This window comes from Triticum aestivum, chromosome 3D (assembly GCF_018294505.1).
Source record: "Triticum aestivum cultivar Chinese Spring chromosome 3D, IWGSC CS RefSeq v2.1, whole genome shotgun sequence".
NCBI classification, from domain to species: Eukaryota; Viridiplantae; Streptophyta; class Magnoliopsida; order Poales; family Poaceae; genus Triticum; species Triticum aestivum.
The window spans coordinates 1279018-1351106 of NC_057802.1; the positions used below are offsets into that span (position 1 = coordinate 1279018).

General features: G+C 42.8%; 3 protein-coding genes, 1 non-coding gene and 1 pseudogene across 7 annotated transcripts; 1 reads left to right on the forward strand and 4 right to left on the reverse strand.

Moving 5' to 3' along the window:
* Window positions 1–3592: 3592 nt before the first annotated feature.
* On the reverse strand, window positions 3593–10949 carry LOC123076722 (paired amphipathic helix protein Sin3-like 3; the record flags this gene model as incomplete). The annotated part of the gene is given in 20 exon segments (XM_044498836.1): window positions 3593–3756; window positions 3877–4029; window positions 4110–4248; window positions 4353–4453; window positions 4536–5189; window positions 5569–5654; window positions 5754–6371; window positions 6465–6719; window positions 6821–6948; window positions 7030–7184; window positions 7288–7529; window positions 7608–7637; window positions 7720–7795; window positions 7934–8067; window positions 8462–8768; window positions 9235–9393; window positions 9477–9575; window positions 9670–9841; window positions 9964–10224; window positions 10566–10949. Coding segments are annotated over 20 exon segments (4034 nt in total), but the record flags the coding sequence as incomplete, so codon positions are not given.
* A 2813-nt stretch (window positions 10950–13762) lies between these two features.
* LOC123076723 (uncharacterized) lies at window positions 13763–16777 on the reverse strand. Of its 4 annotated transcripts, none has more exons than XM_044498837.1 (5): window positions 16602–16777; window positions 16361–16455; window positions 15536–15677; window positions 14427–14507; window positions 13763–14338 (listed from the first exon to the last, which is right to left on the reverse strand). In XM_044498837.1, the coding sequence occupies exons 1-5, from the start codon at window positions 16767–16769 to the stop codon at window positions 14117–14119; spliced, it is 708 nt and encodes a 235-aa protein (XP_044354772.1). In that variant the 5' UTR covers window positions 16770–16777; the 3' UTR covers window positions 13763–14116. The 4 variants fall into 4 exon arrangements, with proteins under 4 accessions (XP_044354772.1, XP_044354773.1, XP_044354774.1 ...); XM_044498838.1 differs by having other exon boundaries at window positions 16628–16751; XM_044498839.1 differs by lacking the exon at window positions 16361–16455 and having other exon boundaries at window positions 16628–16750.
* A 10353-nt stretch (window positions 16778–27130) lies between these two features.
* Window positions 27131–30162, forward strand: LOC123073544 (3-isopropylmalate dehydrogenase 2, chloroplastic-like; annotated as a pseudogene).
* A 342-nt stretch (window positions 30163–30504) lies between these two features.
* Window positions 30505–30589, reverse strand: TRNAY-GUA (transfer RNA tyrosine (anticodon GUA)). The gene is given in 2 exon segments: window positions 30505–30540; window positions 30553–30589. It is a non-coding gene; the product is annotated as a tRNA-Tyr (tRNA).
* A 2211-nt stretch (window positions 30590–32800) lies between these two features.
* LOC123076725 (deoxynucleoside triphosphate triphosphohydrolase SAMHD1 homolog) lies at window positions 32801–40431 on the reverse strand. Its single transcript, XM_044498841.1, has 19 exons — window positions 40101–40431; window positions 38141–38178; window positions 38021–38043; window positions 37490–37596; window positions 37343–37394; window positions 37191–37275; window positions 36909–36999; window positions 36616–36654; window positions 36465–36532; window positions 36302–36364; window positions 35557–35612; window positions 35375–35448; window positions 34796–34888; window positions 34606–34707; window positions 33962–34042; window positions 33768–33859; window positions 33635–33650; window positions 33438–33548; window positions 32801–33324 (listed from the first exon to the last, which is right to left on the reverse strand). The coding sequence occupies exons 1-19, from the start codon at window positions 40269–40271 to the stop codon at window positions 33220–33222; spliced, it is 1467 nt and encodes a 488-aa protein (XP_044354776.1). The 5' UTR covers window positions 40272–40431; the 3' UTR covers window positions 32801–33219.
* Between the last annotated feature and the right edge of the window lie 31658 nt (window positions 40432–72089).

Here is a 72089-nt window from a genome sequence, read left to right on the forward strand (position 1 = left end):
TTTTTCTTCCATGAGAAGTACGGTTTTGCTTTCGTGAGAGGCACGACCTTGCCTCTCGAAAACCGGAAAAAAATGTATTTTCTCTTTTTTTTCTTCCATGAGAGCACGGTTTTGCTTCCACGAGAAGCACGGATTTGCTTCAGCGAGAGGCACGGCCGTGCCTCTCGGAAACGGCTTCCGTAAAGGGGAAAAAACATGCTCCCGGTTCGGTTTTTTCGTCTGCTTCTTTTCGTCCGTTTTTTTTTTAAGTTTGTCAAACCTATCAACATGGGATATAGCTTTGAAAATCTCGACGCGAGGAATCCAATGGTGAAAACTGTTCGACATTTAGACGCACAGTTTAAGAGATAAAATATTTTGAATAAATGAATCTACGAAAAAAGGGAAAACTCTGAGGTTGCGACAAGTGACGCACATGCAGTGCGCTAGTTGTCACAACCTGGGGAGGTAGGAGTGATCTTTGGAAGGAGTATTCCTCAATTAGTGATTTCGACCGCACCCTCACAGGTCACAACACACGGCCGCACGCAGCCACGCATGCCAAACCTAGCTACATGCAGCCCTGCCTTCCCACACCTCGACTCAGCCGCCTCCTCCGAGCTTCTCATCTGTGCAGTTGAGCCGCCGCCTGCGCCACCGCACCTTCTTCCTCGCCCGTCCGCCATGGCGGCCAACACCACCGCATCTTCTTCCCCACCTTGTCGGAGTCCGCCCCGGCGGCAACTTCCGCATCTTCGCCCGCTAACGTTTCCGTTAGCGCCCACCGACCGCCGACCTTCGCGCCGTCGCTGGACTCAAGGAAGGAGAGGATCAGAGGACTGGACCGTCGGCGCTTCCGCATCATCTTCCTCACCCAACTCCCACCAATCTTCGACCTTTGAGTTTCGGCGTCTCCGCGGTTTCTGCTGTCAAATATGTTGTAAAAGTGCATTTTGTGAACTTGAGACAGAATTCGGTTTAAACCGAAAACGGAACCAAAAGATCAGTTGGCCAAAAGTTTGGTGAGCTGTTTTTTAGTGTCAAATTCGGTTTTCACATCCGCAAACCGAATTTACGAAAAACAACGAACGCCCAGGCCTACTCCCGCAGAAGAAGAAAAAGCACATTTTTTTCGTTTTCGAGAGGCACGGTCGTGCCTCTCGAGGAAGCAAAATTTGTGCCTCTCACGAAAGCAAAAAACACACTTTTTCAGAGAAAAGAATTTTGTCCAAAAGTTAAGAAAGACTGGTGAAGACGTAAAAGCTGACGAAAAAAACCCGAAAAAACCCCATCTAAAAAGCCAAAAAGATGTGTAAAAACATAAAATTAAAAATTAAAAATCAGAGGGAGCGCCTAGAACAAGATACGTGGCGTCTGAGAGCACGCCAGGTGACGCGCTCTCAACCCACCGCGGATGACCTTTTGGAAGGCTCTCGAATGAACGCTTTTAATTAGTTGCTCTCAGTTAGCATCTAAATGTCCCGTAGGCATCAGGTTGGGCCAGGAATGCTGCATCAAGGCCTAACTTGTCAGCCTTCAAGAGGCAGCCTGGGCCCAACTTGTATGCCCGGCTCGCCGAACGTTTTTCCCTGCTCACCACAGTACAGGGCTGGCCCGTTCGTTTGCTCGCACGCTGCGCGCTAGCTGCAATCGATCCATTCGTTTCGCTGGATTGCTTTGGTATTTTTCTTTCTTTTCCTTTTAGCTTTACTGGTTTTCTTTGAGGTTTTTTCTTCATTATAAACTTCGTTTTATTTTGTTTTTCTCTTGTTTTTTTTCATTTTTCTTTCGTTCTTCGTTATACTTTGGCTTTCTTTGTTTCTTTTTTATTTGCTTTTTTTTCAACTTTAATCAGTTTTGTTTTTTATTCAAAACATGTTAACTGTTTTCAGTACATATTCAAAAATATCATATACATAAAAAAAAATATACATGTTAAAAAAATCAAAATACATTATTAACAGTTTTGAAAACTTCTATTTTTTGGTGTCTACTTTTTTGTACATATTATATTTTTTTGGTATATATATTGTACATTTTTTTAATACACGTTTAATATTTTTTGAATATAATATTAAAAAAATGAATACACGGTCAATATTTTTTTCACACATGTTTTTATAAAAAAATGCTTGAGTAAAAGATTCAATATAGGATTAATATCTTTTGAATACATGGTCAACATTTTTCTATACCCATTTAACTTTTTCAAATGCTTGATTAAAAAATTCAAATACAAGATTAACATAGTTTAACACATGGTCAACATTTTTGTACACATTTCATATTTTGCAAATACTTGATTAAGATTTTTTTAAATACAAGATTAATATTTTTTTAAAATGCTTGATTAACACGGAACGTCCAGATCTGAGCAGACCGATTGCACCCAAACAGCATGCATAACGTCTTTGGCCTGGTGCTGACATACTGGATCATTCTTCATAAAGAGTATCAGTTCTTCATAATAATGGCTCGTCAGATCCAACGGCCTGGGTGAGTTAGAGGAATAGATGGGCTGGATCTTAGTTTCCCTTAAACTACAATCATGATTATTTCAAAAACAACTAGAGCACACCAAACATAATCATGTCACAAACGACGCATTAAAAACAATGACTGTTGCAATTGTTGCATTTAACTGACCAAGGCTACATATCTTGAACCGAAAAACCGACGGTCAACCCGACATAACAAAGAGACCTATACCAGCATCAACAAATGGTGATCATCATCACTTCAACAGAATCCTTCTCCTCCTTCTACGACGACCAAAAAAGACACTACAGGTAATAACAGGTTAACAGAACAAACAACATCCTTCTTCTGCCAGTACATATTTACAAACACACACACATCTTTTTCGGCGCGGCCTAAGGCTGACCGAGGTGGCCCTAACATGCTTTGCTTTGCTGTATTTACCGGGTATATCATCTATCCAGCGCCCAGCTGATTATTGTTATTCTTCTTGTCACTGTCGAAGCAAAGAGCAAGGCGGTCACGACCCCAGCAGCATCTCCTGATTTGGATACAATGTCTGCAAAGCACATGTTTCAACAAAGATCAATGCCTAATCGTGAATTTTTTTTCTGGAATAGCACTTTCCGGCATTGAAAAATATCTGCCGTAATACTACAAAGGGCAGACAGCACAATACGATAGATAACATGATGCACGGATAGGAACAGTGGAATTACCAATGTTTTTTGCCTACGGCCCTCTTAAGGCTTGGATAGAAATAAATGAAAGCGCTGCACTTTTGCATCATATTTTTTGGAGGTCGGCGACTTGTCGGCCACATTTCCACCAGGTGAAAGCCTCCTCCTCTTTCTCAACCGAAACAAGAAATCTTCGGTGTCAAGGACATAGGAGACCTGCATATATAGCATTGTGAGCTATACTGTCTACAATATCCAGGTAGAACTGAACGCATGGTATTCCCTATTAAATAAAGATACAGTACCTTAGAGGTCTTGCAGGATATCTTGCATTCAAGACCATTAGCAACTTTGATACCATCCATGGCCTTCAACGAATCTGAAGATGGGTTAAAATAGGAGAAACGTAATCAGGAGATTCAATTTGGTTGTGGGGTGTAGGGGTCGGTGGATACCTTCCAAGGAAGACACCTTCAGGCAACATCGTGCCTGACGAATTTGACAGATACTCGCTGAAAAGATACGAGGCAAAATTTGGCTCAATGGATACCGCAGTCACCTCAGGCTTTTCATGACCATACTCCATCAGCTGAATAGACAACCTCATTGGACTTGAGCGCTGTAATTTGGGAGAGAAGCTTAAAACTTATTATTCCAGGACAATTAATTATCAAAATTGCAGCAAAAGTAAACCAGTTAATCTGCAACACAGATCGATACAAACTAGAATGAGGCTTACACATTCGAATCGATACATGCTCTCATCATGGAGTAGGACACGGGCGTTTTCATGATAGACGAGATCAAAGAACCTCCCAGGGGATCTTGACTTCTCATACATATAAAGCTGGAGAAGCTTGCTGTCCATTTCATCCGTCGCTATAGCTTGAAGCTGATGCCAGGCAAGAACAAGAATGAATGTTGCAGCCAACCCAGAGTGAAATAATAAAAATAGGGGATGGCTCAACTTACCTGCTTCACAACTTTGTATATCAGTTTATCCAAAGTAAAGAGAACGTATGACTGGGTCCCGATAATAGCACGGCAGTCATCCTCAAACTTGGTATTATCAGAAGTACCATCAAGCAAGTTGTAGAGTGCCTTTATGAACCTTCATTATAATGACAGACCAATTAATTACGGTCATATATACAAACGGACTGGGTATGGTATGAGCAACTGAACAAGTAGAAAAAAAAAAGCAATATTAATTACCTTGCATATAGGTCAGGGGGGTTTGTATCCTTGGAGGTTCTCCATTTCTTTTCAGCACTTGAAGAGTTTGTCTTTGCTGAAAGCAGTCTTTCATACAGCATCTGCAATTGATAAGTTGGTTTAGCAAAGGAGAGCACATGCAAACACATAGGGTGAATACTAGCTAGTTGTAAAGCTCATCACCTGGTGCAGCCTGAACAAGATGTAAAACGAATCATTCCCATAAAATATATGCGACGATCTATCTTCCCGGCCATGTAAAGATGTGGGTACATGCTTGGCCAGTGGTTTAGCCGAGTACAGAAAGCGTTCTGATGAAGGTAATGATATTCCAAGTAATGACATTCCCCCTTCAACGTCGTGGGTCTCAGTTGTCCCCTCTGCCTCACCCTCACTTTCTGCCTTCGGATCCTGATCATGATCCATATCTTCTTCCTCGTCATGATCTTCAGGAGAACCGTGCTCACCGTCACCAGATTCACTTCCTGATGCATCTTCACCAGCCTCAGAAGCATTTTCACTGTCCTCGGTAGACCTTTGAGTGCTTTCCTCATCATCAGCATCATTCTCGCCGGCTGCCTCAGCATGAGGTTCCACCTGACCAGGTCTAACCTTGAACGTTCTGCTTGTAGAGCCTTCCTTTGTTTTAGATGCACCATCTTCGAAAGGCACAAAATTGTCCTCTTCAAAATCTCCATTAGGCGATAATTCACCTTCCTCTCTTTCAACTTTCGAAGTATTGTGGGGCGCAGCAGCTTCATTAAATAGGCGCCCCTTGTTACCCTCGCTGGTAGCCCCACAATTTAAAGATGATCCTGACTTGCCAGTCTCTCCACCCTGTTGACAAAGAAACATATGAGCATGGTGTTGGATGAATCTATGGGTAAAAAAGATTAATGTGCGTTTTGCCTTTGATGAACGGATACCACTCAACACAAGCACAAACATTCCAAGCATCGTCGTTAACGGGGCAGAAGACAGATAAAATGGGCGAGGGAAAAAAAGCAGCAAAAGACACCAACAAAAAGAAAAAAAAAAGGAAGATACACAAGAATGGGAAAACAACCCTTATAAGAAGAAAAAGAAAAAGCATGCCAGCCCTGGCATGAGCAGCCATACGACCTCCAGCACGTGAACTGACGGTAATACTTCATTGGAAGTCCTGGCGTATTTAACAAAGGTGGGGAATAAATTGAGCTCACAAGACGTTATATACCTCAGTAGATGGTAATACTTCATGGCCAGCCCTGGCACCGGCAGCCATACTAACTCCAGCATGTGAACTTTTAGATGCATTCACTCCTGGCAGGCAAGACAAATCATTAGAACTGGCAAAAATAGACCTAATCAAGTTATAGATTATAACAAATAAAGAAGTATCCGACTATCAGAAATGCAAACCTGGCGTAGTTTCAGAGTTTCCCTTCATATGGCTATGTTGTCCTGCTGGTCTTCCAGTAGGCATGTTCTGGGTGCTTACTGCAGATACTTCATTTAGTGCAGCATTTGATGCTTCCTCATCTCTACGAGCAGTTCGATCTGCATCATGCGAACCATTTTGGGAGTCTGCTGCAACTCCTTTCGCTAACCTAGACAATCTAGCCACAGCTGATGGTGCTTGTTCCTGTTGCATGCTTTCATCACCATGGCCTTGCTGGGCAGCAACTCCATCAGGAGAAGTATTGCTTTCCCCCATAATTGCAGTACCAGATTTTGTGATCCCATTCTTGGGTTTAGTTAGATCTGCATCCACAGTACCGTGGGATCGAGGCGGAATGCCCAAAATAGGCTCCAGAAAAGTTGTCCAAATCTTCATCACTTTGTCCAGTTGGTCTGAGCCACAGACTTCTCCACACGAGTACTTCACGATCTTATAAAGATCATCATGGATATTTGCATCTACATACTCAAATGACATATTGGGAACTATAGGCCGCCTATTTCCAGCAGCGATAGCAATGAGAACATCGTCTTCCTTTCTTTTCTTCTCATTAATTTCTTTAATCTCAGTCAGTAGAGCTACACAAACAACAAACAGAATCAAGTTAAATTAGGCAACTAGGCAATGCTGGAAGCATAAGAAAAATTTGCATGTATACAAGGTTTACATACATTTTGTGCTGAGATTCTTCGAGTCTTGCTGCTTGAAATAGAAACTGCGATGATCAAGTGACTTGTGATAATTCTTGGCGTAAATATCAGCCCAAACCTTGTTGAAATCTGATCGACACCTTGACCATTCCTCCTGCTTTTGTTTTAGCCTGGATAAGATAACAGGCAGTGCAACACTAGCATTTCTTCGAAGAACGTCCATCACATCCAGACCATGGTCACCATATAACCGTTCAATGCACCTTAGATTCAAAGCTGCAAGGCAGTGGTTAATAAGCCAAAACAACTAGTCAAGCTCCATTCAGTTCAAGCATCACCAAACAGTATCAACATATGCTGAACACAAGTGTACTTACGAGTCAAGTGCTCATCGATGCGTATTGGGCTTTCTGGTTTTACTGAGTTATCTTGCATTTTTTCTATCAACTCCTCGACACGCTTAGTTGCTGCATTAACTGATTCCAACAGCATATCCAATTCGAACCTGGAAACATTCAGATCAATTTGTAGCCAGCATCAATAGATGATTCAACAAACAGAGCAGTTTACGTGGGATAAAACATACCTGTCATCTTCGCATCTAAATAAACTTTCTTCATACTGATTCTTGCGCATGTGCTTAAAGGAATAGTCTTCACTCCCTGATGTCACTGACACCCAGTGATCATTAAGAACCGAGGCACCAAGATCAGTCTTGTTGCCTGCCGGAGGCATTGGGTACTGAAAACAGGATTAAACTAAATGTTAGATGAAACAAAAAATGAAACCAAATGTTATATGGAACACAGCATGAAAAAGAACAGCGGAAGCAACATTATCTTACATTTTTAGGTAGAAGCCGGTAACTTGGAGTGCATCGCTGACAATTTGAGAGATCAAGCTCTGATATTGGTTTGCATAGATACTTCTCTTTGACAACCGAGGGTTTCTGGCTAGAACCTTCCTTTGGATGTAGTCTTTCCCGTTCCTTTTCTCTTTCCTTGTCCCGATCTCTGTTCCTATCCTCCCTCTCATGCTCCTTATCTCTTTCTTTATCCTCTGTCTTGATTAGCCTTCCAGGTTGCTCTTCAATCCAGATAAATAGTGTTAACAAGAAAATTCAAAATGATTTAGTAAAGGGGGATACAAAGTTTGAGCACATACTTTTACTGAAGACTCCAGCCAGAAATCCATCTGCAGAGTGGGAAAAAAACAGACAGAATTAAATGTAAACCCTGCAAGATGGTCATCGATATGCATTAGGTATGCAACGTACCTATATTTTCACAATGTTCCAAGAATTCATTAAATCCATCCATAAGATCGGGGTAGTGTTGTAGTATATCGCTCACCTGTAAAATCAGTGAGGATATGCACGAGTCACGTACAACTAATTAAGAAAAAACAGATAAGGGAAAGATCCTTAAGCATACTTAGTGAAGCAACTTAAGTTTAAATATTGAATAAGCACAAGTCCAACAGAAACCCACCAAGTTCTTCAGTTCACTCCTCGTAATAATTTCCTGGCTGTATATGTGAAGACATTTCAAGAACTCCTGGTAAGCATCATATTCCAGCTTATCCTTGACTTTTTCGCAGAAATGGAACTCCTGTGTGTATCCACCTAATGTTGCAAGGAAAAATTGTGGATGTAAGTAATATGCAAGTGGAAAGCACACGAAAATTGTACAGATATGAAGACGCTGTTGACTATATTCAGCCATTAAAAACACCAAGTAGACACATGCACATTGTTTCTGAATATCTAACACGGAAAAGAGAAGGCTACACTGGAACTGAGTTATGCGACAGGTGGATTCAATAAATAGTGTTTCTGCAAAGGGCACGCATTTTAAGGCAACAAAGTTGCATTCTAGTGATCGTATGATGAAAAGTGGATGTAAGGCAACAAAACTGCCATAATGACCAGATATTATCTACTCCTAATTTGGAGATGAAAAGTGGATGTAAGGCAACAAATTAGGAGTACTTGTTACTCCTAATTCAGAGAAACTTACTCTTTAACGCATCCTTATTATCATACGATGAGGCAGAGGCACTATTAATTCCATGAATCTCAGGGTGGCCTCCTTGGTGTGCCTCAGCACCTACAAGGTTTGCGCTTGGAAAAGGTTTGCGCTTACGCTGGCCAACATCCAGCTCTTTGCTGTCTTGTTCACCATCCTTATCATCTCTATCATAATCCCTTCTCTCTCTTTCTGCCTTGCGTTCCTTGTTCTTCTCCCGTTGTCTTTGGCGATCATGGTCCACATCAGGACGATCGACACTGGCGTCACGGTCGGTATGAGATGGAAAAGCCCTAGGCTGAGGAATGAGACATAAGATGACAGGTCAGGCTACTGTATACAGTAATTACCTCATGGTTGCAATAACATGTGTAATGTGATAAAGCATATGATTGGTATTGTGTTGACCTCAGCTCAGCCCGATCACATCAACGGAGAACATTAAAATAACTTGGTTTCCAATGTTTAGTTAACAGACATATAACTAGCTGGTGAATACACCAAATATCATGCAGAATTTAAGAAGCAGCATTTGTTAAACATCTAAGCATTTTTCACCTACATGAAAGCCGTGTATGCACGACGTGTATTTCACTCATTAGAAAATGGCAAGCAACAACCGTGTTTTACCCCAAAATTCTAGGAAATATTAGAATTAAGATACATATCAGGCGCCTTTCCTTGCAATATATGCCACTATTTTCTGCCACCTATTTAGCCAGTCGCTAATAAAGCTTACAAAACAACCCTCACGTGATTTATACCTTTTCAATGTGACCCCTACTAGCAGGGGGCATTAGAGCTTCCCGCTTAACTAAGCCGCCTCTTGGAGCGGTCCCTGCTTGCGGAGACGCTGAGGTGTCAGGCAAGAAGTGCTGGAATTCTTCGAGCAAGTCTTTGTGGTCGCTGAACAGCACAGCAACCTGCCAAAAAAGATTCTAGACTGTAATGAAAGAAGAGTAATAAGTTAAAATGAAATAAGCCAAAAAGGAAAGGAAATGGGCACCTCATGGTAAACATCTTGGATGGACTTGTTATCCTTGCGGTACATGTTGAGAATGTCCAGGAAGGACTTGTACACATGCTCGTCACGCTGGAACCGACTCTGTTGTACAAGGGGAGGCAAACACGTCACGGATCGATGCATACATATATCACACCTCTCCACGTGATGATGGATCAGCCTATGTGTTTTATACCTTTATCTTGTTCACGAAGTTGATGGCCTCCGCGAAATCCACAGGCTTCTTCTCATCCTGCTGCAGCCTGATTGCGAAGCCCTTGGGCAAGAAGGTGTTGAACCCGAGGATCAGCTCGGGGTACCCGTTGAAGAGGGTCTTCACGCGGATAATCACCCCGTTGGTATCGATCCTGCATCCAAAAATAACAGCATTTTTTCAGATAACTAGAAACATCAGTATGCCGCCCCGGGGGGAGATTATCATTTGGGAAACATAAGTATGGATCCGGCGGGGAGAGGAGCAGGAGACCACCTCTCGCTCTTGAAGTCGCGCATGACCTCGAGGAACTCCTCGTACTTGGCGCGGTTGTCCTGGAACTTGTCCTTGACGGCCTTGAGGTAGACGAGGGCGTCGTTGGTCGTCAGCTTCTGGCCGGCGGCGGCGGCGGCAGCAGCAGTGGCGGCCCCAGACCCGCCGGACGGCTGCGCCGGCAGGGCGGCCACGGCCTGGGGCGGCGGCGCCGGCACCAGCGCCGACCCCGACCCCGCCGGAGGCATGGGCTGCGGCGGCGACCTGCACGAGAGAGGCCAAACCGTCAGATCGCAGGGTCAGAACCGTGCAGAGGCCCCGCCGGCCCCCCAAAACACCATTTTTGGGCGGCGCGGGGGTCGAATTGGGACGGAGGAGCCCCGAATTCGGGAACCAGCACCGAATTCCTCCCCGTCGGCGAGGATTACTTCGGTTTCGCTCCGGCGGCGACCCCGTCAGGCACGAAACCCACCTCCCTATTTCCCCGAAAAGAGCTCGAAACCGAAGTGGATAAGAGGAACAGGGGAAAGAAAAAACCGAACCCCCTAGAACTCGACGGCCGGAGAGGCGAGTCGGCGGGCGGGCGGGCGGCGGTGGCTACTCACGGATCGGATCGAGCGACGGCGGCGGCGGCGCTGCTGGTGCTGATGCGCTTGCTGGGCTGCGACCCGGCGGCGGCGAGCGCGTCCTCCCTGGAGCGCTTCATCAGGCCACCATGCACCGAGCGTCTTCTCCTTCACCACCACCACCACCACCACCACCGGTTCCTGCCTCGTCAAACCTCCCGCACGCCGGACGCCGCCGGAAGACGCCGATCCTGCCCCCGGGCCGCCTTGAACGCCGGATCTGCCCGCCCACGCGAGCACGCGCACTCCACGGGGATGGAAGAGGGGCACGCGGCAGGAGAGACTGCGAAGAGCGCGAGCGCGAGCGCAAAGGCAATCGCTTGGAGGGTGGGGGAACGCGAGAGGCGAGGCAGCGGTGTGAGACGATGGAAGAGGAGCGAAGCCAAGCGAGACGAGGGCGATGGACGCCTTAAGAACGGCGTAAACCTACCGGGCGTGGCCGGCGGCCGTCGGATCGGGGATAAGGCCCGCGTGGACGGCCCCGATCGGCCCAGGGGACGGTGACCTGACCGCACCCTCACAGGGATCGGCTCTCCTTCGTTGCCCTTGGTGTGGGTAACGCACGCACGCCACGGGCTACACGCTGTGGGTGGGGTGGGTTCGGATCTTGTGTTTCCCGATCCTGGTTTCCGCATTTCGAATTCGGATGAATTCCTCGGCCTGTTCATCCAAAAGTCCGGATCGATGGACGAAACATGCCTTCTTCGATTGTGCCGAGGAGGGAAGATAATGGCGGGACGAGTTTAATGTGATTCCGGTTATGGCATTGTGACCGAAATGAAGCATCGGGTGCGCGCGGCCGTTGGATGGGGGATAAGGGCCGCGTGGACGGCGCGGATGCAGCGGGCGAGGGTGAGGGATTAAAAAGGACTAAACTCAAGATAAGGTAGGTAGATTTAAAAGGATTAGGAAACAAACCAAATATAATCGAGCAAAATCCGAACTGAATCGGGCTCCTGGTGCACGTGACGGCAAACCTCCTTAAACACCGCTGCCACTGCCGCCGCCGATCTCCCCTGGGCCTCCTCCGGCGCTGGATCTGCCCGCCGCAGCCGCCGATCTCCCTCGGGCCTCCTCCGACGCTGGATCTGCCTGCCGCCGCCTCCACCGATCTTCCTCGGGCCTTCTCCGGCGCTGGATCTGCTCGCCGCCGCCGCCGCCGATCCCTCCGGCGCTGGATCCGCCGCCGCCGCCGATCTCTCCGGCGCTGGATCCGCCGCCGCCGCCGATCTCTCCGGCGCTGGATCCGCCGCCGCCGCCGATCTCCCCCGGGCCTTCTCCGGCGCAGGATCTGCCCCCCGCCGCCGCTACCAATCTCCCCCGGGCCTCCTCCAGCGCTGGATCTGCCCGCCGCCGCCGTCGATCTCCCCCGGGCCTTCTCCGGCGCAGGATCTGCCCCCCGCCGCCGCTACCAATCTCCCCCAGGCCTCCTCCGGCGCTGGATCTGCCCGCCGCCGCCGCCGCCGTCGATCTCCCCGGAGCCTCCTCCGACGCCGGATCTGCCCGCTGCCACAAGCACGCGCACTCCCGAAAACAGCCTCTCCTCCCCAAAGCACAAGACGCGGCGCGAGGCGGTTTAATGCGGTTTTAATTATCACATAATAGTAACTGAAATGATGTGTCTGGGCCAATCCGCTCAAACGACACGCCCCCACGGAGTATACGTGTCGCAAAAGCTTTATCGCCTATCACGAGTGTCATTATGGCATGACTAGAAGAGCCGGTTCGTGGGTCGCGCAGCCCATGAGGCGGTTATTTTTCATTATTTCCCCGCAAGCTTGCTTCGAGTGAGTTGGTCTGGTGTTTTTTGTACCGATTTAGTATGTGTTTTTATTTTCGTTTCCTTTTTCGTTTTATGTTGTCCTATGTTATGTAAGTTTTTCTTTTCATTTCTTCATTGTATTTATTTCTTTTCCCATTTTTATTCTTTTCCTTGTTATTTTTTATGCTCATCATGTACAAAATGTGCACACTCTTTAAAAAATCCATATATTATACAAAGGTTCATTGTGTACAAGCAGTATACAAGAAGGTTAGGTCGCTAGTAATCTCGTGACAAGGTAGATTAAAACGGATTAGAAAACAAACCAAATAAAATTAAGTGAAATGTAAACTAAATCGGGCTCCTGGTGCACGTGATGGCAAACATCCTTAAACACCGTCACCGCCACCGCCGATCCTCCCCTTAAACATCATCCTCCGGCGCCAGATCTGCCCGCTGCCACAAGCATGCACACTCCATGGAACAACCTCTCCTCAACGGAGCACGAGATGCGGCGCGAGGGAAAGGCAGTCGCTTGGAGGAGTTGGAGGGTGGGGAACGAGACGATATGGGAAACCTATACCTGACCGAAACAAAGGACTCTTCTGATGTGCATGGAGTTGCGTGCATAAGAGCGTACAAAAGGTAGGATGTGTTTAATGCGATCCCAATTATCGCATAATTGTAACTGAAATGACGTGTCCGGGCTAATCCGCTCACAAGACACGCCCCATGGACTACACGGGGCGTAAAAGGTATTTATTGCCTATGGCGAGTATGCATTATGGCATGACTACAGGAGCCGTTCGTGGGTCACAGCCGATGAGGTAGTTATTTTTCATTATTTCCACACAAGCTTGATTCGAGTGAGTTGGTCGGGTGTTTTCTGACCCGTTTGCTATGTGTTTTTATTTTTGTTCCCTTTTTGGCCATTTGTTGTTTTATGTTATGTAAGTTTTTCTTTTCATTTCCTCATTGCATTTTTTCCTTTTCCCGTTTTTATTCTTTTGTTTGTTCTTTTTTCTGCTCATTGTGTACAAAATGTTCATAGTCGTTTAAAAAAAAATCCCATGTATTATACAAAGGTTCATTGCGTACAAGCACAGACATGTCACATGAATTAACACATGCCGTCCCATGTACTATACGGCCTTTCGGGTTGCTTTGGGCTGTTTAAAAATAAAAATAAAAACGAAATGAATCATGCGATGCTGGCACGCGGACCTCTCCTCGCAGCCCAGACAAGCCCAGGTGCGCCACGGGCCTAAAACGGCCCATTTAGCTGCACGCCGCATGATGTGCCGGCCCGCGAAGCACGGCTCAGATGGCCTAGCCTGGGAGTATATCCCAAATTTCCAATGCTTGGAGCATCTAACAGCAGCTGCAGATAGTTCAGCCATGACATGCAGCAGTGTTGTCACCAATCACATATGCAGTCATGCAGATAAGATATGCTGGGGAAGTTCGATACAGCACACCCAAGAGGATAATTGTTTGTGACCAAATTTCTTTCTTCCCAGTGCCTACCTGACAGTACCGCGCAGCCTGATAAACCCGAATTTCCTCCCATCATGATGATGTTGTTCTGCTTGCTCTACCTTAACTATATAAACACCAGCCACACCACACGCACGCACGCATGCAAAAGACCATGTGTCAATTAATTACATTATTGATTGATTGATTGATGATTGACCTATCGACCAGCCGAGAAGCAACATGTACATGCTGCCTGCAACTGCAGTAGCCGAACGGAATCAGGCTCGAATCACGCCGCCCTCATCTTCTCGCCGAGCGTCTGCTGCACGAGCCACAGCACCGGGTTCCCCAGCGCTGGGATCAGGCTCATCGCAACCAGCGGGACGGCGGCGCACGCAAACACCCACGGCCAGAGGTTGCTGTTCGCCGCGGCGTGCTTGGCGGGCATCGGGGGCCTGAACTTCTCCAGCCCTTCGTGCAGGTCCGGGTGGTCGCGGAACAGCAGCTGCAGCTGCACAGCAAAGCAGATGCATAATATAGAAGGTTCATTGTGGAGCTCACACATTCTTTGAAAGATTGTGGTAGGATGGCGTTCGTACCGTTTGGTAGGCCTCTAGCTGGGACAGCTCCGTCCTGCCGAGGATGTCGAACAGCGACAGGTACAGCATGTAGTTGCGAGCCTGAAACAGAAGACACTTGATCAAGGTTTCAACAGAAGCTGGATTGGAAATTTTACTCGTTTGCTAAAGTGGTAATGCAACTAAACTTTTAGTCGAAAACAGAATCTGAACAGAGTCCGATCCAGTGTTACACAGAGGGCCTCGTGTTCCTTTCGTTAGCAGGAAGAATAAACGGTATGAGATTCTGATGCAGACAAGAGGTTTGATCCAGAGAGACCCGGAGTATATTGACTGTAAGTTGGCTAACAACAGTCTGGTCCTTTCCTTTTCAGAACAGTCTAGAATCACCAACAAAGAGCTTGTAATAATGATCCTTATGACAGTACCAGAGGTTTGTGACTGACCTAACCCATGGCCTTGCATCCTTAACTCCCCCCTCCCTCCCATCTTTTGTTGTATATTCTAGATCTATACAACTTACCTCAAACCAGTTAAGCAAAAGCAGAGAGATCTACACATCTACTAGTCCGAACCAGTGTTACATGGAGGGTATCTGGTTCCTTTTGTTAATGGAATAAACGGTATGAGATTCTGATGCGGACAAGAGGTTTGATTCAGACAGACCCGGCGAATATTGACCTTAAGTTGGCTAAGAATAGTCTCGTTCTTCTGTAAAAAAAAATATGAAGAACAGTCTAGTTCTTTTCTTTTCAAAACTGTCTAGAATCACCAAAAGAGTGTGTACTAATATTCCTTGTGACAGTACCAGAGGTTTGTGACTGAACTAACCCATGGCCTGGCATTCTTAACTCGGTCCCGACAATATTGTTGTTGTATATTCTACATCTATGCAACTCACCTGAAAACAGTTAAACGAAAGCAGAGAGTTCTGCACTACTACTAGTTGCTAAATGCGGTCTATTCATACTTAATACCGATAGGCACATCCATCAAGATCTCACAAAGGGGAGTTGTTCCAAGTGTAAACACTTAGGCAAGAATGCAAGATTCACACTGACACTGTAACCAGAAGGATACAAATCGTGTGACAGCATAAATAAATAAAGTGTTGGAACGCACAAACTCACCTTCACTTTCTTGACAAATCTGAGGGACTCTTGAAAGGTCAGCGGCTCTGACTTAGATGTCACAGCCCCAAAGAACACCGTCGTCCTCGACTCTGCCGGAAACGCATCATCTGCTCCAGGCATAGTAGCTCCGTTGTTGCCTCTGCGATGCATAATTAAGAAGCACCGATTACCATGATTGGTTGCAGCAAGTTCAAAACACAGGCACACAGTTAGATAAGAAGCAGTCTGGACTAGAGCCAACAAGTAGTGTATAGCTAGGCCCTGAACTACATACATATATACAACCAATAGGAAAAAGGCAGGACAACATCAACCACATGCCGATTGTTCAGCCATCAAACAATCTTATCGATTGTTCAGCCATCATTGTTCAAGTGATTACCGAAACCCATCAGAGAGACTAGTGTAGGATTCTAGTAGTCGTCCTACATGCCAACCGAAACGGCCACCAGACTAGTGCAGAATTTCAGTACATGCCAACCGACGCAGCCACCAAACTGATTAGGATAAGCACCAACAGCATACGCTTTTTTCTTTTTGGCCCCTTCAATGTCAGTCTGTCTAGGATGAAAAGAAAATGAACAGTTTTACCATGGATTGACTGATTTGGGGATGAACCAATGGACTGAAATTCTGAAAACTAAACTCCAGCACCCAAGAAAGTTTTGGGAGCGGACAAACTATTCTTCCTAACAGTGGAGAATAACCCAGCAAGCGACAGATTTATATCCAAGGAAGAAAACTCAAGCCCAACTCACAAGAAGAGAAGAGGGCTAAAGCGAATTTGGAAGGGGGGGAGAGATGAGAGACAAGGAATTGCACCGAGGAGTGTTGAGGATCTCCGCGTGCCGACGCCGCCACGGCCTCATCATACTACCACCTCGGAAGGAGACGCCCCGGACCGGAGAGGAAGCTCGCTGGGCAGGATTGGGGCACACGAGTGGATGGATTAAATAAACAGACCGCGGTCGAGGAAACGAATTCAAATGCACACGGCGGCTGACATTTCGCTCCAACTCCGGCCATGGCAAGAAATGAAAAGGGAAGCTGAAAGAAATGGTACCGGCGTTGAGGGCGGGAAGGACGCACCTCTTGGCCGGCCGAGCGGAGGCGAAATCGGGGTCCTCCTCGCCGCCGCCGCCGCCGCAAGACGCAAGCTTGGAATATTCGGGGGGAGGGGAGGGGAGGGGAAAGGGAAGGGACGAAGCGGTGTCGTCCGCCCGGCGCACATGGGTAAAGACATTGACATGTGGGTCCAGGCATGGTGCACCGACGGAGTGGCCCGCGTGTCAGTGAGGGTGGAGGGTTTGTGATGATTGTTATCGGATGGGGTCAACGAGGAAGTGGGAACTGGTCAGGCGGGCCCTGCTACGACGACGGGACGGGCTATCGGGCTCGTGCAAGCAGCCGGCCCAGGCCCATGCTTGGGCTGTGGCTCAAGTGAGAAAGCCCAGGTGCCTGTTAGCACCCCCCTAAAATAAAAAAAAAGGGTGTCTGTTAGCATTTGTCTCTTACCAATTAATTTTTGCTTTGGGTGTTGACGAGGTAGCGAAATCCCTATCTGCAGCTCTTTGCGGCAAAATGCCCGGTTCATGTCTGTGCTTTCCATGTTCACGGTATAAAAATCGGTTCGAGTTTTCCCAAGCATGTTTCCCTTTTTAAAATATATTTGAATTGGCCAAAAAAATTCTCATTTAAAAATGCATACCACGGTAATTGATTTAGCGCGATAAAGTCTTGGCCTGCAATATTTCGGCTGCAGCAGTACGTCGCTCCCAAGTACCCCCGTGCGGCTCGCTATTATTGGACGCAGCACGCGTTCACAATTTTTTTTAAATCCATGAAATTGTTTAAATCTGCAAACATTTTTCTGAATGCACCAACATTTTTTAATTTTCTAAAATTCACAAACATTTATTTAATTCATGAGTATTTTCGGTATTAACAAACATCTTTTCAAAAACGTGATTTCTTTTCAAATTGGTAGCTGGTATTTCCTATTTGTCAGTACCGTGAAGAAATGTCGATGAGATGCACATAGCCCAGCCCAATTAGATACAATCAACGTACTAGACGGGTTTTAGGAAGGTTATCGTCGGGAGCAAACAAGGTCACCCCTTCGGGAACCCCGCAAAGGTCATTTTGGTGGGCTTAGAGAGCCTCACTTGGTGCGCTCTTAGCCACCACCACATGTCCTGTAGATTTTGTTCTTTTTATATTTTTTTTGTACGCTTTTTATGGGTTGTAGATGGTGTTTTTTTTGGCTTTTCGGTTTTCCCTAGATTTTCCAGGAAAAAAATCATAAATTTTTTGCATGAAAGTACAGTTTTTTCTTTCACGGGAGGCGCATATTTGCTTCTCGTGGAGACATATATTTGCTTCGTCGAGAGACACACTCAAAAAATCAAAAAAACATGTATTTTTCTTTTTTTCCACGAGAGGGACGGGTTTGCTACTCGTGGAGGCACAGATTTGGTTCCACGAGAGGCATAGCTCTGCCTCTCGGAAAAAGAAAAAATACATTTTTTTCTTTCGCATGAAGCACATATTTGCTTCTCGTGTAGGCACAGATTTATTTTTCTGAGAGTTACAACTGTATCTCTCGGAAAAGGAAAACATGTGTTTTCTTTGTTTCTTTCATGGGAGGCACAAATTTGCTTCTCATAGAGACACAATTACAAATCTCGGAAATGAAAAAAATGGAAAAACGTCTTTTCGGTTCGATTTTTTTCTTCCGCATTTTTTAACAAAAATGGTGTTTTGAAACCTATTAACATGGAATCTAGTTTTAAAGATCTCGATGCGAGAAATTCAATGGTGAAAACGGTTAGGGATTTGGACGCACAATTTAAGAAATAAAATATTTTGAATAAACGAATCTAGTTCGTAAAAAAAGAATCTAGTAAAAAGGAAAAAAATCTCATGTTGCGATAAGTGGCGCATATTTAACCCCCTGAGAAGGTGGGAGTGACCTTTCCAAGGGTTACCCCTTTAAGTAGTGATCTTGGTTATCGACCGGTTTTTTTTTCTATTAGCTTCCTTTTTTTGTATTTGCTTTACAAAATGTTCCCTAATATTTTTTTTTTCTATGTAGTGTATTTTTTGATTTTTACTTGCTTTACAAAATCTTCCCTAATATTTATATATTCATAAATTTTTGGAATATGTTCTAAAAAATTCCAAGTTTTTTAAAATCACCTTTAGTCAAAGAGTGTTCATATTTTCTAAAGTGCTCATATTTATTTTTTGAAAAGATTACTTTATTGGAAAAGCAAAATAATTTTTTTGTTGTATGTTCCCTTTGAGCCCTCTTATCTATGCCTTGATTTCTTTTCATTATCTTGGACCACCCAAGTACGCCAGCCTCACACCATGCACGGTAGCACAGACAGAGGCTGAGGGCGTGTTCGGTTCTCCGCAACCATTTTGGCTTCTTTGCATATGTGGCCCGATAGAGCCTGATTGAGATAATGCAGGCAATAAACCATGTTTTATACTTTGTTTGGTTGCCTGTATTGTGAGGTTTTTTGTTACATGGTATTTAGTTGGCAGCAGTCGAGCGTCACGGCTGTGAAGATTCAAAACATGGTGGTTGGTTGCTTCCTGCCAGATATTGTGGTCACCCCTTTTCACTAGTGGTAACCTTACCACACAATACACTACATAGGGAGTACAAAATTAACATAGTTCCAATCCTAAAATGACATTAAAAAATTAACACGGTTTCAGTCCTAGCTACTAAACAAATGACAGTACCAAATTGATAGTGTTACAGTCCTAGCTACTAAAAAGGCAGTTCATCCTAACTACTAACAAATGACAATACAAATTAAGAGTCATATGTCTCAATGGAAGTTCGTCAATGGCGAACAAGCGGCACATGATCGTGGCGCTCTGAAGTCAAATTATCGTGGCGCTCCGAGGTCAAATTCCGCATTAATGTATTCACGCTTAGAGGGTAAGTCTTCATGAATTGAAGATATACGTTACTTTGTGTGTTGCACATCTAAGTCATCAACATGCATAAGCGTTAGGATGTGTGTCCATTCATATGATATTTGAGGATTCTAAAATATTTAGCTCACATCGCAGCTTGCAAAACCTTTTCTCATCCAAGGGCTTTGTGAAGATATCTGCCAATTGCTCTTCAGTGTTGACGTGAATGATATCAATGTCTTCCTTCAACACATGATCCCTGAGAAAATGATGACGGATTTGAATGTGTTTTGTCTTCGAGTGCTGAACTGGATTGTGAGCAATCTTGATGGTGCTCTCATTATCGCAGTAAAGTGGCACATGCTTCATGTTGATGCCATAGTCCTTGAGAGTTTGCTTCATCCAGAGAAGCTGAGCGAGCAAGATCTAACAGCAATATATTCAGATTCAGCTCTGGAGAGTGATACACAGTTCTTCTTCTTTGAAGACCAACAGACAAGAGATCATCCAAGAAAGTGACATGTGCCTGATGTGAACTTGCGATCAACCTTTGATATGTCTCCATCGTATCTACTTTTCCAAACACTTTTGCCCTTGTTTTGGACTCTAACTTGCATGATTTGGATGGAACTAACCCGGACTGACGCTGTTTTCAGCAGAATTGCCATGGTGTTATTTTTGTGCAGAAATAAAAGTTCTCGGAATGACCTGAAACTTCACAGAGAATAATTTTGGAATTTATAAAAAATACTGGCGAAAGAATCAAGACCAGGGGGCCCACACCCTGTCCATGGGGGTGGGAGGCGCGCCCCCTGCCTCGTGGGCCCCCTGGTGCTCCACCGACCTCAACTCCAACTCCATATATTCACGTTCGGGGAGAAAAAAATCAGAGAGAAGCATTCATCGCGTTTTACGATACAGAGCCGCCGCCAAGCCCTAAACTCTCTCGGGAGGGCTGATCTGGAGTCCGTTCGGGGCTCCGAGAGGGGAATCCGTCGCCGTCGTCATCATCAACCATCCTCCATCACCAATTTCATGATGCTCACCGCCGTGCGTGAGTAATTCCATCATAGGCTTGCTGGACGGTGATGGGTTGGATGAGATTTACCATGTAATCGAGTTAGTTTTGTTAGGGTTTGATCCCTAGTATCCATTATGTTCTGAGATGATGTTGCTATGACTTTGCTATGCTTAATGCTTGTCACTAGGGACCGAGTGCCATGATTTCATATCTGAACCTATTATGTTTTTATGAATATATGTGAGGTCTTGATCCTATCTTGCAAGTCAATAGTCACCTACTATGTGTTATGATCTGGCAACCCCGAAGTGACAATAATCGGGACCACTCCCGGTGATGACCGTAGTTTGAGGAGTTCATGTATTCACTAAGTGTTAATGCTTTGGTCCGGTACTTTATTAAAAGGAGGCCTTAATATCCCTTAGTTTCCAATAGGACCCCGCTGCCACGGGAGGGTAGGACAAAAGATGTCATGCAAGTTCTTTTCCATAAGCACGGATGACTATATTCGGAATACATGCCTACATTACATTGATGAATTGGAACTAGTTCTGTGTCACCCTATGTTATAACTGTTACATGATGAACCACATCCGACATAATCATCCATCACCAATCCAATGCCTACGAGCTTTTCACATATTGATCTTTGCTTAGTTACTTTTCCGTTGCCATTGTTATAATTACTACAAAACTGCTACTGTTACTTTTGCCACCGTTACCGTTACTTCCATACTACTTTGCTACTAAATACTTTGCTGTAGATACTAAGTTATCCAGGTGTGGTTGAATTGACAACTCAACTGCTAATACTTGAGAATATTCTTTGGCTCCCCTTGTGTCGAATCAATAAATTTGGGTTGAATACTCTACCCTCGAAAACTGTTGCGATCCCCTATACTTGTGGGTTATCAAGACTATTTTCTGGCGCCGTTGCCGGGGAGCATAGCTTTATTATTTGAGTCACTTGGGATTTATATCTGATGATCACTATGAGGAACTTGAAAGACGATAAAACCAAGATTTATCCCTCAACTACGAGGGGAGGTAAGGAACTGCCATCTAGCTCTGCACTTGATTCTCCTTCTGTTTTGAGTAAACTTGCGACACCTAAACCTGCTTCTGCTATTAATTCTGATATGTCGCATGTTATTGATGATGCCACTTCTCCTATGCATGATGCTTATGATGCAACTACTTCTATGCTTGATAATACTGTGCCACTAGGTGAATTTCTTGATGAACAACTTGCTAGGGCTAGAGAGAATGAAATTATTGAAACTGATAATATTGATGGAAGTGATGATGAAGATTATCCCCCTAGATATGAATTGCATGTTGTGCCTGAGGGTTATGTTATGGATGAAGAAACTGTTAGAGACTTTCTTGCTTGCAATGATAGGAATGATCTTAAGAAATTATTAGTTAAGCCGAAAGAAAAGTCTTTGAATGCTAGAATGAAATATGACCATGCTTTTGCTACTTCACCTATCTGTGTTACTAATAAGGATTATGATTTCTCTGTCGACCCTGAGATAATTACTTTGGTTGAATCTGATCCTTTTTATGGCTATGAATCTGAAACTATTGTGGCACATCTTACTAAATTGAATGATATAGCCACCCTATTCACTAATGATGAGAAAACCCGCTACTACTATATCCTCAAATTATTTCCGTTCTCATTAAAGGGTGATGCTAAGACATGATTTAATTCTCTTGATCCTGGTTGTGTGCGTAGTCCCCAGGATATGATTTATTACTTCTCTGCTAAATATTTCCCCGCTCATAAGAAACAAGCTACCTTAAGAGAAATATATAATTTTGTGCAAATTGAAGAAGAGAGTCTCCCACAAGCTTGGGGAGGCTTCTCCAATTACTTAATGCTTTGCCTGATCATCCTCTCAAGAAAAATGAAATACTTGATATCTTTTATAATGGACTAACCGATGCTTCCAGAGACCACCTTGATAGTTGTGCTGGTTGTGTTTTCAGGGAAAGAACAGTTGATCAAGCTAAATTATTATTGAATAATATGTTGACTAATGAAAATAATTGGACACTTCCTGAACCAACTCCTAAGCCAACTCCGAAGAAAAGGGGTATTCTATTTCTCAGTCCTGAAGATATGCAAGAGGCAAAGAAATCTATGAAAGAGAAAGGTATTAAAGCTGAAAATGTTAAGAATCTGCCTCCTATTGAAGAAATACATGGTCTTAATTTGCCACCTGTTGAAGAAATACACGGTCTTGATAACCCGACACAGGTAGTAAAGGTAAATTCTCTCTATAGATTTGATGAAGGTGATATTCCTCGTTATAAGTCTGCTAGCCAATGCTTAGATGAGTTTGATAATTTTATTGTCAAACAAGAAAACTTCAATGCTTATGTTGGTAGACAATTGCAACGCAATGCTTATATGATTGAACACTTGAGTGATTATATGTCTAGAGTTAAAGGTGAACTTAAACTCATTAGTAAACATGCTTCTATGGTTACCACTCAAGTAGAACAAGTACTTAAGGCTCAAAATGATTTACTCAATGAATTAAATAATAAGGGAAACGATAATGCTGTTAGAGTTGCGACTAGAACGGGTAAAAGGACTCAGGAACCTTTGTATCCTGAGGGCCACCCTAAGAGAATTGAGCAGGATTCTCAGAGAACTAATGTTGATGCACCTAGTCCTTCTAAAAGGAAGAAGAGGAAAAATGATAGGACTTTGCATGCTTCTAGTGAACCTGTTATTGATACACCTGAGAATCCCAATGATATTTCTATTTCTGATGCTGAAACACAATCTGCTAATGAACATGAACCTAGTGACAATGTTAATGATGATGCTCAACCTAGCAATAACTATGATGTAGAGATTGAACCTGCTGTTGATCTTGATAACCCACAATCAAAGAATCAACATTATGATAAGAGAGACTTTGTTGCTAGGAAGCACGGTAAAGAAAGGGAACCATGGGTTCAGAAACCCATGCCTTTTCCTCCTAAACCATCCAAGAAAAAGGATGATCAGGATTTTGAGTGCTTTGCTGAAATGATTAGACCTATCTTTTTGCGTATGCGTTTGACTGATATGCTTAAAATGAATCCTTATGCTAAGTATATGAAAGAAATTGTTACAAATAAGAGAAAGATACCTGATGCTGAAATTTCCACCATGCTTGCTAATTATACTTTTAAAGGTGGAATACCAAAGAAACTAGGAGATCCAGGAGTACCAACTATACCATGCTCCATTAAAAGAAACTATGTTAAAACTGCTTTATGTGATTTCGGAGCCGGTGTTAGTGTTATGCCTCTCTCTTTATATCGTAGACTTGATTTGAATAAGTTGACACCTACTGAAACATCTTTGCAAATGGCTGATAAATCAACTGCTATACCTGTCGGTATTTGTGAGGATGTGCCTGTTGTGGTTGCAAACGTTACTATTTTAACAGACTTTGTTATTCTTGATATTCCCGAGGACGATAGTATGTCGATTATCCTTGGTAGACCCTTTTTGAATACTGCAGGGGCTGTTATTGATTGCAACAAAGGCAATGTCACTTTTCATGGTAATGGTAATGAGCATACGGTACACTTTCCGAGGAAACAACCTCAAGTCCACAGTATCAATTCTATTGGAAAAATTCCAACTATCACTATTGGAGGTTTTGAATGTCCTCTTCCTACTGTCAAAAAGAAATATGATATTATTATTGTTGGGGACGTGCATATCCCCGTTGAGGTAACCTAATGTTATTCGAAATTTCTCCAATTTCATGTTATTTGGAAAGAGTTTGTTAACAAGGCTTGATCAACTTTGTTAGTGGATTCCTTTTGATGAGCATGAGATGGATGAAGTTAGAAAGCACAACTTTCTGCACCCTCCTTTTACTTTCTGTTATTTAGATTAAATAAAGCAAAATAGTATTTTCTGTCTGTTGTCTGATTTATCCGTGCAATAAAAATACCCCGAAAATAAAAGTTCTTCAAATGCCCCGAAAATGAAATATGATTTTTTCTAGAATATTTGAGAATATCTGGCACTGAGAACACATCAGGGGGAGCAAGCACCTGGCCACGAGGGTCCAGGGCGCGCCCACCCCCTGGGCGCGCCCCCTGCCTCGTGGGCCCCTGGTGGCCCCCCTCCACTTATTCCTGCACCCACACACTCCTTCTTCCTCCCAAAAAAATCACCAACTAGCTCAAGCACGAGTTCTAGCTCATCTTGCTGCGATTTTCGATCTCCTTGCTCATAGCTCCATTCACAAAACTGTTTTGGGGGATTGTTCTTCGGTATGTGACTCCTCCAATGGTCCAATTAGTTTTTGTTCTAGTGCTTTATCCATTGCAAAATTTTGCTGCTAAGGCGACCCTGTTCTTGAGCTTGCATGTCAAATTTATATGGTCCCAAGTAGTTCTAATGCATGATATAGTTTCTAGGCACTTGTGGGAGTAGTTGCTATCAATCTTGCTGAGTTTGGTTCACTTTTATTTTGAGTTACTAAAAATTTCAGAAATTTTCAGAGAGTGACGAAGAGATTTTTGCGAGGCTCCTTGAGCCGAAGCTCGAAGGACAAGCAAAGTGAAGAGGATAAGAGGCCTAGGTATAATCTCCCTCGTACTGCGGAGGTTCGACCGTGTGAATGGCCTTGTGATGAGTTCTTGAAGGCCGCGGGAATTTATGAAGATTTTTATTCACTTGGCTGAGAATGCAGGCCTCACCGACTTCATCCGCGACCAGCGCGAACAGTATCTCCTACTCACTAATATTTTTGTGCAAAAATTTCATTTCCATGCTAAGAAATCATCACCAATGGTGGAGTTTCATTTATATGATGAGGTTAAGGAGATGCCACTTAGAGAATTTTGTCGGGTTTGCAAAATACCCTTTGAGGGCAGCATAGAGGAACCACATCGTAAAGATGTGGAAGGATTTATTGATATGATTGCTGTAGGGAAAACGAGGAAAGTTTCCGATGCACGAATCACTAGCATACACTTTCCTGTTCTACGTTACTTTCCGATATTTGCTAGTAGATGCTTAATTGGTCGTGGAAACTGTGGAAACCTTAGTGCCCCTGATATTGTTATTTTCTGCCATGCTTTGTTTCGTGATAACACTTTTAGTCTAGGCGCTATTATTGCTAAGCGATTAAATCTGAACCGTACGAAGGGCCCCATCTTGGGAGGTATCTTCGCTTCGCGCCTCGCTGCACACTTTAACATACCTATTAGGCATTATGTGAAAGAAGAAAAATTGTTGCCTTCTGTTTTTCTAGACTATAAGAGTATGGTAGCACATGATTTTATTGTTAAGAATAAGAAAATAATGCTTAACTATAGACTGATATTTGATAAAAATTACTTTGAGACTATTACTTTGCCTGCTCCTTCTTTGTTCAATTTATCTACAGGCAAGTACCTTGTTCTGTCGGAGTCCATCCATGCCTACCGGAACCCAACATCAGCTCCAGAGCCCGAGCCGGAGCCACCACTGGATCCTCACCGTCAGTCTGTTTACCAGTGGAATCCGGAGGAGATCGTCAACCAGTGGCATCCCAAGGATGCTCCTCAGTACGACCCCACAGCTACAACTTTGATCCATGGGCATAGACCTACTTAGGCCAAAAGCCTAAGCTTGGGGGAGTACGTATTTCTCACCGACATTACATTCATGTTTACACACTCATTCTAGTTGTCGGTGCTCATACTTTTTCATTGTACCATCCATGCTAGTTTATTTTCTTTTAAGTTTTCTTCTTGTGTGTTTGAAAAACCTTAAGAAAAACCGAAAAAAAATTAGTTGTAGCTTTTAGCTAGTCTAGTTTCCATGCTTGTAGTAGTAATTAAAAGAAAACCCAAAAAGATTTCTCGTTCTTTTTTTGCTTGTTGGGAGCTTTCCCGTGTAAATAGTTTTATTTCTTTTCTTTTCTTTGGGGGTCAAGAGGAGAAGAAGCTCCATAACCTGAAAAGGAATAGGTACGTGAAATTTTTTGTTGCTCTTATTCCTGATAATTGCTTTGAATCATCTATTGGTATATCATCATTTTATAAATAAACACTAGGCCTCTCCATAAATGATTAGACATACATGCTAAAAGACACCGTGTCAACACTAGTTATAGATCACCAGACGGATTCATTTCCTACACTAAGGCTTCCTTTTATTCGCAACATTCCAAGAGCACCGGAAAATAGGAAAAAATGCACGTAAACTGTATCCAACAGGCTAGAGTCTGATAGATTCTATCCAGATGAATCTTAGGAAGGAAAAAAAATACACTTTGCGTCATTCAATTTGTTTGTTGGTAGAAACCGCTAGAGCCCGCCACAAAAATTATCTTCTAAAGTGTAGGCGCAAATGAATCTTAATTAAGAAAATGGAATTGTGTGATTAAATATTACAAATGGATCCCTCAAAAGAAATATTACAAATGGAACAAATAATATATGAAAAATTCATAATAAATCCATGATTTGAAAGAAAAATACGCAAACCTTTTGAATCCCTTTTTTTTAGGGATTGAATCCTGTTTCTTGTTAGCATTCAAACCTTTTAAAATCAAACGGGCCCTGGAGGTAAACTTGGGCCCAACTCCACCGACAGGATGTATGTATATCACATCCAGCCGAGGCCCATGAGACGACGATGCCAAGCACGATGATGACTCAGCTCCAAGCTACTCCGCTCAAAACCCTAAGCTTTTCCGGCCGGCGGAGCGCCGGCGCGGCGGCGCGGCCCCGGCATGCGACGGCGACGTTCCGGTGCTCGGCCGCGGCCCGGAGCTACAGCATTACGCTCCTCCCGGGCGACGGCGTCGGCCCGGAGGTGGTCGCCGTCGCCAAGGACGTCCTCTCCGTCGCCGGCGCCAAGGAAGGCAAGCTTAGCTGAACCCTACGCCGTCCATTGCTTTGAGCTCCGAGTGCTAGCTAGACGGGCGACGGGTGACCCCAATTTGTTTGCTTGCGGGCGCAGGCGTGGAGCTCCGGTTCCGGGAGATGCTGATGGGCGGCGCGGCGCTGGACGCCGTCGGGGTGCCGCTCCCCGACGAGACGCTCGCGGCGGCGCGGGCCTCCGACGCCATCCTGCTCGGCGCGATAGGAGGGTGAGTGGAAACGATCTGGCAGTAGTTGGTTCAGAAGTCGTGATGTGCACCTGTGTGACTTTCAGTTTCAGTAAGTAATTGGATGTTGATGATGCGGTTGCAGGTATAAGTGGGACAGCAATGAGAAGCATCTCAAGCCCGGACCGGGCTGCTCAACATCCGTGCCGGGCTTGGCGTGTTTGCCAATCTGCGGCCAGCCACGGTGTTGCCGCAGGTATACCCTGTATCTCGTTTTAGTTTCACTGCATTTCAGCATAAGCCAGCGGTACATAGTTCAACAAAACAGCAAAATACTAGCAAATGTAGTCAGTCGTAGCTGCAAGATTTGAGATGGATGGACTTGTATGTTTCAAGTTCTTACAGGTTATATGCTAAGAATAACCCCTCTGACCTGATACTTTTTGTAGTTAGTAGATGCATCTACTTTGAAGAAAGAGGTGGCTGAAGGAGTTGACATCATGGTTGTCAGAGAGCTTACTGGAGGTATCGTTGACTAGATCATGATGAGTCATTGATCGTTACTGGTTGCCCCTCTTTTCTTGCTGATTTACGCATTTCCAGGTGCATTCTGATGAAACTTGAAATTTCTACTGCTCTGCGTGGCAGGGATTTACTTCGGACAACCTAGGGGTTTTGGTACCAATGACAAGGGAGAGGAAATTGGCTTCAACACTGAAATATATTCAGTTTCTGAGGTTCCTCAGACATTTCAGACCACCCCCATGATAAATTGCGTGAATGTCCTATGATGATGCCAAGATGTGTTTTCGTGAAGAATGTGTAATTGAATTAAGAACTATTGTTTGATACGACTTTTACTGAATAGTGCATTACTTGAGAACTATTTTTTTATAAACGACTCTATCCCCAGATTGATTGTATTGCACGTGTTGCATTTGAGGTTGCCCGCAAGAGAGGAGGGAAACTATGCTCGGTGGACAAAGCGAATGTTCTTGAGGTACTTAAGTATATATAAACCCCAAACATGTTCTTGATTTGTATGACTTGTATGGAAATTGGAACTGATCAATGGGAGTTATATTGAGGAACACCATGATATTTAATGTTTATACAACTATCTTGGATATCTAGTTGGATATAACGATTATGATCTTTCATTTTGCTGACTCTAGAACCCTCTTCAGAGTATAAGCTTGTAGTTACGAGTACTTTTATTTCACATAGCTAATATAACATTTTGATCAAATATTGTTTTAGGCATCTATGCTTTGGAGGAAGAGGGTAACTGCAATAGCTTCTGAATTCCCTGACGTTGAGCTCTCACACATGTATGTTGATAATGCTTCAATGCAGCTTGTTAGGAACCCTAAACAGGTTTGTTTCTTTGTATGTAATTTATTTCATGCTGATTCGAGCAGGATGAGCATGTGCTGACCTACTGAATTCCCTGCATCATCACAGTTTGACACAATTGTGACGAACAATAGTTATGGTGACATATTGTCGGACGAAGCATCCATGATCACAGGAAGCATTGGAATGCTCCCATCTGCTAGTGTTGGTGAATCGGTAATAGAGACCCTCCAATGTCCTCTCAAATGGCATTAAAGTGCTTGCAAACACTCATATTTTTCTGCTGAAAATGCTGGGAGAAAGTGCTTAAGGATCTTCTTTTTCTTTGCAGGGACCGGGTCTATTCGAACCTATCCATGGCTCTGCCCCTGACATTGCTGGGCAGGTTGGTTGATATAGCTTGTACTTTGAGAACAGATTTTGTGTGCAGGACAAGGCAACCCCGTTAGCTGCTTTAGTGTGCGACTCTGTTTGAAATTCTGATTCCTCCTACTGTTTGTTGAGTGCAGGACATGGCAAACCCGCTAGCTACAATTCTTAGTACCGCGATGCTACTGAAATATGGCCTCGGTGCTGAAAATGCTGCCAAGAGGATCGAAACCGCGGTTACGGAGACACTGGACAATGGGTTCCGAACAGGGGACATATATTCTCCAGGAACGGTAAGGATCAGTTTATGCAACATTTACCAATGGATGTCATTGCTACATTTACGTCGAAGAAGTTCAATGCCTACTAAAGCTACTTTGTGTCTGCTGCGAAGCAAATAATAAAACCTTCATTCACTTAGCAGAGTCTGTAGTTCTCCTGGAATGATTGATAGTCATGTTCAATATTGCAAGCACTGCTTTTCGAACATCTCACACTTCCTCTTTTTTCGGAACATTTTTTTTTGCGAGTGCTCTTTTTTCGAAGCTTACGTGGTCATGTTGTTCTTCTGTTTGGTTGCAGACATTGGTCGGGTGTAAGCGAATGGGCGAGGAGGTCCTGAAGGCTCTGGAGTAGCAGAAGTAGACCAACCCGGGGCCATCGATTGATCAGTGTACCCAGGGTAGAAAGAAGCCTGCGATGTGTGATGGTTGAAAGCCCGCATAGATAGATTTGATCCGGCCGAAGTGTGATTTTGATTATTCTTTTTTAGTAGCGGGAATTGAGGAGTTATGTGTTGCACCTTTCTTTTTCTTTTGTCGATTGAATCTTTTCCATGATGAATAAAAATGGGAGTCAGTCCCCTTTTACCTGGCTGAAAAGGAGTTATTTTCACAAGTCAAAAAAATATATTGGATTTGCTATTTCTCATCTAGACGAGAAATAACAAATTCTCATCCAACTCCTACACTATTTGATTAACCAAAAAAAAACCCACGAATCTTCACGTAAAATCCAACGGTGTGTGAGTTAGAAGAGACATAATTATTTCTCATCGATGAGAGCTGCCACACACAAAAATATATACTGAGCATCATTTTTGGAAGATGTGTCCATACCAGGACCATTTATTAGCAGAAGAATATTCTGATGAGTAGATAATAAATTCTCTAAAAAAACAAATCCGCAATTGAATTTAGCAACAAAAAAAAGGAAATTCCGACTTGCCGGATTCGAACCAGCGACCTAAGGATTAATCTGCAACACTACAGTCCTCCGCTCTACCAACTGAGCTAAAGTCGGCTTGTGATAGCTTTCTTACGTTATGTTATATATACTTATAGTTTGGAGCACTTGACCAATCCCCTGGGACTGCTCTAGCAAGGAGTTGAACTTTTTTTTTAAGAAGAAGAAGGTGAACTTGGCCCAATCCTTCCCTTTTTTTAGAAGAAGAAGAACCATGTATTCATTCATAATAGTAGCAACATACAACATACATGGTTTCTCTATGAAACAGTCCCAAGAGACAGCACATAAACGATGCGTTGTTGCACGGCAGAGGATACACATCAACATATAATCGGAGTGAACAAAGTTCCTTCATCAAATTCAAACAGGAGAAAAAAGAAGCTTGGCATCTCTAAGGGATTCTATGTGTGTGATATATATTCACCATTCCGTAACTGGTAGCGATGTCATCATCATCATGCATATAGATGGTAAGGGTAAGCATACGGTAACCCGATGGCCAAGACAATGAATTGGGGCTAACCCGATGGCCAAGGATCGAGGTTAACTGCATTCAGTGAGAGATTAAAGGGGGCGATAGGGATTAAACTACCCGATCGCTTGCTTGGAACCAGACTGGTTTTAGGCTCATAGTTGGTTTCATAGGAAGCATACTATGGTTCAGTAACCTTTATTGGTGATCAAGTTTGTCCAGGTGAATGAGTGGCGATATCACAACTCTAGTCCAATTGCAATCCTTTTATTGAACTACTGATAATTTTCGTCTTGCAAAGATTGATACCGTCTGGAAGATGTATCCAAGAGGCCTCCTTGTAATTCTTGGTTCTATGAGTTACTTTGTATGATTTTGCATCTTGAATCCAAAGCACTGTACTGTAATGGTTGCGAGTATGAATAAAGTTATGAGGTGTTTCCAAGAAAAGGAGAACCTAGGAGTTTGTTTACATGCAAGATTTAGTCAAATAATAGTAATCGGTTAATGTTTCCAAAATATTAAGGATCTCCTTATTTATAATTGTCTAGTACACTAAATGACTAGTATTTTTAAATAGTGTAGATGAGAAACATTAAGGCGCGTTTTGATGAGAAACATTAATTCACCCTGCTGGCGCCCGGTAACATCTTTGTTTTGGAAACATTAAGTGATTACTATTACTTACTAGTAAAAATACTAGATAAGACAATTATAAATAAGGAGATCCTTAATATTTTTGAAACATTAAATGACTAGTACTATTTCTTTAGTAAGAAATCTAGATAAGATGGTTATAATCGGTTTTGATGAGAATTATTACCAAGGGCGCCAGCAGGGTGATGGTGGTGCGGAGATGCCAAGGAGTCAACAAACTGAAGAAGCCGGAAAGAGTGCAACTTCCAAGGCGCGTTGGATCCGAATCCGCTCCGGCTGGCCACAAACACAGGAGGGGCGCAGGTCCATGGTTGCCGGGCCGAAGCCGCCCCTGCCGGGGGTGGGTGGGTGGTGAAGAGGACTCACGGGCAACCAAACATCCCGGCGCGCTACAGGGGGCAGATGCCGTCGGGCAAACCGGGCACCTTCATGGCCGCCTCCCGAAGAAGTCGACCCGAAGCCGAACCAGGGGATGGGGAGGGTTGGGGAGCGGGGGTGGGGAGCCGCAGCGAGTTGAGCGCACCCGACCATCACGAAGGACGGACGGGGAGTACCGTGACCGGCAGGGGTGGCCCCAGATCCCATCCGGGGCAGACTGCAGCAGAGGAACCGCAACCGTGGGATGCGACCCAATCAGCCAACGCGCCGGTGGAGGCCGCCCTTGCCACCGGTGGAGGCCGCCAGGGTCCGGATCTGGGGAAGGGGGCGGAGTGGACGGCAGGGGCGAGGGGAAGAGAAGCAGCCCCGCCGCCACCATCCCAGGGCACAGCGCGGCTTTGCCGGCCAGCCCTCTGACGACGGCGACACGGGGTGGGAGGGAGGTGGGGGCAGGCCACCGACGAGCAAGGTTTCCCCCGAGTCGCCCGGCTCGGGCGACGAGAGGGTCGGGGAAGGGTCAATCGAACTTAAGATACTTCTCACCCCCGTAAACAAATATAAGAAAATTTAGATCACTAAAGTAGTGATCTAAACGCTCTTATATTTCTTTACATAAGGAGTATAAATTATCCTGGAATCTCGAAAGGAGAATTGGAACGGTGAGATGGAACTTTGTACAGACGATACGGGGTGTTTGATGGCAGAGGATCAAATTTCTTTCAAATTCAAACAGAAGAAGAAAAAATAAGCCTCTCAACTAAAGGGATTCTATGTGTGTGATATATATTCACCATTCCGTAACTGGTAGCAGTGTCATCATCATCATCATCATCATCATCATGCATATAGAGTAGGTGGTAAGGTAAGCACACGGATACGGGGGAGGGAGTGCATGGCCAAATCACAAGGCACCATGCATGCACCCGGCAGCCAAGCCACCATGTGTGTCAGTCAGCACCTACATATAAAATTTCCCCCGTTTGCGGCCATCAAAACTGTACAATTCACTTCACCAGTGAGTGTGTCGTCCTTCCCTTCCCTACGCAGACCGACCGACTGACTTTCCTAGCTAAAACCAACTGACTCTAGTAGTAGTAAGTATATATGTATATGTCCACCCTCCATGTCGTTTGTTTGGTTTCCTACTCTGCCTGCCTGTGGTATGCCGCAGCTAGAGCTAGTTGAACCTGCGCTTCTTCTTGGTGGGCGTGTCGTGCACCTGCGTCTTCTCCCCGTACATCCGAAGCTGCAGGTTCTCAAACGCCTCCGACACCGCCTCCACCTGCGACCCACCACCAAAGTTTTTTTTTCATGTTATTATTATTCAATCGCAATGGAAACAGCGTGTCTGTGCGCGCTAGTAGCAACTGCCTGCATGTTTTCTTCTTCACTTACCAGATCCGGCTTCTTGGCGTACACCCTCACGATCCTGTCCTGGTTGCACACGGGCAGCAGGTGGCTGACGCGCTCGTCCGTGATCGGGAACTTCTCTTCGCATCCGAAATCCTGGCGTCACAACACTTCTACTTAGACCATTGCCAAGGCATAATAACCACCACACATATCCTACATGTGAAGAAGATTGTAGTTACCTTGAAGAACTTGATGCTGCGGAATGCCCGCCATTATGTGTTCATAAGAGAAAAAAGGCAACTGGTCAGAACTTGGAAGATCACGCATAATGTGCACGTAAATGAATAACAGGGTGGGACAAGCATCAAAAACCTTTCGAGCGGGTTGTCCTTCCCACGCGTCAAGTCAATCTTCACATTGCTGACCGCCACGTCTTCCTCCTTCAGCAGCACCTTTGAAGTTATCTGAAGACAGGGAAGATTAGAGACAAAGAACTTGTATGGTTAATTTCAGAGAGGTCAGGTACTAGCAACCAACTCGAATGAGTTAAGAGGGGAGACATGAACCTGTGAGCAAACTATGTCTTGCGCAGTTATATTCTTGAAATGGTCCAGTTTATCCTTTGGAACAGAATATTGATTGCAGAACTGCAACACGAAAGAAAATTTAACTGAATCAACATATGTGAGGGCACAACGTAAAATGGGATGCTGCTCACGATGTAAGTATGGTACAGAACAATATTAAACTCTACTTGGAGTCTGAAAAGTCGAGTAATCTAGTGTGATATGGGCAAATTATTCCACCACTAAAATGTTTCTACAAAATTAGTAATAACATGTGTGGACACAGTCTCTATAACTATCCAGCACTACACTCGCCTAAACACCTACTTAGGTTGAAAAGGCACCAACTCGCATATAAAGCCAAATCAGTCACCGTATCTGCCAACTCAACCCAAGACGCACAAATACCACTATACGCAAAGCCTTGACTAAATCGACACGCAGAAATGGTAATAGTTGCTTGCAACACTCAATAGGATTTCATGTTACATGTCATATCAAGTTACACATTGAAAAACATTCAAATAATATTGCACGTGCACAACCGTAAGATCCACAGATTCAGCACAAATAGCTGTGAGAACCATGTAATAGAAGAGCAGACAAAATAATAGAACGATATTACAACTGAAAAGAACTGCTACCTTGTAGAGCTCTCTCCGGCGAATACGCTGAATGATTTCCTTTGCTTTCTTCAGTTCATCGTTGGGAGCAGTTTCGATGCTTTTGACGATCGTGTCATCTAACTGGAAATCCCAGAGTTGTACAAGTAAGAGGGATAGACCAACAAAAGAAACATTAATGTAACAAAAATAACATTATCTGACACCAAACCTTCCAAAAGTCCTCTGGATCATCTGCATGCAAAGATATTCCCAAGTATTCATTTGCTTCAACAAGCGCATCCACAAGCATCAGTTCAACAGCCTGGCGACTGAAGACTGTTAGAAACAGTTCCATTTATAGAGAAAGAAATCAATGTACAGTAACTGGCAACGTGTTTGTTTTTGCAGGCATAATAGCTAACATTATAACTGGTGATGCAACTTAAAGGACATACAAAAACAAGAAGGCAATATACAGGAGTGCAGATTTTTGGCGCATAAACATTTAGCAGTATAAAGAGGTAAAGCAACTTAGGACATCCAAAAATGAGATCACGACAGCATAACCATTTTTATTTAAACACAGGAACTTCAAGAGCTTCATCTAAAATTCTAAATACCCAACTATGATGATCATCTACAATACCCTATTATGAGAACAGTTAACACTGTTGACGGGAAGTCTCAGTGTAATGTAATACAGTCATATGGACTTATGGGTTCTCTTGATGTAACCATGATATGTTGTAATGTAAATAAGGCAATACTGTGCTGGAGTTGGAAAACCCTGAGTATTAAGAACATGTACCTTTACTTTGGCATGGGTATAGACAGTCCGATGCAGATCAGCACGTGTTGTGAACAATTTATGGATGCTCAGATCTGTAATTCCAAGTGGAGTATACCAAGTCACGTATTAGATACTTACAGAAAAAAAAACAATGGCAATGGGTCAAATTGAAATAGATGACTGTTATATAGTAGACCTACAATCTTTGGCAGGGTAGCATATTTCATCACCCATCACTCGCATACCTTCTAAAAGCCTGCATGAACAATGGCAATGAACATGGTATGATAATTATCATGGTAATAAATGTTAAAAAGACCTCAAGTGAATTTCCCCAAAGAAGACAAGACAGCAATTAGCTTCAGTTTGGTGGCAAGTCGCAAATTTAACGCCTTCAGTGCAACTATTTCAAATGTTCAGCCACAATGATTAATGCATGTCTCACATAAAAGCTCGAAAAGATAATGTCTGTTTGATCTTAGAAGGCCCTGTATGAACCAGCTAATTATATGAAAACACACTTTTACGTACTGAAAAACAATACCAAGACAGCACTATCTTATCAAAGGGAAAGTTAAACATCGTGAGAGAACAGGATCTAAGTTTTCCGCGTTACTTTTCCGTATTTTATTATCTAGATCAACATCTAGCCAAAGATATGCTGATGGACAAGTTCTCTCTAAATGCTCATGATCACAAAATCACATTGGCATTCTTGTCAGGACATAAACGTTGCCAACAGTGTATCTGACATTCTTTCATCATCATAATCATATCCTCAATTATGTTAACATTCCTAAACTTCCATTGCGGATGTACGTAATTATCTGGCATTGTCAGTTTGCCCAACAGTGCAGATCTTGGAATGCCTGTGTTCATATTCTCAACTAGGTCATAGGGGCAATTGGGCAAAAGAAAGTTGGCACGTTTGATGGCAAAATATACCTCCAGTGCTGGAAATTGCTCCCAATACCACATGCTCTGCAATCACGGTCAATGTAGTCGAACCTGCATCATTACTCTAGGTTATGCCAAAACCAGATGATGGTAGAGACAATGGTAGACTTATAGACGGAATTTGGAAGCACGATACAAAGAAGGTCCTTACTTGTCAACATCTATACCGTTGCGCCCATTAGCAACAATGTCGTAAAGGAAACGCTTCTCCTTCACACCCTGTGAAGAACCAATCTACATTTAATCAATCTATTTCATTCGAAATGGGTGATTAAAATAGTAGGAGAGAACAATATACATACTTCTGCTGTGGAGACGTCAGAGCTTGCAACTATCATTTCCTGCAGAAATTTTTGAAGGAGCAGGGTAAGAATTTAATAACTTTTTAGAACAGCACACTGTGCTGTACTATTACAAGCTATGCACCCTACAAATGAACTTCATGCCCGACTGCTCCAGGTTTTTCATTTCATATTTTTATAACAGTACTACCTAGAGATGGCAGGTTGCACAATTAACTGAATTCTATCGCTTCAAAATTGGAATGATAACTAAGTTGGTGCCACCACAAGTTCTTATATGAAATGCAGTTTACCTTGATAACTTTCAGATAATCAGGTTCAATATCTATTGAGTGTTTATCGACAATGCTGTCCAGAAGCAGTGCAGACATATGTTCATGGGACCTGAATAAGCAAATGAGATTTTATTTATTAAAATGTTAGACCAAAATCTCCAGATAACTTTAACAGATTAACAGGCATATGGAAACACAGATAAGTGGATGAATAATCATTAACCATGCAATGTTAATATGCTCACACATGTGGCACCTTGACAACTAAAACAAAATGTTGTAGTTGGGAAAGAGAATCACCATGTTGATCCTGGATTAACACAAGGAAGAAACTCATGCTCAAACAGATGACTGAAGGGGCCATGTCCAATGTCATGTAAGAGACCTGAACAGAATTATCACAAAGATCATTAACAAGCAAAACTTGTTGAGCCACGGTTGAGAACACCAACCTGCAAGTTTCACAGTTTGCACATCAATGCGGTCAATGCCAAGCTCGTTTCCCTGTTGAGTGAAAAAAAATGCATAAGCTTCTGCATTATAAGTAAACTGACACTTGCCAGTATATATCAGTCAAGACAGTGCTCCATGGTACAAACCTGGTACTTCTGAAGATTGTTCATAGCCTCCCCAGCAAGTCTATAAACACCCAATGAATGTTCAAAACGTGTGTGGACAGCCCCGGGAAACACCAGATATGTAAGGCCTGAAAAGCATACAGAGCATGTTACACAAACATCAATGAACTGTAAATTTCATCAGAGTTGGATTACCAATAAAAGAAGCTCACAGCACACTTCATTTTAGATTTTTTTTCTAAGATCATCTAAATCGTACTCCCTCCGTCCGGAATTACTTGTCGCAGAAATGGATGCATCTAGAACTAAAATATGTCTAGATACATCCATTTCCGCGACAAGTAAATCGAGACGGAGGGAGTATACAGTAAACACTGTTGCACAAAGAAGTCTGCGGTCGCCTGACAAAATTTAAGTAGCAGTGCACTTTCACTGTTCACTAGCACACAAACAAACAAAGGATATGGGACTCCATTTAGATTTCTGACACTCCCAGCAAGATAGAATGCAAAGTTCCCAATATGGTTTCTCTAGCAAGGGAAGAAAACTCACCAAGCTGTTTCAGATCCCGCAACCTGGATGAAATGATGCAATGAAATGAACACATAATTAGGCCATCTAGAAAGTTAAATAGGCAAATGAGCAGCAATAATTTGGGAAAACTCAAGTCACCTCTGAAATTCCTCTGTATCCACAAATTCACGGGCCAACTGCACATCAGAGGAAGTAATTGTCATTATTTAAGAAAAGTGAATAGCTTAAGGAACAGAAATTATCAGAGAAAGTGACTCTTATTACAGATGATGAATAGTTGGGAGTAGAAGTTATCTAAAGCTCTATTTCTCAGTAGACATAGAGAAAATTAGTAATAAAAGTTGAACTATTTTTCCATATATATGAAATAGACAATTAGTGTGATCATATATACTGACTGATGACTGACCACGCATCCAAGTTACATAAAGCAACTATTTATTCATGAAAAGAAACAGCAGGTGCAGGTTGTACTTGCAACGCATGCAGAGCACTGAAGCTTAAAATGGAAAACCACTTGGCCAACAGCAAGAGGACAAGGGAAGTTATGCATGATCATTAAATACTGTAGGACACAGAGAACTCCCAACAGAATCCTCAGTGGTTGAACACATTTAAGTTTAAATAAAAGGAATGTACATATGTGCAGTATGAGATCCTGTTAACTGGTTGCAAGACTGAAGATGGTCCAATGCTAGTGCCATCAGAACTGAGTTACTCAAATTCAGGATACTGAAATGCTAAAACAGTCTACAGATTACTACTGCCCATGGTGGAAAGTAAAAGGGACCCAGCATAACTTAAATACGACCTAGTAAAAGGGACCCAGCATAACTTAAATACATATATGCAGTATGAAATCATGTTAATTAGTTGTAGCACTGAAAATAGACGAGTGCTAGTGCCATCGGATACCAGTGCTCACAACTGAGTTATTGAAATTCAGAATGCTGAAATGTTAAAACAGTGTGCAGATTACTGCTATCCATGGTGGAAAGTAAAAGAGGCCCAGTATATATAACCTTAAATACAAACTAGTTGAGATCAATAGATCAAACACATTAGCACGGACGTTACGAATTGCCATAAGCAGAGCAGCAGCTACACCAGACAGTGGTAACTGTAGTGTGGTACAATAAAGCACAAAGAGTAGCCAAGCCAAAAATAGCCATGAAGTGAGTTGCTGAAACTGTCCTTTTGGTGCATCACTAAACTAGTACTATGCTCCGTGTTCCATTACTAGGGGGACGCACGTTACAGCCCAAGCACTAATAATATATAAACAAGCCAATGAAAACGTACGTTTATTAATTATGAATCCCATAATAATAACCATTATAATACCCATCGCTCTCAAGGTTGACCTCACTAAGGTCAGGCAACAACAATATTCTCATTCTCCGGTGGAGGAAACAGAAACAGGTCATACATTAGCACAAGCAAGCGTGGAAAAGGTCCACCGAATTTTAAATCTGTCGGGCACATGGCGCAGCCAACCAATTCAATTTTAAAACGGAACGGCACATGGGGAGTACTCCTTCATACTAGCTAGTAATAAGCAGTTGATACGCCACAGCAACAGAAACAAACTTGCTAAAATCTGAAGAGGAAAAACTGCGCAGGCGCAGATACTGCTAGTAATGCACTGGGAGCAGATAGATAATGTGGTGGACGGGGACTTGCGGTGTCGTTGCTGTTTGGCCCCGTCGTGGAGCACAAGGAAACGAACTAAAATCGCGGCGCCCGACGATGAAACGCAGCAGGATCGAGCAAACGGACATAAGGAAACGCATACTAGTGCTCGAAAAAAAAAAAAACTCGGACCGCGCGCGGGCAGATCAGAGATTGGGGGGTGGGGAAGCAATGCGGCGCGGGCGCGGAGGAGCGAGCGCTGCGATGAAGGCCCGAAACGAATCGAATCGCCGACCAACCCGAGACCGACGGATTGCTCGCCGAAACCACCGGGCGGAACCCCGCACCCGACCAACCAATCAATCCCGCGATAAGGCAACCAAGCCGCCGCAACAAAACAAGAGCAAGCAGGACGCGAAGGGGAGGGAGGAGAGGATAAGGGGAAGCAATCGAATCGGTGGCTCACGGGGTCGAGGGAGATGTTGCCGTGGAGGTTGTCGAAGACCTGCTTGGTGGAGCAGCGGTCGTAGTCGCCGTACTGGTACCTCGCCGCCGGGGGCAGCGGCAGCACGGCCACCGCGACCGGCTGCTCCCCCTCCGCAACCGCCGCCGCCGCCGGGTCGCAGTACTCGCCCATCCTCCGCGGTTCGCGGAACCCCCGCCGCTTGGCCTGGGGAAGGTTCGAGGCGTGCGTGTCGTGCGTTTGGTTTGGTTTGGTTTGGTTGTGGGGTTGGAGGGGATGGGGGTCGGGAGAGGCACAAAAGCAAGCAAACTGCAAAGAGGATTGATTAATTCGTAAATGGAAGGTTCGCATTAGGATTTAGACTAGACTAAGCAGTAAGCACCGAGGGTCGCGCTGGCTAGCTGGCTGGGACGTCTCAGTGCCTGGCCCCGCGTGTCGGTCGACGGCCCGGTGTGACGAGCCGTGACGTGACGCCGTCGCGGGGTTCCTAATGGGAACGCACCGGCATAGCCAAGCCAAGGGAGTTCATACATACATAGCCTAGGCGTAACGCCAAGAATAATATTCCATTCTTCATAATGCTGCCTACTACTACTTGTAAGTTTATGAATATTGGGCAATTTACTAACTGACGACCGTTTGGGATAGCAAACAAACGCAATTTTCCACACAGTTTTAGTTGGACGCGAGATCAAATGCTGGCGGTTTCTGAAGAAAATGTCATGCATCACGGCGAACGTTCGCCAGCTATTAGGGTCCATGAATGTATGGTTCCTGGCCGTCAGTCCTTCCTTCACCTCCTCGCTGCGACAAAACTAATGGTCGGGCTAACCCTATGCATCGGTGAATGAAGGCGGCATTGAGGAGGTCTCTGCTCCAACAGGCCTCCGCTCCGGCACCTGCCGACGATGAGATGTGATCTACATGTGGCAACTTACGCATGCGCCAACACCAGCCTTATGCGTCCCACTTAGCCGGTCCTCCACTCGGACGTGCGATTGGCCTCGTGGTCATGCGTTGCTGGGCAGCCGTCATGAGGGGCCGGGGGGTGTCTTAGACCTTCAAATTCGATGGCATCTACGGGTATGCTTGTCGGTTGAATCTGCAGCCACAGGCTAGGACAACGAAGTAAGAGGACTGTGCGGGCTGCTGGAGCGTCTCACAGTGTATTTTGACGGCGCATCTTCCTTCATCGTCAGTCTTTGTCGTGTGTGCAACGACGAACTTCTCAATTAGGAGTCTTGGTGGTGACTGACTCTTGTCATAACCCAAGTGCACAGAAGGACGCCTCGCCTCAATCGATGCTATACATTGTCGGTCCAGTAGCATCTTCTTTTATTCGCTTCGACGCTAGGGTTTTTACTTTCTATTTTTACATTTTCGTTTTAAGATTTCTCATGTATAAATGTTCTCATTTTTGTGTCAGTTTTCTACTGGTTTTTGCGAGGGTGGTTTTTCCACATTTTAAATGTATATCTACATTGGAATTTACTTTACATAGTTTTTTTTAAAATGTTCACCACGCATTAAAAAGATATTCATGGAATGTGAAAGTTTGTTTGTGCGGTTTAACTTTTGTCATACAATTAAAAAAAATATCATGACACTTCAAAAAAACTCACAATTTCTAAAAAAAATGTTAATGAAAATGTAGAAAATGACACCGCTTTCGCATTCCTGCCTCTCCTCTTATTATGAGCAAATATTCACAATCTGGATTCGACCTGAAGGGATTACAAGAAGCTCTCAAACCCAATTTTCCTATTTGCTTGTCTCTTAGAACCTTCATAATTGGCAAAATGAAGTGGACATTTTTTCAACATGGATGGAGTATTTTTTGAAAATGTCATGAATATTTTTAAAAACTGTGTGATACTTTTGAAGTGTTATGAGCATTTTTAAAATGTCACAAACTTTATTTAAATTGTGCGAAACATTTTTACAAAATCATGCGATTTTTTACATTGCATAAACATTTTTTTATGTCATGAACATACTTTCAAAATGCGTGTACGTTTTATAATACGATCAGTTTTTTTAATCAAATGAAGATTATTTAAAAATTACACGAACAATTATGTACATTATGTGGCCTATTTTAATGCATAGTGAGTCTTTTTTTTTGAAAACTTAGTAAAGTAATTATAAAAATATGTATATTTATAACATTCTGAAAATTTATTAAATATCAAAATGAAAAAAAGGACAAAGCAAACCAATCGCTTCCAACTATGGCGGGCCATTTAGGCTGGCCCTAAGTCGAGCGGTTCTACCAGCTCACAACAGGCGAGACATAGGCGCTCCCAAGCCAACTGTTTGTTAGCATTTATTTCTTGGAGGGTCTATTTATCACTTGTAGCGAGATAGAAGGACGCCACACCTCAACGGCCGCTATACAGGGTTGGTCCAGTAGTGCCTTCTTATTTGCTTCTACGCTAGGTTCATTATTTTCTTTCTGTTTTTACATTTTGATTTTTTTGGATTTCTCATGTACTAAAATTGTTCTGATTTTTGGGTCAGTTTTCTCTCATTTCCACGAGAGTGGGTTTTTCACATTTTAAATGTATATCTACATAGGTATTTACTTCACATAGTTTTGAAAAATGTTGACCGCGCATTAAAAAGATATTAATGGAATCTGAAAGTTTGTTCATGCAGTTTAATAAAATGTTCATACAATTAAAAAGAATTCTCATGGAACTTCAAAAATACTCAAATATTTCAAAATATGTTCATAACATTTCTTAAAAAAATGATCATAAATGTAAAATAGGACACTTCTAGAAAACCAACCATAGCACACGCAGTTCATTCAAACATTTTGAAATATGTTCATGACATTTCTAAAAAAACTTGAAAATTTAAAAAACGACAATGTTTTCGCATTCTTCGCTCTCCTATTATTATGAGAGGATAATTGAGAGCATCATCTACATCAAGACCCTCACAACCTGGATTTTTTTGACCCAACACCGTAGAACAAAATGTTCTACGGTAAATATATTTAAATAAATATAGTACAGTATAATACAGGCCCCCAAAGGGAAGAACTAAGGTATGCAGCTAACCAATGCCTGCTCGAGGAATGAAACTCATGATTACATATTATGATATATCCACTGAGCAAATCGAATTGCAAAATTTTGCTTGATCTTATGTCTAAGGAGCTTTAAGTCTTTCTTGAGGTGGAATCTCCAAGACTGAACTGAATGTGGAAGTGCTCTGAAAACTTTATTATTCCTCTGTATCCATATGTTCCAACAACCCAAAATGATGATCTCAACAGCAAACTGTTGTGGCAGGAGCTGAGTGGCCAGTGTGGTGTCTTCATAAATTGATGTGCCTCTACTCCTGTTTGGTATCAAAGAATTCCAGCAATCTTGTGCAAAACTGCAGTCCCATAATAAGTGCATAGTTGTCTCCTCTGCCTGTTGATTACAGTTTGGGCAATATATATCATCTAGTGGCATTCCTTTTCTGAGGAGAAGTGCCCTGGTGTTAATTCTACAATGAGCTACCAGCCAAAAGAAAATTTTGTGTTTTAGCCTGCTTGAGCTGTTCCAAATAATGCTAAAAAAGGGGTGCTCCTCATGCTTTTCCAGAAGCATATTATAAATGTGGATTGCTGAAGGTCTACCTGCAGCTCCAATGATGCTCCATTTATCATCAATGTGGGGATGTAAGGTTGGTGCCAGGGTGATTGGACCTGAAGGGATTCCAAGGAATAGCTTCACAAGCGGCCTCACTAGAATTGAGATGCCTCCTTCAGATTCAAGAGCCTTTATGAACCAACCATATATAGCATATGACCCTTATTTACCTCCAGATATATCATGGACAAGAAGCTCTCAAACCCAATTTTTCTGACAAAACTTATTTGCTTGTCACTTAGAAGCTTCATAATTGGCGGAAGGAGGTGAACACGCATGGAGCATTTTTCAAAAATGTTATGAATACTTCAAAAAATATGTGATGTTTTTGAAGTGTTATGAGCATTTTTGAAATGTCAAAAACTTTATTTGGCTGTTGTGAAACATTTTTTTTGAAATTATGCGAGCATTTTTTATGATATATAAACATTTTAAAAAACAATCACAAACATACTTTTGAGACGCATGTACATTTTTAGAATATGATGAATGATTTTTTGCATAAAATTAAATTTATTTAGAAATTACTTGAACAATTACTTACATTATGTGAAAATTTTGTATTACACAGTCAGCTTTTTTTTCTTCCAAAACTTAGTAAAGTAATTTAAAGACATTTATATTTATAATATTTAAAAAAAATAAAAATGGACGAAATAAACAAACGAAGCCAACCAACCGCTTCCAACTTGGTTGGGCCATTTAGAGCGTCCCTAATTCGAGCTGTTCTACCACCCCGCAGCAGTCGAGACATATGCACTCCTAAGCCCGACTATCTGTTAGCATTTGTTTATTGGATGGGTCTATGTCTCACTTGTAACGAGATAGAAAGATGTCTCACCACAACGGTCGCTATACAGCGTTGGTCCAATCGTGTCTTCTTTTATTTGCTTCTATGCTTGGTTCGTTTTTTATTTCTATTTTTACATTTTGGGTTTTCAATTTCTCATGTATTAGAATGTTCTAATTTTTGCGCCAGTTTTCTCTCAGCTTCTGCGAGGGTAGTTTTTTTTTCTTCACATTTTAAATGTATATCTACACGGGAATTTGCTTTGCATTGTTTTTAAAAAATGGCCAGCATAGCATGCATTAAGAAGATGTGCTTGGAATGTGAAAGTTTGTTCATGCGGTTGAAAGACTCTGCGTACAATTAAAAAGAATTCTCATGACACTTGATGCATTATAGTCTTGAAGTCTTTGACTTGATGCAAGTCTTTACTTACCATGATCCGCCGGTGTCATCTGTCCACCAGTCTTGATCAACTCTCTGTCATTGATAAATTTCTGTCTTAACCCAGCTTGAAACAATATACTGATCCCCCAAACATGAGAGGTTCATTTTTCCATCTAGCATATAGAAAAATAAATTAGATGTACGATATATTGAATTGTGAAAAAAAGGAAAATATAACTGCAAAACCGGTCTTTTGAGACATTTGGCTCCTCCTACTTCAAAGTACAAACATCCCGTACAGCTCCTTGATAAATCAACAATTGTAGGATGAAATAAGGTATTGGATAATATACATTTTTCCTGAATTAGGAAAGCATAACACACTTTATTTGACCAAGAAAAATCACGGCCACCGACCATAGATAGAAGAGCAGGATGATGGCAGGGGCCATGTAGAGGAGTAAAAGATATTTTCCATCGGCATATTTTATGGATGGTGAATTTCCTTTTTTTAACTGCTCTTTTATCCTGCGGAGGGATGGCTCTGCATAGCTCCCATAGAATCAAGAAAGAGCTCTCAGTGTCAATACTCATAAGGTGCCGACGGAGTCCTATAAGCAAGCCTTTTTTTGAATTGTTTCCTGATTATTTTGGGGCCATGGATGGATGATTTCTTTATTCTCTTTCAATAATGTTGGACGTGACATATGCCTTTTTTTTATGGGACAGGAAAAGGATTTCTTTCCTTTTATCGTATGAGTTTTAATGGATGGCGGCTTTCCATTTTTTTGAACTGTTTCCTCTTTATTTGAACATCAGGATTGACGGGCAAGGGCCATGTAGATGAGTCCGTGGAGATTTAAATGACAGAGTAGCAGAGTAGATTTAAATGCAAGGGAACGGTTTCTATACTTGTCCATGGAGAAATTGTTTGCCCCTCGTCTATATCGTCTATAGTAGCAGAGTAGGTTTTCTGAGAAACGATGACAGGTACCCCATCTTTGTTCGGGTGTACTATTTATATACATCTATCTATGCCCAATATGAGGGGGCAAGGAAGCACGTTGTTTCTATTTTTGCATGCAAAGATATCATCCCAGCTAATCTTTGTATGTATTTATGTGATACATTCGATATTCGTTGCAATATCTACTCCGATTCGATACTCCTAATAACACAATCAATCCAAGGAGCACCCCCACCGATTTTTCCCTAGCATAACCCCACCATCCGTACCGATTTTTTTCAAACTTCTTCTGTCCCTCGTACGCAAACTACTTTATTTTCCTCCCAAAAGTCATGGGAAAATCAAAACTTTCCTCATATACAACACAAATCAAAACTTTCCTAACACTATAAAGCCAACGTTTCATTTCTAGTTGGAACCCTACCCGTACTGCTCTTTCTATGCATTGTCGTGCAGTTTTTTTTTTCTTTTTTCTTGAAGTGCACAAGCAAACTGGTGAGAGATTACAAGTAATTACGAGCTACAACCTTGATGCAAGTTTTTCGGGGTTCACTTAGGGGATGCAGCGCGCCCTCCCATCTAGCCAATGAAGCGCGTGAAAGGAAAAACTAATCTGTACAAATCATGACCGACCTTCAGTTTGTCCAAAACTGAGCAATGCTCACATGATGGAATGAAATGAGATTTTAACATCATGACTGCAATTTATAATTTAGACGGCCACAGTAGATGGTCATGTCAAGGAATATTAATTAAACTTGTCTCATGTCAAGAAATATTTAGACCACCACATCATAACTGTGTCCGGCAGTTTTAGAGGATAAAGTATTAAACTTGTTAATCCATTATGCAGCCAAGAAAAATACAATAATTTAAAGGACCTATGTGTGGACAATAGATCCAGCCTAATCTGGCAAGATGAGTCACTCTCAATTGCACATGTGCAAAAAGTGTAAACTTTCCTGAAGCTCTTGTGGGATTTGGGGAAACCTGACAGCGAGCCACTGGTCGATGTCCTTTTGCAATGACCGCACCTGGACAGAGAAGACTTGGAGGATCTCCGATGGCATGGGGGGCGGTAGTCGCCGTAGCTGGGCAAAGAACATGACCGAGCAGCATGGATAACACCGATGTACTATGTTGCACATTTTTCTTGCAGCAATTGTGATACTATTGTTGTTGTTTTAATGGACAGCCTACCACTATGGTCTGGGAGTTCGCTGGGTAATCTTAACTCTGATATGTGAGCTTCCACTGCAGAAAATCATGAACAATAATGCAACTCTCCGTTTTAATGCGTTTATTCCGTCATTGATTTGTTTCATTTAGTGAGAACAGTGGGACATGCTATTGCCTTATAATTAATGGAGAAATTTTCCTCTCAGGCTTATACTATTTTTTTATTGGTTTGCCAATATTCTTTACTGCAACCTCATGGTATAGCACTACTTTGCTTCATAACATGATATAGCTTTTAGATGATTTATTTGTATATATATGGGGTTGAAATCTAGTAATTCTTACTATTACCATAGACCGAAACTCCGTAAGATGTGCTTTTGATAGTTTTGAGCGGGTATGAGCTTGTTTTGAAAATATATATGGCTAAATGTCGAATCACCAATTCTATTTCGTACTAGCCTTGTTCAAAGCAAAATATGCTTATTTTGGTGCTATTTTGCAGACTTGCTCTCAGCTTTGTTCTTGGCAGGGGGGCTTGATAATGGCTCTATTCTAAGGTATCTCATCGGAAATAATGGCATGCATGGATTAAATCTTGCACTTTGTAACTAAATTTTGGTGCTAAAACATGGTGTGTCGCTTGTCAGTTTTACCTAATAGTCCTATCTCTCTTTGAATGATTTTCATGATGTTGATTACATTTTATTATTATACATATTTTATACTGATATCACCCTCTATAAAATTGATCTGTATATCCATGGCATATCCGTGGCAGTGCTTTGAACTATTACATCATCTCTGAATAGTGTGGTTGTGTCTTGTCGCTCATATTTAGTTTCTCTATCCACTCCGCACATGATTTTGTTGTAGGCTACCAAGCTGCCATACCACTTAGGGTCTTCCTATCTGGTAGTGCAACGCTTGATCTCTATACTGATTAAACTTTGTTAAATAGTAGGTCCTCCTATCATTATGCCCAAAAATAATTATTTCTCTGTGTCTACAATATGTTAGTCCATTACAAGGGATGTTCTCGAGTAGACAAAATGATAAGGACAAATCGAGGATCTTATCAGCAGGGAATACTTGGAACACCTTTATCCTCCTCATTTCATCGGTAAATTTGTGGTTGACCAGAAAGACGTCATTCGGAGAAATTGCTCGGTTACTTGGCGCTTTGACAAGAATATTGTACTTTGCACATGAGAGTGAATGGAGCAGGCGCACAACGTCGTCATCGGGTAGATTTAGTTGCGTCACAATCTCAGAGTAACTTAGTTGTTAAGATCTGTTGAATAGCAGAACCATCACAGCCTGGTCAGTCAAAATAGCGGGGAATGTAAGATTTTTTCTAAAAGATTCACAAAGCGAAGTAGTTCTACGCTTGTACCTGGTCAAGGGTTTAAAATAGCGGGGAGTACATGATATGTCGTAACAATCCGTTTCAAAAAAAAAGATAGGTTTGGCGTCAAACTTTGTAACGATATTGCAATTTCCCATGGAATAGATCCAAGTGGGCCTTCTGGATTTCTTTTCGGAATTGTAATAATCTTTGAAAATCTCGACGCATTTAATTTGAAAGCCTGAGAACTAAAGAGACCAATATATACACGGGTCAAATCGATGTCAGGTGGCTAACTCTACGAGATACCCAATCAGGGTACGTATGTGATGAAGTAATAAAAAGATATACCATCTCGGAAGGAAGATTTATGTTTGAGGTTTTGTAACTTGGCCAGAATCCTGTTGTCAGTAACACTCAAGTCTACCTGATGATTTGATTCTGGATGTTTGCTCATGCATTGTTCTTCAAAGTTGGCATGATGATCTCTTGCTGTTGTGACATCAGTGAGCATGCCCTCCATTTGTGATCTCTACTCCTAATGGAGCAGTTGGTAGGCTGGTACTCGGTTTTATTTTCGTCTGGTTTTATTTCCTCCCACCTCCCTTCACCCCCTCCCACCGGTTTTTCTCTTTTCTCGTCTGGCCGGGAATACCCAACGTATTTATGGTAATCAATCACAATCAGTCCACGTATGGTAAGACTGTATAAACTCAGAAATCTCAAATATGATAATTATAGTAAAAAACAATCCAGGTATGGTAAGGCCATAAACTCAGGAAATTTCAAATATGGTAATTATAGTAATCAATAAATCCAGGTATGGTAAGGCTATAAACTTAAATTACCCCAAGGCCAGCCAGATTAGCGTACATAGAAAAATCAATGCCCTACGATCGATCTGCCATCCAATTTTGCTTCCACTGTCTGCCATCCAATTCAAGGCCCCACATTCAATGTTCTGTCAGCAATCCACGCGCACGTCCTGCCTGGAGATCGACCGGGATCACAATCTCCCTAGCCAAACACTAGCCGCCGCCGCACTTACATACTCCGCCCACGGCACCGGCGGACCGGTGGCAGTGACGCTAGCGATTGTATCGAGACGTCGCGGGAGACGGAGCTCCAGGCCATCGAGGACACCTACGCTGGCATGTCCAAGCCGCCTCCACGATCGAGCCAACAAAGTATATGAAGAATTATTTACGTTATGTGAACTTTTTTATTGCATAGTCAACTTTTCTTTTGAAAACTTACTAAAGTAATTTTAAAGATATTTATATTTCTAATATTCTTATAAATAATAAAAAATGGACAAAAAAAGAAACGAAGCCAACCAACCCCTTCAAACTTGGTTGGCCCATTGAAAGCGTCCCTAATTCGAGCGGTTCTACCATGCCGCAACAGGCGAGAAATAGGTGCTCCATAGCCCAACTATCTGTAAGCATTTGTTGTTGGAGGGTATTGTCTCACTTTTAGCTAGATAGAAGGATGTCTCCCCACAACAAACACTATAAAGGGTTGGTGTAGTAGGTACTTCTTTTATTTGCTTCTACGCTTAGTTCGTTTTCTATTTCTATTTTTATATTTTGGATTTTCGCTTTCTCATGTATTTAAATGTTCTAATTTTTGAGTCAGTTTTCTCTCAGCTTCTGCGAGAGTGGTTTTTTCACATTTAAATTGTATACCTACATGGGAGTTTACTTTATGTTGTCTTCAAAAAATGTTCACAATGCATTAAAAAGATATTCCTGGATTGTGAAAGTTCGGTCATGCGAGTTAAAAATCAACATGCAATTAAAAAGAATTCTCATGACACTTAAAAAATATTAACACATTTCAGAACATGTTCTCACATTTTCTAAAACAATGTTCATGACACCACCATCTTCGCATTCTTCTCTTTCCTCTTACTTTGAGGAGATAACAGAGAGCGTCATCTACATCGAGACCCTCCATAACCAGAATTCGACATGAAGGGATTCCAAGGAAAAACTTCACAAGCAGCCTCACTCGAATTGATATGCCTCCTTCAAATTCAGGAGGCTTAGTGTCATAGTTGAATTTATCAACCAACCATAGCATACACCCTTTATTCAAACATTTCAAAATATGTTCATGATATTTCTAAAAAAAAGTTCTTGAAAACGTAAAAATCGACACCGTTTTTGCATTCTTCCCTCTCCTATTATTATGAGCGGATAATTGAGAGCATCATCTACATCGAGACCCACCACAACCAGAATTGGGCATGAAGGGATTCCAAGGAAAAACTTCACAAGCGGCCTCATTCGAATCGACATGCCTCCTTCAAATTGAACAACCTTAGTGTGAGAGTTGAACTTATCAACCAACCATAGCATAAGCCATTTATTCGAACTTTTCAAAATATGTTCATGACATTCTAATTCTTTTTTGAAAATGTAAAAACCGTCACAGTTTTCGCATTCTTGCCTCTCCTATTATTATGAGCGGATAACTGAGAGCATCATCTACATCGGGTCCTCCACTATCTGGATTGGACCTGAAGGGGTTCAAAGGAAAAACTTCACAAGCGGCCTCACTCGAATTGATATGCCCCTTAAAACTCAAGAGCCTTTATGAACTAACCATAGCATACAAACCTTATCTACCTCAAAATATTTCGAGGACAAGAAGCTCTCAAACCCAATTTTTCTGACAAGACCTATATGCCTGTCACTTAGAATCTTCATAATTGGCAGAAGGAGGTGAACATTTTTTCAAAATGGATGTAGCATTTTTCAAAAATTCCATAAATATTTCAACAAAAGTGTGATGTTTTTTTAAGTGTATGAGCATCTGCTAAATGTCATAACCTTTATTTGAATGGTGCAAAACATTTTTTCAATATTACGCGAGGAAAATTTTATGATGCATACACATTTAAAAAAATGTCACAAACATACTTTTGAAACGCATGTACATTTCGAGAACACGATGAAGAATTTTTTGTATAAAATGAATATTATTTACAAATTACATGAACAATTATTTACATTATGTGAACTTTTTTATTACGTAGTCAATTTTTCTGAAAACTTAGAAAAGTAATTTTAATTATATTTATATTTATAATATTATTTAAATTAATAAATTATAATAAACATAGGAAAAATAAAGAAACGAAGCAATCCAACTTGGTTGGCCCATTTGAGCGTCCCTAATTCGTGCGGTTCATCCATCTCGCAGCAGGCAGGATATATGCGCTCCTAAGGCTAACTATATGTTAGTATTTGTTTACTAGAGGGTCTATGTCGGACGCGGATTTGGTGAACCTGGTTCCACGCGCACCCCTTATGAATAGTAAATTCAACAAAAATACTAGAAATAAATGTGAATATTTTTTGCAATATACATAGTCAACCACTATACTCGCGTATGTAGTTTCACGAAGAAATCACATCCGTGGTAATCTGGGCAAAAATGACAAAATCAAAGCTATAATAGGAAACACTGTTGATGAATAGTATGGTCCCAGTTGTATTTTCTTCACTAAGAATACCATGGGTGTCAATATATCACGAAACTTCACACGTGAGTAGAATGGTCGACTAAGTTTCATACTCCGAAATTTCAGATTGGTTTAATTTTTCCCGTATTTTTATTGAATTTACTATTCACATGGGTGCGTGTTGGACCATGTTCACCTTCGGATTTTCCGGTCTATTTCTCGCTTTTAGCGAGATAGAAGGATGTCTCACCACAACAGAAGCTATACAGGGTTGGTCCAATAGAGTCTTCTTTTATTTGCTTCTACGCTTGTTTCATTTTTTTATTTCTATTTTTACATTTTGGGTTTAAGATTTCTCATGTATAAAAATGTTCTAATTTTTGCATCACTTTTCTCCCAGCTTATGCGAGAGCTGTGGGATGGAGATGGGCTGGCGATAAAAATGTTCTAATTTTGTTTCGTAATATACATAGTCAACCACTATACTCGCGTATGTAGTTCCACGAAGAAATCACATCCGTGGTAATCTGGGCAAACATGACAAAATCAAAGCTATATCAGAAAACATTGTTGATAAATAGTATGGTCCCAATTGTATTTTCTTCACTAAGAATAACATGGGTGTCAATACATCACGAAACTTCACACGTGAGTAGAATGCTCGACTAAGTTTCATACTCTGAAATTTCAGATTGGTTTAATTTTTCCAGTATCTTTTTTTTGAATTTACTATTCACATGGGTCCGTGTAGAACCATGTTCACCTTTGGAATTTCTGGTCTATCTCTCGCTTTTAGTAAGATAGAAGGATGTCTCACCACAATGGACGCTATACAGGGTTGGTCCAGTAGCATCTTCTTTTATTTGCTTCTACGCTTGGTTCATTTTTTATTTCTATTTTTACATTTTGGGTTTACGATTTCTCATGTATTAAAATGTGCTAATTTTTGCATCAATTTTCTCCCAGCTTATGCAAGAGTGGTGTTTTCACATTTAAAATGTATATCTAGATGGGAATTTACTTCACATTGTTTTTAAAAAATGTTCATCATGCACTAAAAAGATATTCTTGGATTGTGAAAGTTTGTTCACGGGGTTTAAAATAATCTCCATACAATTGAAAAGAATTATCATTAAACTTCAAAAATATTAACACATTGAAAAATATGTTCATGACATAATCTAAAACGGTGTTCCTCACAACATCGTGTTCGCATTCTTCGCTTTCATCTTCATCCGAGGAGACAATAGAGAGTATCATACACATGTAGACCCTCCAAAACCTGAATTCGACATGAACGGATTCCAAGGAAAAACTTCACAAGTGGCCTCACTCGGATTGACATGCTTCCTTCAAATTCAAGAGCCTTAGTTTATTCAAGCATTTCAACATATGTTCATGATAGTTCTGTAACAATGTTCTTGGAAATGTAAAAAAACAAAACCATTTTCGCATTCTTCCCTCTCCTATTATTATGAGCGGATAATTGAGAGCATCATGTACATCGAGACCCTCCACAACCTGGATTGAACTAGTAGGGATTCCAAGTAAAAACTTCACAAGCGGCCTCACTCGAATTGATTGTTGGGGAACGCAGTAATTTCAAAAAATTTCCTACGATCACGCAAGATCTATCTAGGAGATGCATAGCAACGAGAGGGGAGAGTGTGTCCACGTACCCTCGTAGACCGAAAGCGGAAGCGTTTTATCAACGCGGTTGATGTAGTCGTACGTCTTCACAATCCGACCGATCCTAGCACCGAACGTACGGCACCTCCGTGTTCAGCACACGTTCAGCTCGATGACGTCCCTCGTACTCTTGATCCAGTTGAGGCCGTGATACGTCTCCAACGAATCTATAATTTTTGATTGCTCCATGCTATATTATCTTCTGTTTTGGACATTATTGGGCTTTATTATACACTTTTATATTATTTTTGGGACTAACCTATTAACCGGAGGCCCAACCCAGAATTGTTGTTTTTTTGCCTATTTCAGAGTTTCGCAGAAAAAGAATATCAAATGGAATGAAACTTTCGGGAATGTGATTTTCGGAACGAACATGATCCAGAGGACTTGGGCCCTACGTCAAGAAAGCTACCAGGAAGCCACGAGGTAGGGCGGTGCGCCTACCCCCCCTGGGCGCGCCCTCCACCCTCGTGGGCCCCATGTTGCTCCACCGACGTATTCCTTCCTCCTATATATACCTACGTACCCCCAAACTACCAGAGAGGGAGCCAAAAACCTAATTCCACCGCCGCAACATTCTGTACCAGTGAGATCCCATCTTGGGGCCTGTTTCGGAGCTCCGCCGGAGGGGGCATCGATCATGGAGGGCTTCTACATCAACACCATAGCCTCTCCGATGATGTGTGAGTAGTTTACTTCAGACCTTCGGGTCCATAGTTATGAGCTAGATGGCTTCTTCTCTCTTTTTGGATCTCAATACAATGTTCTCCCCCTCTCTCGTGGAGATCTATTCGATGTAATCTTCTTTTGCGGTGTGTTTGTTGAGACCGATTAATTGTAGGATTATGATCAAGTTTATCTATGAACAATATTTGAATCTTCTGAATTCTTTTATGTATGATTGGTTATCTTTGCAAGTCTCTTCGAATTATCAGTTTGGTTTGGCCTACTAGATTGATCTTTCTTGCAATGGGAGAAGTGCTTAGCTTTGGGTTCAATCTTGCGGTGTCCTTTCCCAGTGACAGTAGGGGCAGCAAGGCACGTATTGTATTGTTGCCATCGAGGATAACAAGATGGGGTTTATATCATATTCCATGAGTTTATCCCTCTACATCATGTCATCTTGCTTAAAGCGTTACTCTGTTCTTATGAACTTAATACTCTAGATGCATGCTGGATAGCGGTCGATGTGTGGAGTAATAGTAGTAGATGCAGGCAGGAGTCGGTCTACTTGTCTCGAACGTGATGCCTATATACATGATCATACCTAGATATTCTCATAACTATGCTCAATTCTGTCAATTGCTCAACAGTAATTTGTTCACCCACCGTAAATACTTATGCTCTTGAGAGAAGCCACTAGTGAAACCTATGGCCCCCGGGTCTATTTTCCATCATATTAATCTTCCAACACTTAGTTATTTTTATTGCCTTTTATTTTACTGTGCATCTTTATCACAAAAATACCAAAAATATTATCTTATCATATCTATCAGATCTCACTCTCGTAAGTGACCGTGTAGGGATTGACAACCCCTTATTGCGTTGGTTGCGAGGATTTATTTGTTTGTGTAGGTGCGAGGGACTCGTGCGTGGCCTCCTACTGGATTGATACCTTGGTTCTCAAAAACTGAGGGAAATACTTACGCTACTTTGCTACATCACCCTTTCCTCTTCAAGGGAAAACCAACGCACTGCTCAAGAGGTAGCAAGAACGATTTCTGGCGCCGTTGCCGGGGAGGCCTACGCAAAAGTCAACATACCAAGTACCCATCACAAACCCTTATCTCCCGCATTACATTATTTGCCATTTGCCTCTCGTTTTCCACCCCCCCACTTCACCCTTGCCATTTTATTCGCCCTCTCTTTTCCATTCGCTTCTTTTTCGCTTGCTTCTTGTTTGCTCTTGTGTTGGATTGCTTGCTTGTCACGATGGCTCTGCCTAAATTTGGTGATCTTCACCTTAAAAGGTTGGAAGAGATTGAAGGCAATGTCAGGAGTTTTATGGTCTTACAATTTGAGCATAATAATTTCTTTAGAAACGAGCTTAAGAAACAAAAAAGCTTTATGAGTTATTGTTGGGGAACGTAGCAGAAATTCAAAATTTTCTACGCATCACCAAGATCAATCTATGGAGTAATCTAGCAACGAGGGGAAGGGGAGTGCATCTACATACCACTGTAGATCGCGATGCGGAAGCGTTGCAAGAACGCGGATGAAGGAGTCGTACTCGTAGCGATTCAGATTGCGGTTGATTCCGATCTAAGCGCCGAACCACGGCGCCTCCGCGTTCAACACACGTGCAGCCCGGTGACGTCTCCCACGCCTTGATCTAGCAAGGAGAGAGGGAGAGGTTGGGGAAGACTCCATCCAGCAGCAGCACGACGGCGTGGTGGTGATGGAGGAGCGTGGCAATCCCGCAGGGCTTCGCCAAGCAACGCGGGAGAGTAGGAGGGGGAGAGGTAGGGCTGCGCCAAGAGAAGAAGAACTTCATGTGTTGGGCTGCCCCTTTGCCTCCACTATATATAGGAGGAGAGGGAGGGCTGCGCCCCCACCTAGGGTTCCCTCCCTAGGGGTGGCGGCAGCCCCAATCCCCATTTGGGGTGGCGGCCAAGTGGGGGGAGAGGGAGGCGCACCAGGCATGGGCCTTTAGGGCCCATCTGCCCTAGGGTTTGCCCCCTCTTCTCTCTAGGCGCATGGGCCTTGGTGGGGAGGCGCCCCAGCCCACCTAGGGGCTGGTCCCTTCTCACACTTGGCCCATGTATGCCTCCGGGGCCCGTGGCCCCTCCCGGTGGACCCCCGGACCCCTCTGGTGGTCCCGGTACACTACCGGTGATGCCCGGAACACTTCCGGTGGCCAAAACCATACTTCCTATATATAAATCTTTACCTCCGGACCATTCCGGAACTCCTCGTGACGTCCGGGATCTCATCCAGGACTCCGAACAACATTCGGTAACCACGTACATCTATTGCCTATAATCCTAGCGTCATCGAACCTTAAGCGTGTAGACCCTACGGGTTCGGGAACCATGCAGACATGACCGAGACGTTCTCCGGTCAATAACCAACAGCGGGATCTGGATACCCTTGTTTGCTCCCACATGTTCCACGATGATCTCATCGGATGAACCACGATGTCGGGGATTCAATCAATCCCGTATACAATCCCCTTTGTCTATCGGTATGTTACTTGCCCGAGATTCGATCGTCGGTATCCCGATACCTTGTTCAATCTCGTTACCGGCAAGTCTCTTTACTCGTTCCGTAACTCACATCATCCCATGATCAACTCCTTGGTCACATTGTGCACATTATGATGATGTCCTACCGAGTGGGCCCAGAGATACCTCTCCGTTTACACGGAGTGACAAATCCCAGTCTCGATTCGTGCCAACCCAACAGACACTTTAGGAGATACCTGTAGTGCACCTTTATAGCCACCCAGTTACGTTGTGACGTTTGGTACACCCAAAGCATTCCTACGGTATCCGGGAGTTGCACAATCTCATGGTCTAAGGAAATGATACTTGACATTAGAAAAGCTCTGAGCAGACGAACTACACGATCTTGTGCTAGGCTTAAGATTGGGTCTTGTCCATCACATCATTCTCCTAATGATGTGATCCCGTTATCAACAACATCCAATGTCCATGGTCAGGAAACCGTAACCATCTATTGATCAACGAGCTAGTCAACTAGAGGCTTACTAGGGACATGGTGTTGTCTATGTATCCACACATGTATCTGAGTTTCCTATCAATACAATTGTAGCATGGATAATAAACGATTATCATGAACAAGGAAATATAATAATAACCAATTTATTATTGCCTCTAGGGCATATTGTAGGAGATATGCCCTAGAGGCAATAATAAATGATATTATTTATCTCCGAGTTCATAATTATGTTTATGTTCCATGCTATAACTGCAATGATTCTCGAGTCTGCAATATCCACGAGGCTCGGAGGAAGACTCAAATGCAAGTGTGGAATAATAAACGCTAAGAAGTATTCCTAGTCTGGCCTCTAAGACTAGCTCAAGTGTTGCATGATGATTCTGTTTTCCTGGTCATGGGCATGTCTATGCCAGCAACTTTGAGGGCACAATGTTAAGAGAACATTTGTGTTGAATCGACCCGGATTGATGTTATGCTATGAGATTCATTCGTCACAAGTTTATTGGTACATAACACAGAGATGGTTAACGTTTGCATGATTCCTTAGACCATGAGAGTATCGAGTTTCTTCATGCTTGCTTCATGAACTTTGGGGTTTGTTAAACGTCATCCGTAAATGGGTGGCTATTACGGCGGCTTACGGGTTCATGGAAAAGTGTGTCAAGTAACTTGATAGCTCAAGATTGGGATTTGCTCCTCCGACGATGGAGAGATATCTCTGGGCCCTCTCGGTGTTACGGTATCCATCATCGTCTGGCCAGACATTTTGTGATTTGATCACGGGGATGCCGGAATACGATAACGAGAAAAGAGAACAATACCGGTAACGAGGTAACTAGCATAGTGGACAAGTTGTTGATCCACGGGAATGCCAACATGTCTCACCTCGGGTATTTGTAACATATCGCGAAGCAACAGGAATAGCACACGGCAACTGGAGGTTCACTCGAATATTTATTCGTGTGGGTATAGGGGTCAATATGGGTGTCCACGGCTCCGATGTTGATCATTGATCGGAAGGGGTTCCGGGTCATGTCTATACTTCACCGAACCTATAGGGTCACATGCTTAAGGGTCATCTATCTGAGAATACTAGACAGGGAGTCTGAGAGAAAATCACCGAAAAAGTTTCGGACACCGAAAAGTTTCGGACAGCGGAATCGTACCGCAGAGAGAGGTCATCGGATAAGTTTCGATCATACCGAAAAGTTGTTTCGGGATACACCATTAAGTCAAATTGGTTTCGGCACATGCCTGATAATTCTTGGAGGATGCCAGAATCATTCTGGAAGCTTTTTGGAATTTTCTGAGATAAAAACCGGAAATGTTCCGGAGCTGCCGGAGCCACTTCAGATGCGTTTCGCAGATGAAAATCACTAAAACCGGAATTGTTTCGGAACGCGTTGAAAATCATTTTAGTGGGTACTGGAAATGTTCTTAGCCCACATAAATATTTTCAGTTCGATCAGACGCTGAAAAATGTCGTCGTGAATAGTGAAAATCAGCTTTATGGTTACTTTATGGAAAGCCACCTTTTGGGGCTTTGCTCCAAAAGATCTTGGGGATGACATGGATGGATAGGAGCCATTTTTTGGGCCCCTCATGGGGGTGTGGCCGGCCACATGGGGTATCCCCCCTTGGGGACTCCCTTGTTCCTTGGTTTCACTCCTAGGTCCTTGTGGAAGGACTTCATTCATGTGCATTTTGGGTTTTTTGTGAAACTACCCTACCCCTTGGGATTTCCTATAAATAGAGGTGGAGGGGAAGCCCTCCACACTCATCCCTTGCTCTCATACACATGCCATGCATTATCTGGCTTCTTCTCTCCCTCCCACGAAAAGAGTTTCGTAGAGCCGTAAGGCTGTCTGGGTTCCGGCAGGAACTAGTTCTGGACGGCGAAGCCCTGCCGGATAGATGACACCGTATGTGTGCAACTCTGTAGAGAGATTGTAGTTTCGGTCTTAGTTCGTGAGTGCCTCTCGAAGGGCTGTCCGTGTGACCTTCCGAGTTTCGAAGGTCCTCCCGAAGGGCTGTCCGAGTGACCGTTCGAGTTTCGAAGGTCCTCCCGAAGGGCTGTCCGCGACACCGTCCGGGGGGCTGTTCGACCGCCTCCCGGAGGGCTGTCTAAGGAGCAGATGAGGGTATACATCCTCGCGGTTGGGAGGTTGTAAATCCTAGCTGCGGGGATCTGCACCGCCGATCGTCATCGACTCTACTTCCCGCTGCGCTACGAGTCGGTAACGAAAAAGATCAAACCATGTATGCAGTCTCCATAGTGGTCCTGGGCTGGTGCGTAGGTCGGAAATTTTTTGTTTTCTGTCGCGTTCCCCTTCAGTGGCATCAAGAGCCGTGCTATGTGTAGATGCAGGTTTCGATCTAGAATACATGGAGATGTATGGGTATTGCATAATATAATTAGGTAGTAGATGAGATCTATTGCTGAAAATTATTTATGCGGGTGACAGATGAAATCTGTTACCCGAGGTTCTTGTTGCTTCCCTAGAATTTGCGTTTGCTCAATCTCGAGACAGCATGGTGGAATTTGACAAAGTTCTGGCAATCCGTGATCCTGATTGATCATGGAAGTGCTATCAGTTCTTTGGGTTCTGCCGTAGTCAAAAGAAAGATGAAATTCGCAGATGAAAGGGCATTGCAGATATGATCTGCACGGGGGTCATGCGTATGACGAAGTTTAGTATGGGGCTCGAAATTTAATTATCCCGTGTTTCATACACCCCGAGATGTTAATCTAGCAACTTGAATAATCATACTTGATGATAAAACGTTGGTCGCTGCGGTTTAAGTCAAAACCTTAGAAGCCACGTAAAATAAATTTTGCATAAACCGATTAGAGGCGTCTAACTTGGTTTTGCAGGATGTGCATATGATGTGGTATAGCAGTGCTCATACTAATTCGATTATGTATGAGATGACTATATAATGTAATTTGATTAACATGACCTGCGTGTCATGATTCGGCATGATGGTTGGAGCCATATGATTGCACTTTAATGACCTGCGTGTCAACCTTGTTGTAACGCATTATTTTGTTAGCTATAGAGATAGCAATATTATCTGGTGCATCGACAAGGTGGTGGCAATCTTCGCGAAGGTGAACACCGACGCGAATGCCGGAGACGAAGAAATGAAAGACTTCTCCGTCAGAAAGGGCTATACCATATCATGCTATTATGAATTGCCTGAGATGTTTATCCCTTATGATGCACCCTTCTTGATTGCGCGGTAGTCGCTTTTATTAGGGTGATCTCTCACTTAAAATACCAAGTAGTTAGTGTTCTCCCAATTGTAGCACCGTCACGGCACCTATCTTTTCGGGGTGCGCCGTGTCACACGGGTACGAACGATTAGAGAAGTGTGAGGCGGGTGAGTTGAGACCTCGCAGCGAGATCACTTGGTTGTCTTGACGTTCAGGCATGACCGTCATGAGCTCGGAACACACGCATCGAAAGATGAACAAGAGTCACATAAAGATGTGATTGGCAAGTTGGCCTACCGGTTGAGATTTTTCATCATCAGTGGTGTTACACCAATGGCGAACAATTGAAATGTGGGCCTTGTATCACTCACAATCAATTTTGAGAGATATTGATTTGAGTGGGAGCGCACTGTTGAATTAACATGTTTAATTCTTAGTGCAATTAATTATGAACATTGTCTAAGTGTTATATGCAAAATAGTTGTAGAATAATGGCTCGCGTTTCCACCTTCCCTGTTAAAATTGAATAGCTGTTAAATATCTGGTTAAAACTTTACGATTGGTACCGTAATATGAGGATTGTCCTCAAAAGTGCCGAGAAGGACTTTGTCCTATCGCATGCTTTCCGTATCCTCCCGCTAATGCTATGGATCATGTGACTCTCGTCCTTTGATCCAAAAGCTAGAATTCTGTTACGGTCAAGTGGAATATGTTTGCTTCCATGAAACCCAAACTTCGAAAGTTGGGATAGTTATATGATATTCATGGAACTGAAAATTATTTTCAGATACAAACAAAGCAATGTTTGTTTGCAAGTATTAGTAAAAGTGTTTACTATGCATTTGACTGTTGGGAAAGGGATCCAGAAGAACGCCTGTCATATAATGGAAGGTGAATAAAACAACAACTTAAAGAGAAAGGAAGTGTCCAAAGGGTGTTAGTATGACTTACACGCCTAGGAAGTCCGGGGCTAATGCCACTCTTAAGTTGGGTGCTTCTTTTGAGAGTAGGAGAAATACTAAAAGTTAAACTGCTAGAAGTATAAAGGCAAAAGGAAAGAAGACTGGAATATCCAGCTCATGTATGAATGTCATACAAGTTTTTGATGTATAGAAGGCTGGTCAAAGATATAGTTCTTGCGAATTATGGTTAAACATGTTAATCACTAATTCTTGGGTATTGTGAGTTCATCACAAAAATGCCCGCTCGATTGCATTCTGTTGCAACTCGATGTAAGAACTACTATGGCCTGAAAGACTAGCTAGAAATGAGGTTAAGGTATACACAGGGAACATAGTAAATGTTACTATACCTTCCATCGGTGTATTGCCGTCTGTATTTATTTTCATAATTCATTTAGAGTTTTACAAACTCTATCCCATTGCATAAGGCATCTTGCAAGAAGGTTGTTCATAAGAGAACTTTTTATGTTCGATGTTATGAATAACACAAGGGCCATACTTTCATTATGAATGAGATGTATGTTATGAATATTGATAATAATACAATACCTCTGGGTTCACTTTCATAATTCATTTTAGAGTTTCATACACTCTAGCCCATTGCACAATGTTTGTTGCAAAAGAGTTGTTCATAAAATGTATGAACTTCGGTCGAACTTGCAGCTGAACCACGTAGGAAAGGCTCGTGCAAACCTCTCAGTTGCGCAAACGAGATATTGTTGTTAGACAACATTATACCTACGATACACAAGGAAGCGTTGATGGGCCCTGACTCCGGAATTGGCTAAATGCCAATACAACCCGAGTTAGTTTCCATATAAGTGATTCAAGATTAAAACCTTGATACACCTTTCGGAAGACTTAGAGTCTAACGAATATTTATGGAACTTAAAACTGATACGGATAAAATGTTTTATCCATAAAGCTCGACTTGTTGAAATAATACGATGAGGTTGTTTTCATCGTAGCGATGCTTAAAGTCGGTTCGGGTTGAACTAGCAATTAATACATATTTCAATCATGAGATATGAAACATGGATGATAAAAGGATTTCCATCTGATGGAAATGAAAGCTAGGCCTTGTATATGATACAATCCAAAGTAATTTGTCGATCCAGAGGATGCTAGTAGGTATGCAAACTTCAGAGTTCCAACAATGGACAGAAGAGAGCAAAATGGAGTTGGAATCTTCGTGTTTTGATGAAATGGTCAAAGGGGTTTTGACTTCATCAATGGGTAACGAAGATGCTTGTAATTCAAGAAAGTAAGTGGGAGCGTAATAATATTTCTAAAAAACCTTATGTGCTTGGCACATTGGTAATTGGAAATAAATTTCTTGACACAAATTAGGACTTCATTTGAAAACAGTTTTTCGATGAAGTGCTTAGGCTAAATAGCCTCAATATTAGGCATGATGATCTATGGAGATAGATTTACCTAATGGGGCTAAGCAATGAATACATATTGACAAGATGCTAAAACCTTTTAGCATTTAAAACGCCAAGGAGTGATTCTTGCCAAAGGCACATGGAAAGAGTTTTTGCAAGACTCGGTGTCCCAAAACACTGATGAGTAAAATACATGATGCAGATTCCACACACTTTTGTGTTTGGATTAATCATGTATTCCATGGTATGTAAAACAAACAGATATGTCCGATACTCCCAAGGTGTTGCGAGTATGGATACCAAAGTGATCAAATTACTGATCATGGGACAACAGTGAAAGATGTCACAGAGTACTAGAGTAAGTACTGATGACATGGTTTTCTCGCAAGCAGAGATCATGAAGAGTTCGTTGTAAAATGTTACATCGATAGAGTCTTCATCTTTTCTCCATGCGATTTTCGATTTAAATTAAGGGTTTTGTGTAACACACAATGTGGTGGCACAGTTAGTTGGAATTTGTTCAAACTAGTTACTGTGGCGAATTCTATAACAAGGGCTAAGTATGTTGACGCTTTAGAAGCGACAAAGAAGATGTTGAATCATATAGTTCATTCATGAACTTAGTATAGTTCCAAGATGGCTTTTGACAATGGGACACTACTGCAGGTAGTTTCTCCATAACTCAGTCTGAGGAATCCAGGTTCGACCTGTGATTCACATACATACAAAGCCAAGTCCACACAAAATATGAATTTTGTGAAAACGTGAAAACGCGAGGACATGCAAAGATACACACGGAACTGAAGTCGTCAGATCCGTTGGACATCAGGCTATACCACAAGCGAAGCATATTTACACCGGTGTGCCACAGGTGTGAAGTGCATTAGCATAAGCTAGATTATTGACTCTAGTGCAAGTGGGAGTCTGTAGGAGATATGCCCTAGAGGCAATAATAAATGATATTATTTATCTCCGAGTTCATAATTATGTTTATGTTCCATGCTATAACTGCAATGATTCTCGAGTCTGCAATATCCACGAGGCTCGGAGGAAGACTCAAATGCACGTGTGGAATAATAAACGGTAAGAAGTATTCCTAGTCTGGCCTCTAAGACTAGCTCAAGTATTGCATGATGATTCTGTTTTCCTGGTCATGGGCATGTCTATGCCAGCAACTTTGAGGGCACAATGTTAAGAGAACATTTGTGTTGAATCGACCCGGATTGATGTTATGCTATGAGATTCATTCGTCACAAGTTTATTGGTACATAACACAGAGATGGTTAACGTTTGCATGATTCCTTAGACCATGAGAGTATCGAGTTTCTTCATGCTTGCTTCATGAACTTTGGGGTTTGTTAAACGTCATCCGTAAATGGGTGGCTATTACGGCGGCTTACGGGTTCATGGAAAAGTGTGTCAAGTAACTTGATAGCTCAAGATTGGGATTTGCTCCTCCGACGATGGAGAGATATCTCTGGGCCCTCTCGATGTTACGGTATCCATCATCGTCTGGCCAGACACTTTGTGATTTGATCACGGGGATGCCGGAATACGATAACGAGAAAAGAGAACAATACCGGTAATGAGGTAACTAGCATAGTGGACAAGTTGTTGATCCACGGGAATGCCAACATGTCTCACCTCGGGTATTTGTAACATATCGCGAAGCAACAGGAATAGCACACGGCAACTGGAGGTTCACTCGAATATTTATTCGTGTGGGTATAGGGGTCAATATGGGTGTCCACGGCTCCGATGTTGATCATTGATCGGAAGGGGTTCCGGGTCATGTCTATACTTCACCGAACCTATGGGGTCACACGCTTAAGGGTCATCTATCTGCTGAATACTAGATAGGGAGTCTGAGAGAAAATCACCGAAAAAGTTTCAGACACCGAAAAGTTTCGGACAGCGGAATCGTACCGCAGAGAGAGGTCATCGGATAAGTTTCGATCATACCGAAAAGTTGTTTCGGGATACACCATTAAGTCAAATTGGTTTCGGCATATGCCTGATAATTCTTGGAGGATGCCAGAATCATTCTGGAAGCTTTTTGGAATTTTCTGAGATAAAAACCGGAAATGTTTCGGAGCTGCCGGAGCCACTTCAGATGCGTTTCGCAGATGAAAATCACTAAAACCGGAATTGTTTCGGAACGCGTTGAAAATCATTTTAGTGGGTACTGGAAATGTTCTTAGCCCACATAAATATTTTCAGTTCGATCAGACGCTGAAAAATGTCGTCGTGAATAGTGAAAATCAGCTTTATGGTTACTTTATGGAAAGCCACCTTTTGGGGCTTTGCTCCAAAAGATCTTGGGGATGACATGGATGGATAGGAGCCATTTTTTGGGCCCCTCATGGGGGTGTGGCCGGCCACATGGGGTATCCCCCCTTGGGGACCCTCTTGTTCCTTGGTTTCACTCCTAGGTCCTTGTGGAAGGACTTCATTCATGTGCATTTTGGGTTTTTTGTGAAACTACCCTACCCCCTTGGGGTTTCCTATAAATAGAGGTGGAGGGGCAGCCCTCCACACTCATCCCTTGCTCTCATACACATGCCATGCATTATCTGGCTTCTTCTCTCCCTCCCACGAAAAGAGTTTCGTAGAGCCGTAAGGCTGTCTGGGTTCCGGCAGGAACTAGTTCTGGACGGCGAAGCCCTGCCGGATAGATGACACCGTATGTGTGCAACTCTGTAGAGAGATCGTAGTTTCGGTCTTAGTTCGTGAGTGCCTCCCGAAGGGCTGTCCGTGTGACCGTCCGAGTTTCGAAGGTCCTCCCGAAGGGCTGTCCGAGTGACCGTTCGAGTTTCGAAGGTCCTCCCGAAGGGCTGTCCGCGACACCGTCCGGGGGGCTGTTCGACCGCCTCCCGGAGGGCTGTCTAAGGAGCAGATGAGGGTATACATCCTCGCGGTTGGGAGGTTGTAAATCCTAGCTGCGGGGATCTGCACCGCCGATCGTCATCGACTCTACTTCCCGCTGCGCTACGAGTCGGTAACAAAAAAGATCAAACCATGTATGCAGTCTCCATAGTGGTCCTGGGCTGGTGCGTAGGTCGGAAATTTTTTGTTTTCTGTCGCGTTCCCCTTCACATATTTCCAACAGTCTCCCAGTTGCACTAGAGTCAATAATCTAGTTCACATCACCATGTGATTAACACTCACAGGTCACATCACCATGTGACCAACATCAAAAGAGTTTACTAGAGTCAACAATCTAGTTCACATCACTATGTGATTAACACTCAATGAGTTCTGGTTTAATCATGTTATGCATGTGAGAGAGGTTATTAGTCAACGGGTCTGAACCTTTCAGATCCGTGTGTGCTTTACGAATATCTATGTCATCTTGTGGATGCTACCACGCGCTACTTGGAGCCATTTCAAATAACTGCTCTACTATACGAATCCGGTTTTCTACTCAGAGTCGTCCGGATTAGTGTCAAAGTTCGCATCGACGTAACCCTTTACGATGAACTCCTTTTCACCTCCATAATCAAGAAAATTCCTTAGTCCACTAGATACTAAGGATAAGTTCGACCGCTGTCATGTGATCCATCACCGGATCACCATTGTACCCCTTGACCAACTCATGGCAAGGCACACTTCATGTGCGGTACACAGCATAGCATACTGCAGAGCCTATGTCTAAAGCGTAGGGGATGACCTTCGTCCTTTCTCTCTCTTCTGCTGTGGTCAGGTCTTGAGTCTTACTCAATACTCACACCTTGTAACACAGCCAAGAACTCCTTCTTTGCTGATCTATTTTGAACTCTTTCAAAATCATGTTAAGGTGTGCGTTCTTTGAAAGTATCATCAGGCGTCTTGATCTATCTCTATAGATCTTGATGCCCAATATGTAAGCAGCTTTATCCAGGTCTTCCTTTGAAAAACTCCTTTCAAACAACCCTTTATGCTTTCCAGAAATTTTACATCATTTCGGATCAACAATATGTCATTCACATATACTTATCAGAAATGTTGTAGCGCTCCCACTCACTTTATTGTAAATACAAGTTTCTAACAAACTTTGTATAAACCCAAAAACTTTGATCACTCCATCAAAGCGTACACTCCAACTCCGAGATTCTTACTCCAGTCCTTAGAAGGATTGCTGGAGCTTTGCACACTTGTTAGCATCTTTCAGGATTGACAAAACCCTTCTGGTTGTATCACATACAACCTTTCCTCAAGAAAATCTTCGAGGAAACAATGTTTTGACATCCTATCTGCAAGACTGCTAATACAATTCCAACAGACTCTTAGCATCGCTACGAGTGAGAAAGTCTCATCGTAGTCAACTCCTTGAACTTGTCGAAAAACATCTTAACGACAAGCCGAGCTTTCTTAATGGTGACACTTACCATTATTGTGTGTCTTCCTTTTAAAATCCATCTGCACCCAACAGCCTTACGACCATCAAGTACATGGATCCTCTCTTGGATTTTATGGCCTCAAGCCATTCGTCGGAATCCGGTCCCACCATCGCTTCCCCATAGCTCGTAGGTTCATTGTTGTCTAGCAACATGACTTCCAAGACAGGATCACGTACCACTCTGAAGTAGTACGCATCCTCGTCGTCCTACGAGGTTTGGTAGTGACTTGATCCGAAGTTTCATGCTCACTATCATAAGCTTCCACTTCAATTGGTGTAGGTGCCACAGGAACAACTTCCTGTGCCCTGCTACACACTAGTTGAAGTTATGGTTCAATAACCTTATCAAGTTTCCACCATCCTCCCACTCAATCTTTCGAGAGAAACTTTTCCTCGAGAAAGGACTCGTTTCTAGAAGCAATTACTTTTGCTTCCAGATCTGAAATAGGAGGTATACCCAACTGTTTTGGGTATTCTATGAAGATGCATTTATCCGCTTTGGGTTCGAGCTTATCAGCCTGAAACTTTTTCACATAAGCATCGTAGCCCCAAACTTTTAAGAAACGACAACTTAGGTTTCTCTAAACGGTGTCGTCTCAACGGAATTGCGTGGTGCCCTATTTAAAGTGAATGCGGTTGTCTATAATGCCTAACCCATGAACGATAGTGGTAATTTGATAAGAGACATCATGGTATGCACCATATCCAATAGGGTGCAGTTATGATGTTCGGACACACCATCACACTGTGGTGTTCTAGGCGGTATTAATTGTGAAACACTTTCCACAATGTCTTAATTGTGTGCCAAACTCGTAACTCAGATATCTCTATGATCATATCATAGACATTTTATCCTCTTGTCACGACGATCTTCAACTTCACTCTGAAATTACTTGAACCTTTCAATAATTCAGACTTGTGTTTCATCAAGTAAATATTCTCAGCATCTACTCAAATCATCTGTGAAGGAAGAACATATCGATATCCACTGCGTGCCTCAGCACTCATTGGACTGCACACATCAAAATGTATTACTTCCAACAAGTTGCTTTCTTGTTCCATCTTACTGAAAAACGAGGCCTTTCAGTCATCTTGCCCATGTGGTATGATTTGCATGTCTCAAGTGATTCAAAATCAAGTGAGTCCAAACGATCCATCTGCATGGAGTTTCTTCACGCACATATACCAATAGACATGGTTCGCATGTCTCAATTTTTTTCAAAAACGAGTGAGTCCAAAGATCCATCTACATGGAGCTTCTTCATGCGTTTTATACCAATATGACTCAAGTGGCAGTGCCACAAGTATGTGGTACTATCATTACTATCTTATATCTTTTGGCATGAACATGTGTATCACTACGATCGAGATTCATTTTAGGTGCAAGACCATTGAAGGTATTATTCAAATAAACAGAGTAACCATTATTCTCCTTAAATGAACAATTGTATTGCGATAAACATAATCCAATCATGTTTATGCTCAACGCAAACACCAAACTCGATGGTAGAGGGAGCATGCGATGCTTGATCACATCAACCTTAGAAACACTTCCAACACATGTCGTCATCTCACCTTTAGCTAGTCTCCGTTTATTCCGCAGCTTTTATTTCGAGTTACTAACACTTAGCAACCGAACCGGTATCTAATACCCCGGTGCTGCTAGGAGTACTAGTAAAGTACTCATTCATATAATGTATATCCAATATACTTCTGTCAACCTTGCCTGCCTTCTCATCTACCAAGTATCTAGGGTAGTTCTGCTTCAGTGACCGTTTCCCTCATTACAGAAGCACTCAGTCTCGGGTTTGGGTTCAACCTTGGGATTCTTCACTAGAGCAGCAAATGATTTGCTGTTTCATGAAGTATCCCTTCTGCCCTTGCCCTTCTAGAAACTAGTGGTTTTACTAACCATCAACAATTGATGCTCCTTCTTGATTTCTACTTTTGCGGTGTCAAACATCGCAAGTTTCTCAAGGATCATCATATCTATCCCTAATATTTTATAGTTCATCACGAAGCTCTAATAGCTTGGTGGCAGTGACTAAGGAGAACCATCACTATCTCATCTGGAAGATTAACTCCCACTCGATTCAAGTGATTGTAGTACTTAGACAATCTGAGCACATGCTCAACGATTGAGCTTTTCTCCCTTAGTTTGCAGGCTTAAGAAGCTTGTCAGGGGTCTCACGTGGGCACTAGTCTGAAATCCCAATTTCAGTCTTCGGAACATCTCATATGTTCTGCGACGTTTCAAAAACGTCTTTGGTGCCACAATTCTAAACCATTAGCATTACGCATTGAACTATCACGTAGTCATCAAAACGTGTATGTCAGATGTTTCGCAACATCTACAGACGACGCTTAGGTTCAGCACACCGAGTGGTGCATTAAGGACATAAGCCTTCTGTGCAGCAATGAGGACAATCCTCAGTTCACGGATCCAGTCCGCATAATTGCTACTATCAACTTTCAACTAAATTTTCTCTAGGATCATATCTTAAATAGTAGAACTAAAGCGTAAGCTATGACATAATTTGCAAAGACCTTTTGACTATGTTCATGATAATTAAGTTCATCTGATTATTTAATGAACTCCCACTCAGATAGACATCCCTCTAGTCATCTAAGTGATACATGATCCGAGTCAAACTAGGCCGTGTCCGATCATCACGTGAGACGGACTAGTCATCATCGGTGAACATCTCCATGTTGATCGCATCTGCTATACGACTCATGTTCGACCTTTCGATCTCTTGTGTTCCGAGGCCATGTCTGTACATGCTAGGCTCGTCAAGTCAACCTAAGTGTTTCGCATGTGTTTCGAGGCCATGTCTGTACATGCTAGGCTCGTCAACACCCGTTGTATTCGAACGTTAGAATCTATCACACTCGATCATCACGTGGTACTTCGAAACAACGAACCTTCGCAATGGTGCACAGTTAGGGGGAACTCGTCTCTTGAAATTTTAGTGAGGGATCATCTTATTTATGCTACCGTCGTTCTAAGCAAATAAGATGTAAACATGCTAAACATCACATGCAAATCATAAAGTGACGTGATATGGCCAATATCATCTTGCGCCTTTGATCTCCATCTTTGAGGCGCGGCATGATCACCTTCGTTGTAGGAGATATGCCCTAGAGGCAATAATAAATGATATTATTTATCTCCGAGTTCATAATTATGTTTATGTTCCATGCTAGAACTGCTATGGTTCTCGAGTCTGCAATAACCACGAGGCTCGGAGGAAGACTCATATGCACGTGTGGAATAATAAACGGTAAAATGTATTCCTAGTCTGGCCTCTAAGACTAGCTCAAGTGTTGCATGATGGTTATGTTTTCCTGATCATGGGCATGTCTATGTCAGCAACCTTGAGGGCATAATGTTAAGAGAACATTTGTGTTGAATCGACCCGGCATGATGTTATGCTATGAGATTCATTCGTCACAAGTTTATTGGTACATAACACAGAGATGGTTAACGTTTGCATGATTCCTTATACCATGAGAGTATCGAGTTTCTTCATGCTTGCTTCATGAACTTTGGGGTTTGTTAAACGTCATCCGTAAATGGGTGGCTATTACGGCGGCTTACGGGTTCATGGAAAAGTGTGTCAAGTAACTTGATAGCTCAAGATTGGGATTTGCTCCTCCGACGATGGAGAGATATCTCTGGGCCCTCTCGGTGTTACGGTATCCATCATCGTCTGGCCAGACACTTTGTGATTTGATCACGGGGATGGCGGAACACGATAACGAGAAAAGAGAACAATACCGGTAACGAGGTAACTAGCATAGTGGACAAGTTGTTGATCCATGGGAATGCCAACATGTCTCACCTCGGGTATTTGTAACATATCGCGAAGCAACAGGAATAGCACACGGCAACTGGAGGTTCACTCGAATATTTATTCGTGTGGGTATAGGGGTCAATATGGGTGTCCAGGGCTCCGATGTTGATCATTGATCGGAAGGGGTTCCGGGTCATGTCTATACTTCACCGAACCTATAGGGTCACACGCTTAAGGGTCATCTATCTGCTGAATACTAGACAGGGAGTCTGAGAGAAAATCACCGAAAAAGTTTCGGACAGCGGAATCGTACCGCAGAGAGAGGTCATCGGATAAGTTTCGATCATACCGAAAAGTTGTTTCGGGATACACCATTAAGTCAAATTGGTTTCGGCACATGCCTGATAATTCTTGGAGGATGCCAGAATCATTCTGGAAGCTTTTTGGAATTTTCTGAGATAAAAACCGGAAATGTTCCGGAGCTGCCGGAGCTACTTCAGATGCGTTTCGCAGATGAAAATCACTAAAACCGGAATTGTTTCGGAACGCGTTGAAAATCATTTTAGTGGGTACTGGAAATGTTCTTAGCCCACATAAATATTTTCAGTTCGATGAGACACTGAAAAATGTCGTCGTGAATAGTGAAAATCAGCTTTATGGTTACTTTATGGAAAGCCACCTTTTGGGGCTTTGCTCCAAAAGATCTTGGGGATGACATGGATGGATAGGAGCCATTTTTTGGGCCCCTCATGGGGGTGTGGCCGGCCACATGGGGTATCCCCCCTTGGGGACCCTCTTGTTCCTTGGTTTCACTCCTAGGTCCTTGTGGAAGGACTTCATTCATGTGCATTTTGGGTTTTTTGTGAAACTACCCTACCCCCTTGGGGTTTCCTATAAATAGAGGTGGAGGGGCAGCCCTCCACACTCATCCCTTGCTCTCATACACATGCCATGCATTATCTGGCTTCTTCTCTCCCTCCCACGAAAAGAGTTTCGTAGAGCCGTAAGGCTGTCTGGGTTCCGGCAGGAACTAGTTCTGGACGGCGAAGCCCTGCCGGATAGATGACACCGTATGTGTGCAACTCTGTAG

Excerpts from the sequence above, each read along its gene's own strand:
- LOC123076725 (XM_044498841.1), bottom strand. The coding sequence starts at position 40,271 with ATGGGCGAGTACTGCGACCCGGCGGCGGCGGCGGTTGCGGAGGGGGAG. Across the intron at positions 38,179-40,100 it reads GCAACATCTCCCTCGACCCC|TTGGCCCGTGAATTTGTGGA; the intron begins GTGAGCCACCGA and ends TCTGATGTGCAG. Across the intron at positions 34,889-35,374 it reads ATACCCATGCCAAAGTAAAG|GCTGTTGAACTGATGCTTGT; the intron begins GTACATGTTCTT and ends TTCAGTCGCCAG.
- LOC123076723 (XM_044498837.1), bottom strand. The coding sequence starts at position 16,769 with ATGTGCGCCGGGCGGACGACACCGCTTCGTCCCTTCCCTTTCCCCTCC. Across the intron at positions 16,456-16,601 it reads CCTTCCCGCCCTCAACGCCG|CGAGCTTCCTCTCCGGTCCG; the intron begins GTACCATTTCTT and ends AATCCTGCCCAG. Across the intron at positions 14,339-14,426 it reads AGCTAGAGGCCTACCAAACG|CTGCAGCTGCTGTTCCGCGA; the intron begins GTACGAACGCCA and ends TTTGCTGTGCAG.